General features: G+C 44.6%; 3 protein-coding genes across 4 annotated transcripts; all 3 read left to right on the top strand.

Moving 5' to 3' along the window:
* Positions 1 to 28,163: 28,163 nt before the first annotated feature.
* Positions 28,164 to 37,603, top strand: LOC123121058 (sodium/hydrogen exchanger 6). The gene is made up of 22 exons (XM_044540993.1): positions 28,164 to 28,502; positions 29,261 to 29,312; positions 29,446 to 29,505; positions 29,667 to 29,691; positions 29,758 to 29,843; positions 29,921 to 30,032; positions 31,301 to 31,363; positions 31,458 to 31,477; positions 31,556 to 31,653; positions 33,137 to 33,165; positions 33,558 to 33,589; positions 33,684 to 33,731; positions 33,807 to 33,867; positions 33,959 to 34,056; positions 34,535 to 34,610; positions 34,695 to 34,714; positions 35,454 to 35,551; positions 35,648 to 35,757; positions 36,148 to 36,225; positions 36,562 to 36,659; positions 36,745 to 36,827; positions 37,011 to 37,603. Exons 1-22 carry the CDS (start codon positions 28,289 to 28,291, stop codon positions 37,052 to 37,054), a joined length of 1,605 nt encoding a protein of 534 aa, XP_044396928.1. The 5' UTR covers positions 28,164 to 28,288; the 3' UTR covers positions 37,055 to 37,603.
* Positions 37,604 to 39,395: 1,792 nt separating this feature from the next.
* On the top strand, positions 39,396 to 43,165 carry LOC123121055 (protein ENDOSPERM DEFECTIVE 1). Of its 2 annotated transcripts, XR_006459621.1 has the most exons (7): positions 39,396 to 40,367; positions 40,466 to 40,585; positions 41,005 to 41,121; positions 41,219 to 41,308; positions 42,137 to 42,244; positions 42,361 to 42,625; positions 42,800 to 43,165. XR_006459621.1 is itself a non-coding variant. In XM_044540991.1 (6 exons), exons 1-6 carry the CDS (start codon positions 39,411 to 39,413, stop codon positions 42,406 to 42,408), a joined length of 1,440 nt encoding a protein of 479 aa, XP_044396926.1. In that variant the 5' UTR covers positions 39,396 to 39,410; the 3' UTR covers positions 42,409 to 42,745. The 2 variants fall into 2 exon arrangements, 1 of the variants encoding a protein (XP_044396926.1); XM_044540991.1 differs by lacking the exon at positions 42,800 to 43,165 and having other exon boundaries at positions 42,361 to 42,745.
* A 1,810-nt stretch (positions 43,166 to 44,975) lies between these two features.
* LOC123121053 (uncharacterized) lies at positions 44,976 to 49,149 on the top strand. The gene is made up of 6 exons (XM_044540990.1): positions 44,976 to 45,312; positions 45,480 to 45,682; positions 46,643 to 46,752; positions 47,449 to 47,534; positions 48,536 to 48,646; positions 48,765 to 49,149. The coding sequence occupies exons 1-6, from the start codon at positions 45,203 to 45,205 to the stop codon at positions 48,895 to 48,897; spliced, it is 753 nt and encodes a 250-aa protein (XP_044396925.1). The 5' UTR covers positions 44,976 to 45,202; the 3' UTR covers positions 48,898 to 49,149.
* Positions 49,150 to 71,647: the final 22,498 nt, after the last annotated feature.

The following is a 71,647-nucleotide window of genomic DNA, read 5'->3' as shown; positions in this document are numbered from 1 at the left end:
TACTCCTTCTGTTCCTAAATATTAGTCTTTTAGAGATTTCAACAAGTGACAAATACGGAGCAAAATGAGTGAATCTACACTCTAAAATATGTCTATATACATCCGTATGTGCCAGTCCATTTGAAATCTCTAAAAAGACTAATATTTAGGAACGAAGGGAGTAAAATGTAAGACATGCATGGTCCTCAATTCAATATTTAAAATGAACAGGAAACAGAAACATGAATATTAAGTCTAGTACTACAGTACATGCAAATGTTGTGTTTAGGCGGAGCTATGTAGATTGTCGGGGGTTAACCCCTCGACCTTAGATAAATTTGCGAAGCTCTGTTCAGGATTGTTTAGATTATATTTGTCCCCATCCTAGCTCCCAAACACCGATTGGTTGTGCACCCCCCTCCTCCCTGAGATAATATCATTTGCCCCCACACCTTAGATGCTATATGTTGATAGGAGTTGCTTGGAGCCTGTAGATCTGAGATATAGCAGCTCACGTGATGTCTTAGTATTTTTACAGGAAACCTTAATGATTTTGAGAATTGCACACAATTTGTACAAAAACTACTTAGATGCCCTTGGATCCCATATCCAACGACCTCGAAGCTCGTATCATCGTAGCATCTAAGATGAAGGAGGACATCATATTCTCCTGTATGTAAGAATATCATGTGCTACCACACCTTAGATTCTTTGGTGATAGAAGCTCTTCGGAGCCGTTGGATTTGTGACCCAACTCCTCAGTGGTTCGAATGGTTTTTTGCAGAAAAGCCCCCAAAGTGTTCGGCCATTGCTTACAAGCACAAAGACTGCTCAGATGCCATTGGATCTCAGATCAAACGACCTCGAAGCTCGTATCACCGTAGCATCCAAGCTGCGAGAGCACCTGATGTTTTCTTGCACGGGTGAATATGAGGTGCTCCCGCACCGTAGATTCTATGGTGATACGAGTTCACGGAGATCTAACGGCCCACAGTAGGAGGTTTGAATGTTTTTGCAATATACGACTGAGAGAGTTTGGGAATTGCGCAGAAAGTACAAGTACTACGCATGTGCCATCTGATCACAGATCATACGACCTAGATGCTCGTATCGCCGTAGCGGCTAATTAAGCTACGGGGAGCACCTAATATGAGCAATGGGGAGCCATTGGATCCAAGATGCAGCGGCACACACGAGGCCTGAATATTTTATTTGCAAAAAAACCTTTGGAGAGTTTGGAAATTGCGCATAATTACAAAGACTACTCCCAAGCCATTAGATCTCACTTCCAACGATGTAAAAACTCGTATCCAAGGTTGTTAGAATCGCGATTCTGTTATACGATTCTACGACTTTATGATCCAAACTTACCCATCTAATTCTACGATTTTAGTTCATAAAATCTACGTTTCTACGATCCTGGTAGTGAAGATTCTATGATTTACGATTCTACCATCAGAGCTCCGATCCGATTCAAAATCACGATTCTGACAACCTTGCTCGTATCACCATAGCATCTAAGCTGCGGGGTGGATGTGATATTCTATGCCGTTGTCATTTTTGTTTGTAAACTTGCAAAATACGTGTAACTCGTGCCGTTACTTGTCTAACCGCGCAAAGTGTTTGTTCAAAAAAACCATCCTACACTGAAATATCAGAACAACACACGGGGGTCCCACTTGTCATTGATCAAATTTGGACCTAAAACTAACAAATCTGAAAGACGAGATTCGAACTGGCAACCTGGACTACAAAGCGCAAGTCGATAGCCTAAAACAACAACGGTTGTTGGCTTTGTCCCATAACTTGATTTTATACAGTATTACATTGAGTAGAGTAGAGGGAGTGCCTCGTCAACACGTGCATGACCGTTGACTCACTTACTGGTGGGTCCCAGGTCTGCGATCTCTCTCTCCTCTCCATCGTCTAACCTTTAGACGCACGGGCACACACGAAGAGCGGCGCTAGCTTGCCGTGGTGTTATTATAACTAAAAAAAGCTTGGAAAAATAGAAGAATCGCCTAGAACAAGAGACGTTGTGTCTGGTCAAGACGGAGCTAACCACACCTATCCTTCGTGCCACGTTAGCATGATGAAGCTATGTGGCTAGTGGGGTGTTTTCGACCGACTGGCTGGGTCCCGAGGTCGAACCATAGGTACTACTGCGTCTGATATATTTTTACACGCACATTTTTCCTCCATGCCGAGATGTGGCACACACTACCGCGCGGTTTCGGGGTCCTCCCGGGTGGTGCACGCATATATTCTTCCTTGCCGAGACGTGGGACGCCCTACCGCGCATTTTCTGGGTCCTCCTCGGTCGTAGCGCTGAAGCAAGTAAATGAGTCATCAAATCACGAAAGACCACCTTTCCCGCCGAGTACATCAGTGAAGCACGGTGGCTAGCTAGTTGGGCTAGTGCGACCGATTAGCTAGGCCGCCGCCACATTTGTTTTTTCACCCTTTTTTATCTCCTTGCCGGCAGGTAAATTTAAATATCCACCGCGGCGTTGCTCTAGTCTTTGGGTGCGGCAGGCATGGCGGGATTTTTAATTTTTTGATTGACGGGAGCAGGCACGGCAGTAATTAGTCATGATGACTCCGCCTGTAAAACCCACTGCTCCCTGATGTGAGAAGTCGTCGACTGGTGTTTTCCCATGGTGAAAACCTAAAGATTCCCCGCTCCTCGGCTGGCCCTCCGCCTTCTAGTAGATTGCATTGCCTTTCAGCCGTTTCGCCCCCTTTGCTTCCTCTCCCCATTGCTTCTACCTGGTGCCATGGCGGCGCAGCAAATCACGGAGTCTGAGGTGAGGCGCCTGACACAGGAGCTCGAGGCCAAGGATGCGGAGCTCAGGGCCAAGGACGTGGAGCTCCGTGAGCTCAAGGAGGAGAGGAGTGCCATGCTCCTCCGTTATGTGCGGGAGTTCACGGAGCTTTAAAAGCAGCAGGCGTCCACCACAAAGATGCTCGAGGCGTTGGCGGCGTTGCTGCAGAAAGCGGGAGATACGATAGGCCGTCAGGGGAGGCGGCTGGAGTGCGAGCGGGCCGACCGTGACGAGGTCCAGGATCGCCTCAGCCACTTGGTGGACCAAGTTGCCACGCACGTGTTGCGGCTGCGCGATGCCTACCGTCGTGCCAGCGCGACCATGCCGGCCGTCGGGCTAAACCCGTTCAACCACCCCGTCGACTTCAACGAGCTGCGGCTTCCTGACCTGGTCACCTTCTTCACCTATATCTCCGAGGAGTTGAGCCGTCTCCGCGCGATGGTGGAACGTAGCAATAATTCAAAATTTTCCTACGTGTCACAAAGATCAATCTAGGAGATGCTAGCAACAAGAGAGAGGGAGTGCATCTTCATACCCTTGAAGATCGCTAAGCGGAAGCGTTACAAGAACGCGGTTGATGGAGTCGTACTCGCGGCGATTCAAATCGCGGAAGATCCGATCTAGCGCCGAACGGACGGCGCCTCCGCGTTCAACACACGTACAGCCCGGGGACGTCTCCTCCTTGTTGATCCAGCAAGGGGAGAGGAGAAGTTCAGGGAGAACTCCAGCAGCACGACGGCGTGGTGGCAATGGAGCTCGTGGTTCTCCGGCAGAGCTTCGCTGAGCACTACGGAGGACGAGGAGTTGGAGGAGGAGAGGGCTGCGCCAAGGGAAGGGGTGCGGCTGCCCTCCAACCCCTCCACTATATATAGGGGCAAGGGAAGAGGGGGAGGCGCCCTAGGGTTTCCCCTAGGGGGCGGCGGCCAAGCAGATTGGATCTCCGTAGGGAAAATCCTAGGGAGACTTGCCCCCCAAGCCAAGCAGGTGGAGGCTTGCCTCCCAAGCCAGGTGGAGGCGCCCCACCTCCCCAAGTAATGTGGGAAAGGGTGTGGGGGGGACACCACCCCTTAGTGGGCTGGTTTGCCCCTTCCCCTTTGGCCCATGAGGCCCTCCAACACTTGTCGGGGCTCCCGAAACACCTTTCGGTCATGCTGGCCATAGCCTGGTACCCCCGGAACACTTCCGGACTCCAATACCCTTTCGTCCAATATATCGATCTTCACCGCCGGACCATTCCGGAACTCCTCGTGATGTGCGGGATCTCATCCGGGACTCCGAACAACCTTCGGTAACCACATACTATTTCCCATAACAACTCTAGCGTCACCGAACCTTAAGTGTGTAGACCCTACGGGTTCGGGAACCATGCAGACATGACCGAGACACCTCTCTGGCCAATAACCAATAGCGGGATCTGGATACCCATATTGGCTCCCACATGTTCCACGATGATCTCATCGGATGAACCACGATGTCGGGGATTCAATCAATCCCGTATACAATTCCCTTTGTCTATCGGCATGTTGCTTGCCCGAGATTCGATCGTCGGTATCCCAATACCTCGTTCAATCTTGTTACCGGCAAGTCTCTTTACTCGTTCCGTAATGCATGATCCCGTGGCTAACTCCTTAGTCACATTGAGCTCATTATGATGATGCATTACCGAGTGGGCCCAGAGATACCTCTTCGTCATATGGAGTGACAAATCCCAGTCTCGATTCGTGCCAACCCAACAGACACTTTCGGAGATACCTGTAGTGCACCTTTATAGCCACCCAGTTACGTTGTGACGTTTGGTACACCCAAAGCATTCCTACGGTATCCGGGAGTTGCACAATCTCATGGTCTAAGGAAACGATACTTGACATTAGAAAAGCTCTTAGCAAACGAACTACACGATCTTGTGCTATGCTTAGGGTTGGGTCTTGTCCATCACATCATTCTCCTAATGATGTGATCCCGTTATCAATGACATCCAATGTCCATGGTCAGGAAACCATAACCATCTATTGATCAACGAGCTAGTCAACTAGAGGCTTACTAGGGACATGTTGTGGTCTATGTATTCACACATGTATTACGGTTTCCAGTTAATACAATTATAGCATGAACAATAGACAATTATCATGAACAAGGAAATACAATAATAACCATTTTATTATTGCCTCTAGGGCATATTTCCAACAGTCTCCCACTTGCACTAGAGTCAATAATCTAGTTCACATCACTATGTGATTGTAATGAATCCAACACCCATGGGGTTTGTTCATATCTCGCTTGTGAGAGAGGTTACTAGTCAATGGGTCTGAACCTTTCAGATCCGTGTGTGCTTTACAAATCTCTATGTCATCTTGTAGATGCAGCTACCACGCGCTACTTGGAGCTATTCCAAATAACTGCTCTACTATACGAATCCGGTTTACTACTCAGAGTCATCCGGATAGTGTCAAAGTTTGCATCGACGCAACCCTTTACGACGAACTCTTTCACCACCTCCATAATCGAGAAAATTCCTTAGTCCACTAGTTACTAAGGATATGTTCGACCGCTATCATGTGATCCATTCCTGGATCACTCTTGTACCCCTTGACTGACTCATGGCAAGGTACACTTCAGGTGCGGTACACAGCATAGCATACTGTAGAGCCTACGTCTAAAGCATAGGGGACGACCTTCGTCCTTGCTCTCTCTTCTGTCGTGGTCAGGTCTTGAGTCTTACTCAATACTCACACCTTGTAACACAGCCAAGAACTCCTTCTTTGCTGATCTATTTTGAACTCCTTCAAAATCTTGTCACGGTATGTATTCATTTGAAAGTACTATTAAGCGTTTTTGATCTATCCTTATAGATCTTGATGCTCAATGTTCAAGTAGCTTAATCCAGGTTTTCCATTGAAAAACACTTTTCAAATAACCCTATATGCTTTCCAGAAATTCTACATCATTTCTGATCAACAATATGTCAACAACATATACTCATCAAAAATTCTATATTGCTCCCACTCACTTGTTTGGAAATACAAGTTTCTCATAAACTTTGTATAAACCCAAAATCTTTGATCATCTCATCAAAGCGTACATTCCAACTCCGAGTGCTTACTCCAGTCCTTAGAAGGATTGCTGGAGCTTTGCATACTTGTTAGCATCTTTCAGGATTGAAAAAACCTTCAGCTGGTTGTATCACATACAACCTTTCCTCAAGAAAATCGTCGAGGAAACAATGTTTTGACATCCTATCTGCAAGATTTCATAAATGATGCAGTAACTGCTAACATAATTCCAACAGACTCTTAGCATCACTACGAGTGAGAAAGTCTCATCGCAGTCAACTCCTTGAACTTGCCGGAAAACATCTTAACGACAAGTCGAGCTTTCTTAATGGTGACACTTACCATCATTGTCCGTCTTCCTTTTAAAATCCATCTGCACCCAACAGCCTTACGACCATCAAGTAGTTCTTCCAAAGTCTATACTTTGTTTTTATACATGGATCCTCTCTCGGATTTTATGGCCTCGAGCCATTCGTCGGAATCCGGGCCCACCATCGCTTCTCCATAGCTCGTAGGTTCATTGTCGTCTAGCAACATGACTTTCAAGACAGGATTACATACCACCCTGAAGTAGAATGCATCCTTGTCGACCTACGAGGTTTGGTAGTGACTTGATCCGAAGTTTCATGATCACTATCATAAGCTTCCACTTCAATTGGTGTAGGTGCCACAGGAACAACTTCCTGTGCCCTGCTACACACTAGTTGAAGTCATGGTTCAATAACCTCATCAAGTCTCCACCATCCTCCCACTCAATTCTTTCGAGAGAAACTTTTCCTCGAGAAAGGACCTGTTTCTAGAAACAATCACTTTGCTTCCGGATCTGAAATAGGAGGTATACCCAACTGTTTTGGGTATTCTATGAAGATGCATTTATCCGCTTTGGGTTCGAGCTTATCAGCCTGAAACTTTTCCACATAAGCGTCGCAGCCCCAAACTTTTAAGAAACGACAGCTTAGGTTTCTCTAAACCATAGTTCATACGGTGTCGTCTCAACGGAATTGCGTGGTGCCCTATTTAAAGTGAATGCGGTTGTCTCTAATGCCTAACCCATAAACGATAGTGTAATTCGATAAGAGACATCATGGTATGCACCATATCCAATAGGGTGCAGTTATGATGTTCGGACACACCATCACACTATGGTGTTCCAGGCGGTATTAGTCGTGAAACAATTTCCACAATATCTTAATTGTGTGCCAAACTCGTAACTCACATATTCATCTCTATGATCATATCATAGACATTTTATCCTCTTGTCACGACGATCTTCAACTTCACTCTGAAATTACTTGAACCTTTCAATAATTCAGACTTGTGTTTCATCAAGTAAATATTCTCAGCATCTACTCAAATCATCTGTGAAGTAAGAACATAATGATATCCACTGCGTGCGTGAGCACTCATTGGACTGCACACATCAAATGTATTACTTCCAACAAGTTGCTCTCTTGTTCCATCTCACTGAAAACGAGGCCTTTCAGTCATCTTGCCCATGTGGTATGATTTGCATGTCTCATGTGATTCAAAATCAAGTGAGTCCAAACGATCCATTTGCATGGAGTTTCTTCATGCGTATAAACCAATAGACATGGTTCGCATGTCTCAAACTTTTCAAAAACGAGTGAGTCCAAAGATCCATCAACATGGAGCTTCTTCATGCGTTTTATCCCAATATGATTCAAATAGCAGTGCCACAAGTATGTGGTACTATCATTACTATCTTATATCTTTTGGCATGAACATGTGTATCACTACGATCGAGATTCAATAAACCATTCATTTTAGGTGCAAGACCATTGAAGGTATTATTCAAATAAAAAGAGTAACCATTATTCTCCTTAAATGAATAACCGTATTGCGATAAACATAATCCAATCATGTCTATGCTCAACGCAAAAACCAAATAACAATTATTTAGGTTTAACACCAATCTCGATGGTAGAGGGAGCATGCGATGCTTGATCACATCAACCTTGGAAACACTTCCACACATATCGTCATCTCATCTTTAGCTAGTCTCCGTTTATTCCGCAGCTTTTATTTTGAGTTACCAACACTTAGCAATCGAACCGGTATCTAATACCCTGGTGCTACTAGGAGTACTAGTAAAGTACACATTAATATAATGTATATCCAATATACTTCTGTCGACCTTGCCTACCTTCTCATCTACCAAGTATCTAGGGTAGTTTTGCTTCAGTGACCGTTCCCCTCATTACAGAAGCACTTAGTCTCGGGTTTGGGTTCAACCTTGGGTTTCTTCACTAGAGCAGCAACTGATTTGCCGTTTCATGAAGTATCCCTTCTTTCCCTTGCCCTTCTTGAAACTAGTGGTTTTACTAACCATCAACAATTGATGCTCCTACTTGATTTCTACTTTCGTGGTGTCAAACATCGCGAATAGCTCAAGGATCATCATATCTATCCCTGATTTGTTATAGTTCATCACGAAGCTCTAGTAGCTTGGTGGCAGTGACTTTGGAGAACCATCACTATCTCATCTGGAAGATTAACTTCCACTCAATTCAAGCGATTGTAGTACTCAGACAATCTGAGCACATGCTCAACGGTTGAGCTTTTCTCCCTTAGTTTGCAGGCTTAAGAAACTTGTCAGAGGTCTCATACCTCTTGACGTGGGCATGAGCCTAAAATCCCAATTTCAGCTCTTGGAACATCTCATATGTTCCGCGACGTTTCAAAATGTCTTCGGTGCCTCAATTCTAAACCGTTCAACTTTACGCACTGAACTATCACGTAGTCATCAAAACGTGTATGTTAGATGTTCGCAACATCCACAAACGACACTCGAGGTTCAGCACACCGAGCGGTGCATTAAGGACATAAGCCTTATGTGCAGCAATGAGGACAATCCTCTGTTTACGGACCCAGTCCGCATAATTGCTACTATCAACTTTCAACTAAATTTTCTCTAGGAACATATCTTAAACAGTAGAACTAAAGCGTAAGCTATGACATAATTTGCAAAGACCTTTTGACTATGTTCATGATAATTAAGTTCATCTAATTATTTAATGAACTCCCACTCAGATAGACATCCCTCTAGTCATCTAAGTGATACATGATCCGAGTCAACTAGGCCATGTCCGATAATCACGTGAGACGGACTAGTCATCATCGGTGAACATCTCCATGTTGATCGTATGTACTATATGACTCATGTTCGACCTTTCGGTCTCTTGTGTTCCGAGGCCATGTCTGTACATGCTAGGCTCGTCAAGTCAACCTAAGTGTTTCGCATGTGTAAATCTGGCTTACACCCGCTGTATGCGAACATTAGAATCTATCACACCCGATCATCACGTGCTGCTTCGAAACAATGAACCTTCGCAACGGTGCACAGTTAGGGGGAACACGTCTCTTGAAATTTTAGTGAGGGATCATCTTATTTATGCTACCGTCATTCTAAGCAAATAAGATGTAAACATGACAAACATCACATACAAATCATAAAGTGACATGATATGGCCAATATCATCTTGCGCCTTTGATCTCCATCTTCGAGGCGCGGCATGATCACCTTCGTCACCGGCATGACACCATGATCTCCATCATCGTGTCTTCATGAAGTTGTCTCGCCAACTATTACTTCTACTACTATGGCTAACGGTTAGCAATAAAGTAAAGTAATTACATGGCGTTTTCATTGACACGCAGGTCATACAATAAATTAAGACAACTCCTATGGCACCTGCCGGTTGTCATACTCATCGACATGCAAGTCGTGATTCCTATTACAAGAACATGATCAATCTCATACATCACATATATCATTCATCACATCCTTTTGGCCATATCACATCACATAGCATACCCTGCAAAAACAAGTTAGACGTCCTCTAATTGTTGTTGCATGTTTTACGTGGCTGCTATGGGTTTCTAGCAAGAACGTTTCTTACCTACGCAAAAGCCACAACGGTGATATGCCAATTGCTATTTACCCTTCATAAGGACCCTTTTCATCGAATCTGATCCAACTAAAGTGGGAGAGACAGACACCCGCTAGCCACCTTATGCATCAAGTGCATGTCAGTCGGTGGAACCTGTCTCACGTAAGAGTACGTGTAAGGTCGGTCCGGGCCGCTTCATCCCACAATGCCGCCGAATCAAGATAAGACTAGTAACGGTAAGCAAATTGAACAAATCATCGCCCACAACTACTTTGTGTTCTACTCGTGCATAGAATCTACGCATAAACCTGGCTCATGATGCCACTGTTGTGGAACGTAGCAATAATTCAAAATTTTCCTACGTGTCACCAAGATCAATCTAGGAGATGCTAGCAACAGAGAGAGGGAGTGCATCTTCATACCCTTGAACATCGCTAAGCGGAAGCGTTACAAGAACGCGGTTGATGGAGTCATACTCGCGGTGACTCAAATCGCGGAAGATTCGATCTAGCGCCGAACGGACGGCGCCTCCGCGTTCAACACACGTACAGCCCGGGGACGTCTCCTCCTTCTTGATCCAGCAAGGGGAGAGGAGAAGTTGAGGGAGAACTCCAGCAGCACGACGGCGTGGTGGCAATGGAGCTCGTGGTTCTCCGGCAGAGCTTCGCTGAGCACTACGGAGGAGGAGGAGGAGTTGGAGGAGGAGAGGGCTGCGCCAAGGGAAGGGGTGCGGCTGCCCTCCCACCCCTCCACTATATATAGGGGCAAGGGGAGAGGGGGAGGCGCCCTAGGGTTTCCCCTAGGGGGCGGCGGCCAAGCAGATTGGATCTCCGTAGGGAAAATCCTACGGAGACTTACCCCCCAAGCCAAGCAGGTGGAGGCTTGCCTCCCAAGCCAGGTGGAGGCGCCCCACCTCCCCAAGTAACATGGGAAAGGGTATGGGGGCACACCACCCCTTAGTGGGCTGGTTTGCCCCTTCCCCTTTGGCCCATGAGACCCTCCAACACTTGTCCGCCAGACCATTCCGGAACTCCTCGTGATGTCCGGGATCTCATCCGGGACTCCGAACAACCTTCGGTAACCACATACTATTTCCCATAACAACTCTAGCGTCACCGAACCTTAAGTGTGTAGACCCTACGGGTTCGGGAACCATGCAGACATGACCGAGACACCTCTCCGGCCAATAACCAATAGCGGGATCTGGATACCCATATTGGCTCCCACATGTTCCACGATGATCTCATCAGATGAACCACGATGTCGGGGATTCAATCAATCCCGTATACAATTCCCTTTGTCTATCGGCATGTTGCTTGCCCGAGATTCGATCGTCGGTATCCCAATACCTCGTTCAATCTTGTTACCGGCAAGTCTCTTTACTTGTTCCGTAACGCATGATCCCGTGGCTAACTCCTTAGTCACATTGAGCTCATTATGATGATGCATTACCGAGTGGGCCCAGAGATACCTCTCCGTCATACGGAGTGACAAATCCCAGTCTCGATTCGTGCCAACCCAACAGACACTTTCGGAGATACCTGTAGTGCACCTTTATAGCCACCCAGTTACATTGTGACGTTTGGTACACCCAAAGCATTCCTACGGTATCCGGGAGTTGCACAATCTCATGGTCTAAGGAAACGATACTTGACATTAGAAAAGCTCTTAGCAAACGAACTACACGATCTTGTGCTATGCTTAGGATTGGGTCTTGTCCATCACATCATTCTCCTAATGATATGATCCCGTTATCAATGACATCCAATGTCCATGGTCAGGAAACCATAACCATCTATTGATCAACGAGCTAGTCAACTAGAGGCTTACTAGGGACATGTTGTGGTCTATGTATTCACACATGTATTACGGTTTCCAGTTAATACAATTATAGCATGAACAATAGACAATTATCATGAACAAGGAAATACAATAATAACCATTTTATTATTGCCTCTAGGGCATATTTCCAACACCATCGCCGTTGCCGGGCGAATCCTCTCAGGGCTCCATCACCAGAATCCATTCGTGCCATTGGACGCCGTCTTTGACGAGTTGGCTCCCATCGACCGAGAGCGGGCTCTGCGGGCTGTTGCACCCTGCATCACCAACGTCGTGCGCCTCGAGAAGCAGAGGGACTTCGGTGGTGTTTAGGCGTCCTCTGCATGGGCATGTCCATGTCTCGGTGCAACATGACCATTGGATCAAAATCAGACGATGCAGACCAGTCACTGTAGCACAAAGCGTGTGGGTGTGTTTGGTTGCATTCTCATCTCAATATAGTTACATTACTGTTCATATAGTTGACATGCGCACAACATCATTCGTTATCATCATATCTTACTCCTACACTAGCAACAAGATTATGTAGTACTGACGTATGAACCACTGCACATGCCTAGTAGTAGGAGCATTGTGTATGTTCAAGTGGCTACCGTGTTTCGCACTCCTCCTTCGTAAGAGTGGAAACGCTTGCTGTAATCATTTTTCTTCTTCAGAAAAAACAGTGGACTCGCTCTACCATGCGCATCCTCCTCGACGATCGTCGGGAACTTTGCTACTCACTTTCGCCGACGTGTGGGACAACCATCATCAGGGTCCACCAGCCATGCACTAAATTACTCCGTAGTAGAGTGCCCAACTGCACGGTAGACTTCCCCGATCGAAGCGCCGCAGTAATGCCCAATGAGCCGTCGAATCACAAAACCCCCTCCTTTCCGGCAGTAAGTTGGATGGACGAAGCAACCATCATTTCACTCTTCTCTCTCAGCTTACTCTCTACCCAACCCTCGCTTCTCCCTCATCTTGTTCCTCATTTCTTCAAGAAAACCCCGACCTGCTTCTGCCATTGTTCTTCTCTCCCAAAGAAGGGAAGGTGAGCGCATCAATGGTGTTGATTCTGGCCAAGGCCCGGTCTTGCAACCCCGAGACTGATCCTATAACTCCCTCTCTGTTCTTCTTTTGGGTTTGTGATTATGGTTTCTTTTCTTTTATTTCTATTTGACAGTTTCTTGATGGACGCTGGAGCACCGGTCGAAGTGATGTCTATGGCTCTGGCAAAAACCGCCGAGGCTCATGGTACGAAGAAGCGCAAGCACCCCGCCGAGACTACCGCAAACAAGCTCAAAGCCATCGCCCTGTCGAAGCCCCCCTCTCTGGGATCCCTCATTAAGCAAGTCCAGGTAATATCTCTTCTTGACGATCTTTTTCTCGATCTTGATCGTGTTTTTTCATCTAACACGCAGTACTAGTACTAGTAGTACCACTTTCTGGGTGATCTTGCATGTGATTTTTGTGTGCCAAATGGTGGTTCTAAATTCCTCTTTTGACCAAAACATGCGAGAGGTTGACACTGATTTCTTATAGATTACTTTCAACTACTTTATGAACATCAATGCTACCTTTGAAGAGGGTATATTTGCATCAGTAACTTGTGTTATGGATATTGCAAGTAATCCCTCTGCTCTCATGCCTTTGAAGACATGTTCTAGTGTCTTTGTTCACTCATTTTTGTGCGTATATGTAGTCATATATGGAGTAAAATAATAAGAATCATCTTATATTTCTGAACGGAGGTAGTAATAAAATATTTGGTTTCTGTTTGAATTAGAACCAGGTCTGCGGCGGAGATGAAGTTCTCAAAGTCATGCCATGTGAACTGGAAGACCTCAGGATGATTTCTACTGCTAAACTATCTAGCTGTTGTGTCCTTGTCGCCACGTGTCTTGAACTAGTGTTTTCCTGTAGCATTGTTGTCAGGCGTGTTCTCGAGGCTGTACTTGACCACAACAATTTCCTGGTTGTGCCTTCGATTACGAAGGGTGTGGTCTGTAAAGCTTCCCAACAAATTTGATGCGGCATGTCTTCATCGTCATGTTTATGAGTGGAAAGACCACTCTGTTAGGTTCTCCAAGGTTGAGGAGATGGTGATGGTGTCGGTAGACATCTCTCACAAAGTCCATGGCCTAGTCAGTTATGCGGGGTTCATCCCGTAGGTCGGTGGCAAGAAATAGTCTGCAGAGTTTAATTAGTGCAACTTTGCTTGTCTATAGTAAGTACTATTGTTCAGTACTTGATTTGTGTTTGTGAACCCTGTATTGTTTAGTACTGCCGATTTTGGTGTGTGGTGAGTCCCGAGAACAGTCTATGTTAATGTCTGTCCACTCAATTTAGTCTGTATATTTTCAAGTATCCCGATCATCTTTTTTGTGAGGACGGTTTATCAATTATGGTTACACTCCAATATCTGTATGCATTGTAGGGTTTATCGCACCCACCAGGATTTCCAGTCCCATGGATGTTCGGTCCATACGATTTGTCACGACCTTTGGACTGTCCTGCTTGTGGGAGTAGGCGGGGGCCCTGCATGCCACGCGTAATTGGACGACCAATCTTCTGTTTAGTACTTCAACATAGTGATTTCCTGGTAAGGATTCACTCATGTCACATCAAGTAAATCTTATTGATTTACTGTCTAAATCTTATTGATTTAATGTCATGTTTTCTTTCTTTTGCCGCAATTTTATGATGCAGGTTTTGCCATGTCACATTCATTACAGAATAAACCATTTGGTTTGCTCTACGATGGATATTTTTGCAGGTTTCACTTCTTATGTCGTGTTAGTAACGAAGGCACTGTCCATCACTTATATTACTGGAAAAATTTGGATCAGTTTGTTGTCTGAGTACAAGCTGGATCCCTATGATGAACTGCAGTTTGGTTTAACAAACACGCCACAATTAGTCCTTCTCGCGTTTAAAAGAAATGAAGAAAAAGACTGGATCACGGTCACGGAGCCTAGTCACGTTAGAAAGCTGATCATAGCAGACCAGACACGATCGCCACTGTCTCGCACATCGGTACCACCTTCAGCAACGGATCGAGCACCGGCAGTTGCTCTTGCATTGACAGCGGCAGCAACTCAGTCTAATCTAGCTGAGGATTGGGCACCGACTGCGTTAGCAGATCAGGCTGATCTACCGGAGGATCGGGCATCGACACCGGCACCTGCTCCGACACCGGCACCAGCTCTACAAGGAGCACCATCTCCGGCAGCAGCAGCAGCAGCACTACCAGTCGCACCGGCACGGGCACTAGCAACGACTTCGGCACCTGCACCAATACTTGCACTTGTATTTGCTCTGGCCCGTGCAGCGGCAACGGAACCAACAGTTGCACCGGCAATAGACTGGGCTGCAGTTCACACTTCATATACCAAAGTCCTTACAAAAACCGACATGTCCACCTTCTTGGTAAGCATTTGCCGCCCAAGTGCTTCGTTCTTTTTTCTTTCCATGTTGTTTCACATGATTCACTGTGTTGATCTAACTGTTTGTGTATGTATTCTTGTTTGCAAACAGAGAATTCCTAGAGCAACGAGGGAGTCGTTCAACAATCCGGGCGACCGTGGCCAAGTTTCTCTTACCATGCGCAGCCTTGGTGTGAATGAACCTGCTCAATATACCGTATGTACAAAGGATGGTCGCATGATGATTGATGCTAAAGGATGGTCAAGGTTCAAATCTAAATCATATCTTGCGGTAGGGGATGATGTCAAAATCGAACTTTCTCGGCAAGGAGAGCTGGTCCAAATCAACTTTGAAATTCTTCAGTACTGTCGAACTGATCTATCCGCCGAGAGATTTTGATGTAATACTCTGGCATAGTGAAACAAGTGTCCTGTGTGTATAAGTAGTACGACAATATCGTTGATAGAATTGCAACTCTGATTGCTGGTTAGGAACTGTCGTTTGATTTCATTCCAACAGCTGTCGTGCTTTATTCAATTTTGTGTATTCGCCTTGCGACAGCATCTAAAACCAGTGCCGTACCGACCGCTTGCAATATGAAAAGCGCTGAGGTAGAACACATGGGCCCCCAAACATGCAGGCCCACCGGCCTATGGCCCAAAGTCCAGAACCGTGCGTTTGTTTGAGTATTTCTCAGCTGAACCCCCATAATGCCCGTGCATTGCACGTAACATCAAGATGCATTTGTATGAGTATTTTATCTTGTGAGAGAAAAGGATGAACGAGGGAAGGCCTTATTTGCAGATGTGGAGAGGTGTGTGGGTACCCTTTTGCAAAATTGTCGTAGTTTCCTTCCTATCCGTCAGATATAAATCGGACGGCCTATATTGCAGGATGACAGGCACACCATCATCACCAACTCGTCTATACCGTGTTAAAAAAACTCTATTTTTTATAATTATATATGTTATATATATTCCCCTTGATTTTTCTTATGTATAAAGTTGTGATATAAAAGATCTTTATATTTCTTTACAGAGGGAATATCTCTCTATCAAAAAAATATTTATGTGTAATAACTAGTTACTCTTGTCTTTCTACTTCCCTGCGTTGATATGTGGGGCATCCGGCAACGGGGTCCACGTGCCATATGCACCAAATTAGAGTGCACAACTGCATGGTAGACACACCCCGGTCGTAGCGCCGCATTAATGCCCAATGGGCCGTCAAATCACAAAAAAAAACCCACCTTTCCAGCTTTAGCAGTAAGCTGGACGGACGAAGCGGCAATATTTCACTGGGCCTGAATCCCTTCTCCCTCATCTGCTTGTTCAGATAAAACCCCCGCTCGGCGATTGCATAGGGTTTTCTCATGGAGAATCTGGTACAAATTCTTCATCCATCCCCGATAAATCCACGTCCCTTGGTCGCGGGTACTCCTAGGATGGCAGCCGCCGCCGTTGATGCATTTTTCTTCCTACTGAATCTAGTGTGTTTCATTTGCAGTGCCCAAAGTGCGAGGACCCTACAGGTTTCTGCGCCCTCGGCGAGACGCCACACTTGTTCCTTCTCATCCTAACACATGATTTTAAAACGCGCACAGTATGTTCCTAGAATCCTCTTTTCTATCCGGGAGGGTGGGGATTTTTGAACATGTTGTCGACTAATTTGGAAACTTGGGTTGCTATATTTGGATAAAAGGTACTAGTACCATGGTCAACACTGACGTGAAGGAGGAAATTATTTCTAGATTTGGATATAGGGAATACATTGTGTTCTCATATTATTTTTCCTGCAGTGCATTCCTTGCTCTGCCAGAACACATGTACTCAAGATGCTCGGCCTTGCCATAACTGAATGCACCAGTTTAATGGTAACAGTGAAGACAAGCCATGGATATAAGTTTCGAGTTGGGTTCATGAACCAAGAAGATCACTGCTTTTTTTATAGCCGAACTTGGATAAACTTTCTCAAGTGTTACGGACTGAAAGTTGGCGCACGAATGTTGATGGAAATAGCAGAACCTGGTCTCATCTTCACTGCGGTCTTCCACCCCGACGTCGTTCCAATTGTTCATCCATGTTAGTTTTGTATCTGGTTCTTGCTTCTTGCCTCGATTACTTCTTAATCCACCTATTATGTCTAACTAATCACAATTTAACTTTAGAAGTAGCAACGAATCTCTCACGAAGATGCTACTTCTAACTAATATTTTCTTATATTGGTGGCACGTGTAGGTTTTGTTCAGAGTTAAGCAGGCTACTCGTTTGTTATTCTATAAGAACTCGGCTGTTACTCATGGCACTGAAGTTGACTTGGACGACATCCACAAGTTCCTACACTTTATTGATCGCCTTGAGGTCCTTGTGGGGCGTTTAAATGGTGGAATGCCACGTGGGATATGTGTGCCACTGCGGCACTCGTTGAACAGGTCCAACTGTGTTGAGAAACTTATGGTACGAGATGTTTTCTGTTATATATGTTGTTCATAAACTCTTGCTTATGCATAGTTTTACAGTTGTGATCTTCTTGAAACAGGAACTGCCCAGTTCTATTGTTCCTATACAGATGCCTGACCATGGTCGGGTCAGACTTGCGCTTGGTCACAACATGATGTTTATGTTGACCTACTCCATTCCCCTTGGAGGTGAAAAGATACTTATTCATGGGTGGTCTCAAATAATGAAGGCCCGTCCATCTTGGAGAATAGGACAGAAGATTATGTTCCTGCTTCTCCATGGCTCTAAAGCGAATATCCTGTGTATTGACCACATTGCGAGATGAAGCCGCTTTCAGAAGGTTGTGGATGCGCGGGGTGGCGCCTGGGCCTTGTCCTGGGGCTTGGCGGCCTCACCCTTTGGTTAACTGTAGGCAAAGTAGCACTGTTCGAGGCGTGCTTTGTACGGTTGAACCTGTATAAGTGCTCATACTGCTTTCAGCTATGGTTGTTAAGTGCCCCTGCTGGTTTAAGTTAAGGTTGTTAAGTACTCCTGCTGCTTTTACAGTCTGTCGTGTTTCTTCAGTCATGTCTTCCTCCAGCCGCCAAAACCAAACCAGCGCCGGCGGGGCCGCGTGCTTCCGCCTCCCACGGCTCGCTGCACCTCAGCGCACGCATCGCCGCCCCACCATCTCCTAAATCGTTAACGCCGACCTCCGAGGCCTCGCCGTCGTCCTCCGCGCGCTTTGCTGTGCTTGCCGCGGCGCCGCCCTCTCGCGTTGTCAACATGGTCAACAAACAAGAGGAATCACCAGAGGACTGTACGTGGAGAGGATGACAGTAGGGGCCCACCATGTCCATGGCCGGACGCAAGGAAGTTCCTCATTTTTTGTTATATATATACTCCATTGTCAGCGTATGGAAAAAGAAAATGCTTCCTGCTAGTGGTTTCCTGACATCTGGGACCCACGACATTGTCAGCGTATATAGTCAATAGACAAGAGAACAGCACAAGATCGGCTGACACCTGAGACGTAGCTGCTCGAGCAGTATTTTTTTTGTTATTGTTGAGACGGAGCAGGGTTTCAACTGGGCTGTGGCCCGTCTAGCCCAGGCTTATATTTTATGTTCACCACATGACCAGCCCAGCTATTTTCTTTTGTGAAAATGAGCCCAGTTTATTTTTTCTGAAGAATACCCAATCCAGGCCTACTTATTTTTCTATGCCCTAATGGGCTGCAACTCTTTCAAGACGCCTGCAAATCTTGAAAGTAACATGAAATGGGCTGTAAATATAAAAACAGATGACAAATTGGCAATTACTTTATAATTTCTGATTTTTTTTCACATTTTCATATTCCAATTTCATTGGGCTGTAACCTAATTTAAATATATCTTCAAAGTACTTTAAATCTGGCTCGACATTTCAGTATTAAAAATAGTTTGGAACCCACAGAAATATGCGAAATTTCATTTAAATTTTTAACCCTGGCCCTGGCCAACAAAAAAACGGACTGCAATAAATTGAATAAGAAGTTGCAATGAGCTATATATAAATTATTAAAAAAATAAGGAATGGTCTGACTTGTGGGCCTATTAAGTTGACGCGTATGCAAGATTTTTTTTACTTATTATAGACGACAACAAATGATTCTAGCAGACGTAACTGTTGGATTGGCCATCGTGTTTCTTCATTCTCTGATCTTCTTGCTCCAGCCGCCAAATCCAGCGCCGGCGGGACCGCCTGCTCCCGCCTCCCGTGGCCGGCTGTGCTGTCGCGCAGGCCTCACCGCCCTACTACTCCCATCGCTGGCCAGGCCATCCCTCCACTGTTGTGGCTTCGCCGCCTTCGGGCCATTCCCTTCCTGGGCCTCGCCGTCGTCCATCGCGCTGGTGTTCTCGGCACGGCGTGGTCAACGTTGTCAACAAACGACAACATCGGAAGAGGGACATACATGGAGAGGCTGACAGTTGGGACCCACATGGTCCATGTCCCCGCGCAAGCAAGTACCTCCTTATTACGCCAAAAAGAATGAATACTCCCGATGACAGCTCGGACCCACCAGCTATATCTTCGCACGCAAGGAAGTGCCTCCTTAAGACGCACAAAAAAATGAATACTCCCCCTGCTAGCTGGGACCCACCATAGTGGTAGGCTGACTTGTGGGCCTACTAAGTTGACGCGGACGGCGGGCTTTGTCAACTTAGTCAACAAACGATTCTATCACCAGTGACCGTTGGATTGTTAACATCCAACGGTCGTCCTGCTTCTTCAACCTCTGATTTTCTTGCACCAGCCGTCCAAACCACCGCATGCTCTTGCCTCCCATGGCCGGCTATGTTGCCGCGGAGGCCTCACTGCCCCCTACTACTCCCACCGCTGGCCAGGCCCTGCGGCGACGGCAGCCTCACACCGCAGCCGAACCAGTGAAGAGTGGACCCTCGTGCTCCTCTCCGCGTGGGCATCCACTGCCGCATCTTCCCCGGCTCCGTGTTGTTCCCTTCCTAGGCCTCCCCGTCATCTACCGCCTTGGTGCTCTCAGCGCGGCGTGGTCAATGTGGTCAACGAATGACTTCCATCGGAAGAGTACTGTACGTTGAGAGGCTGACAGCTGGGTCCACGGCCGCAGCAAGGAAGTGCCTCCTTATTACGTGCAAAATAATTATTCCTCCACCTGACAGCAGGGACCCACCGGACGGGCCACCGTATTTTGCAAAAAAAAAAACATTTCCCTGACTGCTGGGACCCATCAGCTACATCTTCGCACGCAAGGAAGTGCGTCCATATTACGGGCAAAAAAATGATTTGCCCCCTAACTGCTGGGACCCACCAGCTACATCTTCGCACGCAAGGAAGTGCCTGACAGTCGGGACCCACCCGATCGAAGCGTACGTAGCGTTGTCATTCTGGTCGCGAACGTGTACGTACATACTGGTAGATCAGTCTGTCTGCAGGCTGCAGCGATGAACCGTGGTTGTGCAAGGAAGGGCACGTGTCGTAGTAGAGGCGGGCACGTGTGTAGTAGAGGCGCGCACGTAGCATGTACACGTACGTACAGCGACCAGGGTGCAAGAAAGAAAATACGGCCACGTACGTACATACGGGCGGGGTCTCGAACGCCTACTCGCGCATACGTACGGCCATGGCTTGTGTACATGGCTGGGTCGGAACGGAGAAACTGCGTTGTCGTCGTGTTCATGGGGAGCCAACCGGCTAGGTCGGAACGGAATGCGTCACGGGGTTCATGGGAGCCAACCAGCTTGGACGGAACAGGCGATGGAAACAAGGCCTGGCGTACCGCAGAACGGAGGAAATGGCCTTGTGTTCGACCGGCCACGGTGGAAACGGGATCCTGTTCATCGGGAGGGTCTGGCGTACCGCAAAACGGAGGAAACGGACCTCCTACGGTCGAAAGGGGGTCCTGTTGATCGGGAGGGGTGTGGCGTATCCCAAAACGGAGGAAACGGACTTGTGTTGGAGCGCTATGGTCGAAACGGGGATCCTGTTCATCGGGAGGGGTGTGGCGTACCGTAAAACGGGACTCCACGGGATACTGTTCATCTCCACCGTCGACCTCCTCCAGCCTCCACGGGCTACTGTTCATCCACCGTCGACCTCCTCCAGCCTCCACCTGCGACTGTTCATCCACGGGCTCCTGTTCATCCAACCTCCACCGCGCGCTCCTCCACCGGCTACTGTTCAACCAGCCCTCTCCATGGGGTCCTGTTCAACCACCCCTCCATGGGCTACTGTTCATCCAGCCCTCTCCATGGGGTCCTGTTCAACCACCCCTCCACGGGCTACTGTTCATCCAGCCCTCCACTGGCTACTGTTCAACCAGCCCTCCACCGGCTACTGTTCAACCAGCCCTCCACGGGGTCCTGTTCATCCAGCCCTCCACGGGGGTCCTGTTCATCCACCGGCTCGATCGATCGGGGTACTGTTCATCCAGCGGCAATGGCCTCTACTACCACGGGGTCCTGTTCATACAACCCCCACCGGGAACTGTTCATCCAAACCCCCTCAACAACGCTCACTGTTCATCAAGGGAAGGAGGCAGCAATGTTCGACCGGCTTCAGTTAGCAGCAGTAGCGAAGGAATCACTCGGGTTCAGTTAACAGCAAGGGATCGATCGATCGCTCAGGTTCAGTAACAAGTAGCCTGCAGTGCAATCGCTCGGGTTCAGTTAGAGCCCAACGCCTCGCTCGGGTTTAGTTAGAGTGCAACGCCTCGCACACACACGCGTACGTACGAGAGAAATGCACATCGCTCGGCCCCCGACCAGCCACCGTAACCCGGGACTCCCCGATATTTTCCTCGCCCTCGCTTCTACCACGGGTTTTTCCGTCATGGACGGCCCAAAGAATGTCATGCAGCTGCGTCTCCGACCCGCCCAGGACGAAAAGCCCATTTTCTGTCATGATTTTTTGTCATAGAAGTAGGACCCCACCACATCTATGATGATACCTGGTTTTGTCACAATTATTGTCATAGAAATGTCATAAGTATGACATAATTTTTTTTCGTTCGGCCCAGAATGTCACGGATGTGTCTTTTTTTGTAGTGAAGCTATGTGCCTAATGAGTTAGTTGCGGGATGATGCATTACGGAACGAGTAAAGAGACTTGCCGATAACGAGATTGAACTAGGTATGATGATACCGACGATCGAATCTCGGGCAAGTAACATACCGATGACAAAGGGAACAACGTATGTTGTTATGCGGTTTGACCGATAAAGATCTTCGTAGAATATGTAGGAACCAATATGAGCATCCAGGTTCCGCTATTGGTTATTGACCGGAAGTGAGTCTCGGTCATGTCTACATAGTTCTCGAACCCGTAGGGTCCGCACGCTTAACGTTCGATGACGATTGATATTATGAGTTTATGTGTTTTGATGTACTGAAGGTTGTTCGGAGTCCCGGATGTGATCACGGACATGACGAGGAGTCTCGAAATGGTTGAGACATAAAGATCGATATATTGGATGGCTATGTTTGGACATCGGAATGGTTCCGGGTGAGTTCGGGCATTTACCGGAGTACCGGGAGGTTACCGGAACCCCCCGGGGAGTACATGGGCCTTAATGGGCCTTAGTGGGAGAGAGGAGGAGGCGGCCAAGATGGGGGCACCCCCCCAAGCCCAATCCAAATTGGGAGGGGGCCGGCCCCCCTTTCCTTCTCCCTCTCTCCTCCTTCCTTCCTCTCCTACTCCAACTAGGGAAGGGGGAATCCTACTCCCGGTGGGAGTAGGACTCCCCCTTGGGCGCGCCATAGAGAGGGTCGGCCCTCCCCTCCTCCACTCCTTTATATACGGGGGAGGGGGGCACCCCATAGACACACAAGTTGATTGTTTAGCCGTGTGCGGTGCCCCCCTCCACAGATTCCCACCTCGGTCATATCGTTGTAGTGCTTAGGCGAAGCCCTGCGTCGGTAACTTCATCATCACCGTCATCACGCCGTCGTGCTGATGAAGCTCTCCCTCGACACTCAGCTGGATCTAGAGTTCGTGGGACGTCACCGAGTTGAACGTGTGTAGATCGCGGAGGTGTCGTACTTTCGGTACTAGGATCGGTCGGATCATGAAGACGTATGACTACATCAACCGCGTTGTCATAACGCTTCCGCTTTCGGTCTACGAGGGTACGTGGACAACACTCTCCCCTCTCGTTGCTATGCATCACCTTGATGGATCTTGCGTGTGCGTAGGATTTTTTTGAAATTACTGCGTTCCCCAACAGTTGAGCAGACTCGAAACAGGACAAGGGCGTTGCCAATAGCGGAAGGGTCCCATTGCGTGCAGGTTTTCCATACAAAGAGCAAGAACTTTCGAGGAGAATAGCCTTATATCAAAAGGAATTTCTCAAAGTTTTGCGTGACTTAGCTTTTCGTGGTCGCGCGGATGGTTGTTGCGGCTGTGGACGGCACCAGAATGCGGCTGATCGACGCCGCCTTCTCCTTTCTAGTCATCCCCATGAGGGAATCGATGCACCGGCTTTGAAACCAGATTTTCACAGCTTGCGCCCCCTACCTGGCGCGCCAAAGATGTCGGGGAAAATGACACCTATGGGATCACGGGGAATCCCTTCTACGGTTGGCGGGCGCGGGGCTGTGGAAAGAGCGGGTTTCAAAGATCAACGCAGGGGGGTTTATCCAGGTTCGGGCCGCAAATGATGCGTAATACCCTACTCCTGCCGGTTTGTGTTTATCTGGTGTTCTTGGACTAGCTACAAAGCGTGCATGGTCCAAAAAGTCTGAATCCTCTCTCAGTACGCTGCGGGCCTCCTTTTATAGTCAAAGGGGCTGCCACAGTGGCACACAGGAGGTGGAAAGTTTGTACTGTATACAAGTCTATCGCATGGCACCGTAGGACAAACGCATTTAATGCGCTGCCGACGTTCCCTCTCACTTTATCGGGGACGGCAAGGAAGCTTGTTCCGCTCGTCGCCGCTTCGCCTCGCTCCGATGCGTGTCCAGGCTGACGAGGCGCGCAGCGCCACGCTGGCTAGCTGGCTGCTGAGCTGGTGCGGTGGCAGAGTCTTCACGAAGATCTGCATGCCACCACGTAGGTGCTTGCTCAGTTGGCCTGGAAGCCGCACGCCGCCACGCAGATGCCTGCCTAGTTGGCGGGCTGACTGCTATGTTGGAACGGCGGTGGAGCCTTGGCAGGTGTGAGCCTGGCTGCGGCCCTGCGGATGTCCTTGGCATGGGTCTTGTCAGGGCCCCGGCAAGGGCCTTGCCGGGGTCTTGTAGGCGTCTCCGGCAAGGGCATTGCCAGGGTTCTTGTGGGCATCCCCGGCAAGGATCCCGCCGGGGTCTTCATCTTCTGGTCCTCATCTAGTCTTGTAGGTCTTTGGTCTTCACAAAGATTTGCATGCCACCATGGAGGCGCCTCCCGAGCCTTGGTTCCACCGTTGTCGATGGTGTCGGAACTCTTAGGCTCAAGGGTAGCGGCCTTGCTGGTGTTGGGCAAGTTGCCCCGGCAAGGCCCTTGCCGGGGCTGTGGAGGCCGCCCCGGCAAGGCCCTTGCCGGGGGGGTTCACCTTGCCCTCCTGCTCTTTAGGCTTCTAGCTTGAGTGCTGCTCTGGCGACCTTGTGTCTTTGCTTCCTCTGCCCCGCCAAGCGTGGCCGCAGGCGTGGCTGCAACTGCCCGCGCACAAGTAAAGGGGTACCAAAAGGACCCCTACCTTTGTACACTGACACCTTGAATTGGACCGTAGTTGCTTTCCCTAGCCGGCTTGCCGAGCGGCGGCGATCGGCAGATGGGTGAAGGGAGCGGCGAAACGGAAGAGACAAGAGTCTGCCGATAGGGAGTAACCGATCGCGTCAATTGTGGAGGCGTGCGGCGTGGTGCGTTATGTGCGTACATTGCATTATGTCCAGTATGGATGGAATCGAGTAAATCTTGCGATGGATTCAGCTTTAATACGTTAGAATGGGCTAATCACGTTAAGAAGATTAATGGGCATGGAGACAATTGGCTTGTGGGCTTCTGGGCCTTTCGATGGGGTCAGTTTTGATTTTTTAATGGGTTCAAACCACTAAATACCTGTACGTATAGACGTGGCAGTCAAAAATCATTGGGTTCAGCTGAACCCAATGACTATACGCTGGCTCCACCCCTGAATCTCGGGCAAGTAACATACCGATGACAAAGGGAATGACGTATGTTGTCATTACGGTTTGACCGATAAAGATCTTCGTAGAATATGTAGGAACCAATATGTGCATCCAAGTTCCACTGTTGGTTATTGACCGGAGATGTGTCTCGGTCATGTCTACATAGTTCTTGATGAGGACATCCCAGCCATGGATACCACACCAACAATAATCAACAGTCCAATCACAAGAAGTCACGCAATGCAAATACATGGTCAGGTGAACGCTAACTTAAGTTTATCATTTAACCTTGAAAACATGGTTGTGCCTTCACCTCCTTTGTTGTTGGTTGAACTCAGGGGCAATATCGAAGAAGGCCAAACACATATCAGTCCGTGCAAAACAATGTTTTATGGCGAAGAACAAAGTTAGGAGTTCATGAAGAAATGAGTTGTCTGCTGAAGAAACATTGTTCCGATTCTGACGAAACAATGTTTTGCACGAGTTTGGATATCCCAACTTGCGAAAGGTTTCCAGAACTCGACTATGCTGCTGAAGAAAACATTGTTTGACTCCAGTGAACAATGTTTGATCGGGAACTGCCAACCACCTCCAGCGAGAGTTTTCCAGAAGCTACCTCATTAAGTCTCGAAGCCATTTAGTCAAACAAAGCTGGTTCACTTTCACACCTAAGCTGGTTCCAGAAGCTAGTTCTCTTTCACACCTATCCAGGGGGGTTGTCCCGGTTGTAAATAGGGTAGCTCTTCCCTTGTTGGTGACTTTTGCCATTTCTATCAAAGACCAAAGACATAGACTCCTCCTGAGATTGGAGAGCTCTTGTTATCCTTATTCTCATGATTCCTTGAGAAATTGCTCCTAATTCATGCTCCACGACTAGATCATGTTGTGTGGATTAGAGTTCGTGGTTTCCCTTGCGGATTGCACCTATCCCGTGCTCCATGACTTGAGCGTGGTTGTGTGGGGTAGTATTGCGGGTTGTGGATCGGCGAATGTTCGGATTGTAAGCTTCGGTGAGCATCCTCCTCGTCGGGTCATAATCTCTTATTTTCCATTTTCCGGCTGCTTGCAGCTAGTTATCCCCATCCATTTATCGATCCTAGGCCGTGAAAATCGGACCTTCCCTTGTACTCCCTCTTCTCCGAAGACGGGGTCATATCAGTTCTCGAACCCGTAGAGTCTGCACGCTTAACGTTCGACGATTTGTATTATGAGTTATGTGTTTTGGTGACCAAAGATTGTTCGGAGTCCCGGATGAGATCACGGACATGACGAGGAGTCTCGAAATGGTCGAGAGGTAAAGATTGATATATTGGATGATAGTATTCAGACACCAGAAGTGTTTCGGAATGTATCGGGTACGTATCGGAGTACCGGGGGGTTACCGGAACCCCCCGGGGGAAAGATATGGGCCATATGGGCCATAGGAGGGAGGCAAGGCAACCCACAAGGGGTGGCGCCCCCCATGGGGAGTCCGAATTGGACTAGGGGAGGGGGCGGCGCCCCCCTTTCCTTCTCCTCCTCTTTCCTCTCTCTCCTTTCCCCTTTCCTCCCCCGATAAAAGGAAGGGGCGGTGAATTGGACTAGGAGCCCAAGTGGGACTCCTCCCACTTGGGGCGCCCTTAGGCCGGCCTCCTCCCCTCTCCCTCCTTTATATACGGGGGCAGGGGGACGCCTCTAAGACACACCAAATGTTCTTAGCTGTGTGCGGCGCCCCCCTCCACCGTTTGCTCCCCCGGTCATATTGTCGTAGTGCTTAGGCAAAGCCCTGCGCGGATCACTTCACCATCACCGTCACCACGCCGTCGTGCTGATGAAACTCTCCCTCGACACTTTGCTGGATCAAGACTTCGGGGGACGTCATCGAGCTGAACGTGTGCTGAACTCGGAGGTGCCGTACGTTCGGTGCTTGATCAGTTGAATCGCGAAGACGTTCGACTACATCAACCGCGTTTAACTAACACTTCCGCTTTCGTTCTACGAGGGTACGTGGACACACTCTCCCCTTCTCGTTGCTATGCATCTCCTAGATAGATCTTGCGTGATCGTAGGAATTTTTTTGAAATTGCATGCTACGTTCCCCAATAGTTGATATATCCTGAATGTATCTATATTTTTGGACACAACTACAAATTTGATGTCAGATTTTTGACAATGGCAAATCGAATTTTTTATGGCAATTTGTGTTTGTCGATGATGATAGGTCTAGTAGACAAGCGTGACAAAATCTGCCTCAGTTCGTGCTTACAAACTAAAATTTTCATCCTCGCGCCAACATAAATTGTCATAAAAGACGTTTAATTTTCCATGCTTGAAAATTTGAAGTCGGCTTTTCAACATTATCAATATCTTTTGTTATATTCATGTCATACGAATTAAGGGTTTATAGTAAGTGAAATAACATTTGTTGCCCTAAGTGGGTTTTGGTATAGCAACATATGGATTAAGCACTAACCATGTGTTATTAAGTGTGTATAAGGCTTGTTAGTCCAAAAGGCGGCAGTCAAAGGTGGATGGTCACCCCCACATCGCTAAAAGAGAGAATAGGGACGTCCCACTTAAACTATGCATCTTTTTTCCTTTGATCACCAGCCATAGGATAGCCTCGGCTTGGCTTTGGATCCTTGCAAAGCGGAAAACCTTGCCCGGAAGAAGCGCCGCCGGAGGCAGCGCGAGCGTGAGGCGGCGGAGAAGATAGCGTCAGTGCTACACCATCTTTGTATCGTTGAATATATGATGAATTTGCATTGTATGATCGTTGTGTATGGATTTCCACGAATTTGGGTATCAAAATTTCAGTAGTGCAGTTGTGGAGAGGGCCAAATTAAGACCTGCCGGACGCAGTCCGCCGGTGTACAGGGCTCTGGTTAGGCAATTTCGGTTGTAGATGTTCTAAAAAAGTTGAAGTTGGAACTTTAAAATTCAAATGTTATAAAATCTCGAACACACAAATCCACAGTGACGATAGAAATTTGTGGCATCGCCTCAGGCTAGGCACGAACAAAACAATGCCCATAAACATTTTTTTTATGGAATGCCCAGGCAACTCCAGGAAGTGAACGAAACACGCTCGCTGTGCTAGAAAGTGGCGGCCCCACCAGCAAGCCGCACTTTCCAAGCTTCCTCCCAGTCGTAGCCCGGCAGTCTTCCGGAAGGCCCCGATTGACTGATCCCCGCGTCGCCGGCCGCCGCCCCCAGCGTTTCTCGCCGGCGGGCATGTCGCTGGAGCTGAGCATGGCCCTGGCGGCGCCGCCGGGGGGCGGGCTGCTGGCCCCGCCCCCTCCCGCCCCGCCCGGCAAGGAGCAGCAGGTGGCGGGGGTGGGGATCCTGCTGCAGATCTCCATGCTCGTGCTCTCCTTCGTGCTCGGCCACGTCCTCCGCCGCCACCGCTTCTACTACCTCCCCGAGGCCAGCGCTTCGCTCCTCATCGGTATGTTTATGTCACATCACGCACGCACGCCTCCGCGGCCGAGGCGACTGCCTGACCCTTGCGTCTGAACCCTAACCCTTGTCGCCGGCTGCTCGCACGTCTGATCATTTCGTAGATTCTGGAAACCTCCGTTTTAGTTCTGATCATGTTAATTCTCAGCCCCGTTTCTTCCTTGTTTGGCCTTAACTGCACAGAAGAACGGGATAATTAGTATTTCTGCTAACTTTAAACTAGGCTAGTGGCAGGGTCTGTTGCCTTGCTGTCAAATTGAGTATACCTGGGGTTTAAATCCATCATATGATGTCATGCCCCTGGGAGTGTGCAAAACGTATGTTGGTGAAATTCATTCGAGGGCTCCCCCCCCCCCCCCCCCCCCCCCCCGACTTATTATAACTGTAAATTCCAGTTTCGAGTTCTTTGAGATATATCATTAGAAAATGGCAGCTAGTTTGATGTTCTGTGTTTTAGAGTGACCCAGTTTAAGATAAGATAATTGTTTAAAATGTGCCATCAATTTTATGCAGTCCATCTGTAGCTAGCTCCTCATTTGATAAAGGAGAACCATTGCATAAATATTTGCTTCCACGAAGTCTTCCTTCAAATGGGCAAACTAATATTTGAACAAGAAAATAAATCGAGATCTCCGATTGCTCTATTGTATATTTTACACCAGTTTCATAGTTCCTGTTTTCATTTCATTTCATTTGTTATATTGTGGGCATTCTTTGACTTACGGAACTTTCATGACTGTATTACAGGACTAGTTGTTGGTGGGCTTGCTAATATTTCGAACACAGAGACCAACACTAGGTTCGTGTTGATTGTGTAGTTTTGTTCTTATTTGGACTTCTGCATCATTTGCGTTGTGCTCACTGTAGCCTAGACCTTACACATAATGTTCACATGTTCCACTTGATCATGCCTTGTTCCCTCTGATTCGCAGGACATGGTTCAACTTCCATGAAGAATTCTTCTTCTTGTTCTTATTACCTCCTATAATATTATATCCTTTTTCTTCAGTCTTCTTGTTTTTAACATTGCTAGTACCTTGGTGACCAAAATAGGCTTCCTAACTTGTAACTTCCCCAAATACTTCTCTAACCCTCCTTACTGGAATATTTCTCTTTTCCAAATTGAAACTTGTATTCCTTGACTTCGGTGAACCCAATCAGGATTCAGCTTATCCCCAGTAAGTACTATACATTGATAATACTTCCTTTATCTAAGCTACTTTTCCTAAGACGTCTCTTTTCAGAAACCATTCTTTGCCAACTTTGGGGCCATTGTAACTTTTGCCATTCTTGGGACATTCATCGCTTCCATCGTAACAGGGATGCTTGTGTAAGCATAACATACTTTATTTGTCTACTTCTATTAAAATCTCTCATCTTCTAAGCCTGTATCTGTTTTCACTGCAGCTATCTTGGTGGACTCACATTTCTAATGTATAAACTTCCATTGGTTGAATGTCTTATGTTTGGCGCTCTTATATCCGCGACTGATCCTGTCACAGTATTATCAATATTCCAGGTGCCTAGCTTTTCTTTTCTCCATCTCATTCTCGGACCTTTATAGTTAGCTATATTTGTTCCGAGTCAGTTTAACTCTGTAGTGATTTAACTGTTGTTGTGGGCCTTTGCGCCTTTGTTCCCAAGGATTTTGGAATGGTGTAGTGATTTAACTGATGTTGAATGCAAATCTTAGTCAGGAACATATCACTATATCAGTAAATAAGTAACTAAAGTTGTCTCTGTTGTATGAAGAAATGCGAAGGATCCTATTTCCTAGTTTTCTGCTAGAAAACGGACTTCCTCATGCTTGAAAAGTGAAGCATCATTGCTTTGCTAATGTATAGGTAATACTTGATGAGTATGTTCCATGGGCTAGTTGTAACGCCCAGCCACAACCATCGGTTCCTGTTACGACCGGTGGGATCTAGAGTAGTCCCACAGAACAACACTGGTCTTTCTTACACACTTTGTCCTCGCTCGTGCGCACCCGGGATCAACTTCCCAATCAGTCACCCATCCTTAAATTATTTCAAGCCAAGCACACTTAACTTTGAGGTTCCTTGCGGATGGGCTCCCAGAAAAGAAGGATTTCCTTGTTGACATGAATAGTCCATCATTCCTATTAAGACATGATGTCATATACATCCCCACTCAAAGGAACCGGCGTCCTCGTACACCAGTGCCAGCATCCACATGTGCCCATGCGGTGTGCCACGATGGGTCACACACGCCATGTACATGTCTGCGCCACTGATCAGCACAGGCCTGTGTAACCGCGAGGGACGACTCTGATACCATTTGTAACGCTCCGGCCATAGCCCACTGATTCCCGGCCGTTACGCCTTGCGGGATCTCGACTGGCCCCACAGACCAACACTGGTCTTTCCTGTGCACTTTGTCCTCACTCGTGCGCACCCAGGATCAACTTCCCAGTCGGTCACCCATCCTAATGTTGCTCCAAGCCAAGCACACTTAACTTTGAGGTTCCTTGCGGATGGGCTCCCGAAAAAGAAGGAATTCCTTGTTGATATGAGTAGTCTATCGTTCCTATTAAGACAGGACGTCACACTAGTCTGGAAGTTCATATTTCCTCTCACGGTCTCGCATGCAAGATGAAGCGTCATGGCATATAAATATTATTAATGTCAGCATTTAAAGGTTCAGTTGTTACATTGATGGTCAATATTTAATGCCACATTTATTGAAGAGGTAATGCAAATGTGCGACCCTGAGTATGCTGAGTCCCTGAACTAATGACATGAAATTTGTGCTATCATTTCTGTGCAGGAACTGGGAAGTGATGTTAACTTGTATGCTCTGGTGTTCGGCGAATCTGTTTTAAACGATGCGGTCTGTTTTTACTTGTTTCCAGTGCATGCAAGTATAGTCAGTACTTCCTCGTGCCTATGACTAACTTATATGTCTTACTATTTGGGGAGTGCAGATGGCAATTTCTCTTTACAGGTTTGTTTCTATCAATGAGCCTGTTACATAATTCTTCCAAGATGTGCACTTCTTGCTTATGTCCATTATTTTCTTCAGGACAATGTCATCGGTCAGGAGTAATGCAGCAGGAGGCGAGAACATTTTTATGATGATTCTACAGTTCCTTGAGATCTTTGTTGGTTCAATGTCATCAGGTTAGCACCAGTGCCGAAGATAACACTTTTCAATTGGATGTAAGACTGGCAGACTGCCATGACGATACATACTTAGTTACACATTTTGGGCACTTACTAGCTAGAACATTTTAGTAATGACTAATCACAACTCTACTATTAACTTTTTTCAATATGCAGCATTCATTATTTCTTCATTTTCTGGACGTACAATGCATGACCCTTAAGGGATTACTGTTACTTAGTTACTCAATTTGACCCATACAACTCTCCTAAATAATCAGACTCAATCCGTATTTTCTATTGAATAACTGCACGATTTGCTGAGAAATGGCCAACCCCGGATCCATCGATCTAGATCATGGTTGGAATTACCCTCAGTTCTCTGTCTCTCTGTGTTCGCAACTTGCATGGACCCATGTAAGTTTCCATGTCATTCAACGTACTGCTGCCCTTGCTGTTTGGTTATGGTGCTTCCTTTGCCACTTTATCGTCTTGGTGCCATCGCCGAGCACAATCTCTATCACCGTCTTATCGCCATCGGTGTCGTCCTTGAGGAGTAGCAGGTATGGCTGCGAGAAGGGAGATGCAATGCAAGGGTGGATGGCACGGTGGGGAAAAAGCAGCAGGGAGGCAGTAGGAGTGTGGGAGATGGGGAGTACATGTGGAGGTGGCGTGGTATAGCAGATGGCTATTTTGGTGTTTGTCCATGTATTTCATTCCTGATTTGCGAATCAGAGTGTATACTCCTCATAAAACTCGATTCATAGGAAATAAGAATGAATGGCGAAACCAAATCATCAACCGAGCGAACCGCAGATCTGGTAATGTGCTAAACATGCTTCCCAAGCACGAGTAATGCTGGAGCAATACTGCTATGCATCACTAGTGCTGATCCATTGCAGTTCTTGTGTCACTTTCATGATATACAATTGTATCTTTGATGAACGAAAATTGGGAGAATAGTTAATTCGTTGTTGAGGTTCAGTTCACGTCCCTTTATAGGGATGACTCGATGCACTGCAACCATTACAAGTTTTGAGCAGCAAAATTGGCCCAGCTGCATTTATGCCATTTGACTTATGATTTCTACGGTACATGTCAGTACCTGACCTCAGCCTCTATGCCTACTTGTGAGCTTTGGAACTCTGTTCCTAGTAGCAGGACTTAATTCTTATATTGCTATTCTTTCTACGGATGTGCTGATTTTGTATTCCTCCTGGACATCTTGAGGATGTGGACTTAACATGTATTCTTCCCTCGTACACATGAGAGACACTGGTACGCTGCACAGAGTTATAAACTTATAATATGTTTGGATCACAGCCCCTCTTTGATGTTCCTTCTCGTGCAGTTCTCGTTAACAATACATGTGACCCCAGAGGAGATGCATCAGTATCTTAACTTAGGGATATTTTTTCTGGATAATAATATATTTCTGTATTTTTAGTTCTTTCGGATTTAGTAGTGTCTCATGTAATCATTCCATTTCTATGATTTGCAGGTGTCGGAGTTGGATTTATCTCTTCTCTTATATCCTTTCTCATTGTCTTGCATACAAAACTCTATTTACTAGTTTGCCTCATATGATGTCTATAATTCATGTTCTGTATGTTCTAGTGAACTTCACACTGTTGCTTCTAGTCCTAGACAACTGTTACTAGTGAAATGTTGTTCTTAGATAGCTGCAACCAAGAAAATTTGGTACAATCTACATAATATTATCTCGCTTCCCGTTGTTGGCATCACATACCCTTTCTTGCCCTACCGTAAGATGCGTCGTCATTCTTATTTGCTGCTTTTGTGTGTGTGTGCTGGGGGGTAGGGGTGGAATGCACGATGTGAATTTGGATTATTTAGGCATTATTCCATCCTCACCACTTCCTATACTGTGTTGATATTGTGATGCCTTGACCACCTGGTACCTATTTAAATATGCGGGATTGGATATTGACAAGTAAGTCATATCATGTTACCTATTTTCAGTCTTCACTTTAAATAAATTGACATATGTTGCCAGTTCTAAATTTGTGGTATGTTTACTATTTCAGTCTTCAGAACTTGGAGTGCTGCCTTTTTGTTCTCTTCCCATACTTCTCGTAAGGACATTTGAAACTTCACTCTTTCCATTTTGGGGTATTTTTTCATTGAACTGTTTCACTTTTAACTTTTAGGTATATGTTAGCAGAAGGACTTGGCTTGTCAGGAATTGTTTCTATACTATTCACAGGGATGGTAGGAACAATATGGAGTTTATTATGTGATATATAGTCATGTTTCTACTGTGGCTAGGTCTCCTGACATCATATTTGCTATTTCTTCTCAGGTTATGAAGCACTATACATACTCTAATCTGTCAGATAACTCGCAGCGCTTTGTTTCGGCCTTCTTTCACTTGCTATCATCTTTGGCTGAAACATTTGTGTAAGCTCCGGGACACTCATAATGAGCAACTAGATAATGCCCTGCGTGTTGCTGCGGATTTTTAAGCAATGAACTTATCAAAAATAAAATTAAAATATATGAGAATAGTACCGCACCACATTCAACCTAGAGGTAAATGTAGGGTGTATGCATGTTATATTGTTGAAAAATAAAAATAAAATTTATTGTTGAAAAATAAAAATAAAATTTAATGATGTGGAGGGCTTTCATGTTCTTTGATGATGTGGAGGGTTTGCATGTGGTGGAAAGTGGAAACTGAAAAGTTGAATGATTGCATGAGCGCTTGATGTGGGGGGCTTGCATGTGCATTTAAATGGGAGATGGCATGTGTGGGACATATGTGAGGAGGTGGATAGGCTGCATATTAAGATAAATAAGATAGTGGGAGTGAACTTCTTAGGTGTATAGGATTGGAATATAACTGCGTTTTTTCGTCCTAATTGACTTTTTTTTTCAGCTTCATTTATATGGGCTTTGATATTGCCATGGAAGAGCATAGCTGGTCACACGTTGGGTTCATCATCTTCTCGATTGTATCCTTTGTTTTACTTTCACATATCACCAGTTGGGTCTATTCAATTCTTTGCTTGAAGTTTGGTTCCTTGACTTAACAATAGATATTTATAATTGTTGCAAGGTACTCCTACGGCTATGCCCTTATTTCACATATATAGTACTGCCTCCATACCAAAATATAAGACGTTTTTGTAGGCTAAACTAGCCTACAAAAACGTCTTATATTTTGATACGGTGGGAGTACCTACTAAGGCCTCCTTTGGTTCATAGGGTAGGAAAATTATAGGAATAGAAAAGTCATAGGAAATGAGATGACATGCATCTCAAATCCTATGATTAGGAATAGGAAAGGAGATGTCCTTTGTTTCACATCATAGGATTTTTTCCATTGAGTCTAGGCTAATGTTTATTTTCCTATGAAATGTGGAGGATAGGAAGATTTTTCCTCCATAGGAATAGGATTCCATTCCTACAAACCAAAGAGCTCTATAGGATTTTTTTTCCTATAAAAATCCTACCCTATGAAATTCCTACAAAATTCCTCCAAACCAAAGGAGGCCTAAGTTACTAGACACTACAAAGTAGAAAGCATGTTTCGTTTAGATCTGACAACTGTGTCCTGCACTGTTTGGGCATTTAGCAGTGGTCATATTTTTATCTGTATAAAATACTCATGCCTTGTTACCGTGTTGTTAGTCACATACTTGAATTGAAGTCAAACTGGGTCTGCAATGATGTAGAACATGTAGAAAATAATGCATAACTTATCCCAACTATCGATTTTGTCATACCCAAGTAAGTTCAGTGGTGAAACAAGCACACTCTCTGACATTCTTTCCTGCAATTTTGTTTCTTTGTAGGGCAGCAAATGTCTTTTCTTGTGCCTACTTGGTTAATATATCGCGGCCAGAACATCGGCGTATACCTCTAAATCATCAGAAAGCTCTTTGTTTTAGTGGTGAGTTTCATTATACTGTAGTTGGCAACTTTAGACATATATATGATAAAGGCTTCTACAAAGCCAATTTTCATTATTTGGATTTTGGACAAATAGGGCTTAGAGGAGCCATGGCTTTTGCGCTTGCTCTCCAATCTGTGCATGAACTTCCTGAAGGACATGGAAAGACGATATTAACAGCTACCACAGCCATTGTCGTTTTAACGGTATTTGCACATTTTCACATTCTTTAATTTTGAGCACTAGTCAAGAAATGATGAAGCTTTCAATTGGGATGGCATTTTTTATATGTGTATTGCATTTCTTCGGATGACATGATGTGCTGCTTATAATTTTTGCTAGTTGGTCCACTTCTATATTAATTAAGCTTTTATTTTGCTCTGATGCACATCACAAATATAGTTTCATAGAACAAACTATTTTGCCGAAATAATTACGTAAACCTAAGGAGCACATAATCAAGTTGGTACATCCTTTCTGTGCAGTAAAAATTCTTTGTAAGTGTTGCATACATGGCTGGCACGTAATTCCATATTACCATCAGATACTCTTAAAGTGAGTTGCACAGCTGTCATGAATTACTTGAAATCATGCAGGTTCTTCTTATTGGAGGGTCGACAGGCACCATGTTAGAAGCTTTGGATGTAATTGGTGATGAAAATACATCAATAGAAGTAAGCATTGATTTGGTTTTCTGTTCTCACTACTCTTATCTATTTTCTGTGTTTCTAAAAAAACTCACATTCTTTCTGAAAATATGCTAATTTTTATGCTATTAATTTAATGCTGGCATCCACTGGAATTCATAGTTTTTTGGGGTAATAGCTACTCAGGGTCGTATTTTGCTATGGGCCTACAAAACAATTGCCCTCTAGCTGGGCAGCTGATCATGATTTGTAGGTTCTTATTTATATTGTATTATCATGCTGTGTGGCACAGTTTGCTTGCTTTTGATATTTCCAAGGATAATTTTGGATTTAGGACTAATTTCTGTGTGCCACCATTCTCAGACTTACGAGGATAACAATGGTTACATTCCCCCAACTTATGAGGAAGGTACATCGTCTGGAGGAGGATTGAGAATGAAACTCAAGGAGTTCCACAAAAGGTACTCGTTGTCAGATCATGTATTTCCATTTACATACAAATGATTACTCCACAAACAACTGATTACTGTTCAAATGATGACACAGCACAACATCGTTCACCGCCCTTGACAAGAACTATTTAACTCCATTTTTCACCAGTCAGACTGATGAAGATGCTGATGATTTCGGTAAGTAAAAAATATTTCGTCATTCGGTGGCCAGAGTGCCCACATACATGATTATTATACTACACAATGAATTCTTGGGTTGAAGCGTGTTATATTGTGTCATTAGTCTTAGTTTTTCCATCTGAATAATTCACTCAGAGTGTTCCTGGAATCGCTGATTACTCTCTGCTTGGTTCACGGCAGGTGATCAACCCCAAAACCAGAGACGAGGATTCTATGATCAATAGCAGAGTTTGAGCATGGCTAGCTATTATACACGGTGCCAAGTGCCAATGGACTTAATGATATCGTAGAACGTGGGATCCAGATTGGAACCATACACACACCTTTGCCTTAGTTGAGTAGCATATGGCAGAGCATACTGTAGGATAGAAATCATAAGCCTGATCAGGACAGCGTGCCTCCTGTATATATTTACAAGGCTCTTGGATGGTACATGGTGGAGCTCCAGTTGGAAAGGCAAAGTTCTGTGACGAACTTTGTTGACCCAAGCCCTTGTCTTACACCAGATCATTTGTTTCCAACAGCTCAGCGCTGATCATTGCCAACTGCATTGGCTCGAAAACCCTTGCTGTGAAGTGGACGTACCGTGTCTGAGTCGAACATTACTGTGATGTATGTATTCCAGTGAAATCTGAAACCATTAGGGACATAACTACGCTGTCACAGAAATGCCTGTCGTGAAGTGACAATGTATCGAAGGTAAGCCTGTCTTACCTCTGTCTCTGTGGTTCCTGATGCATGTTTGCAGTTGTCTGTTGTTGTGCGCACTTAAATCTGCTGTGTTGCTGTCATGTTCTTAGAGCTTTTGATTCCGTATGATCCTGATGTATGTTTGCCGTTGTCTGTTTTTAATTCAAAAAAGGAAAAAAACGTTTCAGTGTTTCAAAAATTCTGAAGAAAATCCATAGTATCGTGTATACTGCATGTGTGCAAATTTTCATGGGCAAATACATTGACACGCGAGGTACACAAAAATGACTAATTGATGATTCAAAAACAGTGAACAGTAATGCACTGCTCTATATAAAACCAACGATTTTCTCCTTGTGATAGCTCATTAATCAACGCATATTCTCATTAAATTTCACGCACATGTGGTATACATCCATACGTTAATGGTGAATTCTTTTCAGATTTTTTTGAAACTTTAAAATGCGATATTTGAATGTTTAAAAAAAAGAGGCTCCATGGAATCCGAGCACAAAAACGTTGCACTTCTCTTAACAACCCGTGACTCCATCTCCTCGTTGTAGTATATAAGTTGAAAAGTGCATGAGACATAGACAGGTTCACTCAAATCTACATGCAAGACAAATCCTCTAATCACTCTCACGCATGAGAGGAACACGTCCAAACAGAGGTAGGGTGTTATCCTTAGAATAGAGGGCCCATACCTGGGTAAAACCTCGCCATGGTAGCCTCGCCCTACTGACGAATGTTGCACTGATCCAGAACGATCCGAGTCTCCTTCTCTGTGACGGTCACTATCTTGATCTCAGAGCTGACGAACTCCGCATTGGCATGAGTCTCGATCTCCGGAAAGTTCAGGACCTGCTTTGGCCGGCCTAGCCCACCAACACGCCTTCTTGAAGGCGTTGGCGGCGACGTCCGATTCGTCATACATGCCGAGTTGTCGTGCGTGAGCCCGACCGAGAAACGGCTGAAGTCATGCAGACAAACGTCATGGAAGTCGGTGGAGCTCCTCGGTCGGCGATTTGGTGACATACATTGGCCGAGGAAACGGCGGCACCGGTGAGGTGTTGTATCTACGGCAACGATGGTCGACGGTGGCTAATTTGGCGGCGTCTGGGGCACGCGCTGGTTGATTCGGCGGCGCGAAAAGAGGCTGAGAGAGGCGGGGGGCGCGGGTAGGGTATTGGATCAACGACGGCGTGGCGAGGTGGCGCGCGGGTGAGGGGCTTCTGGGTTTCGCGCGCGCAGGAGGAGGTGTTTGGAGGTTTCACCGCGCGACACACGAGCCGTGGCCGTTTTTACGTTTGGACAGGCGGCTACGTGATCCAAATATGCGTCATTTGGACCAAGTTTTTTGGGCAGCCCTAAATGAGACCCCCAAAAAAATGTTTAGAACTGCTGTTGGAGTTCATTTTTGGTTGAAGTTGGGCAGCTCTATTTTAAGACTGTTGTTGGAGATGCTTTAAGTTTCTGAGTTGAATTCTCGCAAAAGGAAAGTTTGAAGAGCTAAATCATTGCGTAACTTATCGAGACGGGAGATGATGTGGAGTGGTGGAACTGGAATGATCTTGATCTGCCGGCCTTGTTTCTCCCTCAACAAGCCATCATCCATTCATGATTCGTCGGCGATCATCCTGATATACAGAGACAAACTTCTTCGGGCCCACCTCCCAGTGGAAACAAACCCACCTTCTCCTCCGCCTTGCGTGCCTACCGTTAAACGCCCTTCCACGCCGGCCGTATTAAACCCAGACCCGCCCCCTTCCCCGAACTAGCCGTTACGCTCCTCTCTATCCCCTCCCACCCCTGAAAATCCATCTCATTACGCCTCAACGGCTATTTACTCCCCCTCCGCTTCCGCTCCGATCGAATCCGATCCCCGCCCCCATGGCCGCCGCCGCCGCCGCCTCCGCGTCGCCGCACCCGGCGGCCGCCGCCGACCTGCCCCCGCCCCCGCCGCCGCTCCACACCGCCGCGCCCCGCCCGCGCCGCCGCGCGCGGGAGGTCAGCTCCAGATACCTCTCCACCCCCGCCCCCGCCCTCTCTTCCTCCGCCGCCTCCTCCCCGCGCCTCTCCACCTCCTCGTCGCGCGCCTCCTCGCCCACCCCGTCGCCGCGCGCCCACACGCGCGTCGCCACGCCCTTCGCCAACGAGAACCAGCCCCCGCTCGTCCCGCCCTCCACCCGCAGGCGCGCCGTGCAGAAGCTGTTCGGCGAAATCGGCGCCAACCCGCGGGCCTCCGTCTCCTCCTCCTCCGCCGGCGCCCCGCCCCCCAGGCTCCTGCCCCGCGCGTCCAGCGGGCCGGCCCCGTCCACGGGGCGCAGGGGCTACCCGCGCCCCCCGACGCCCGCGCGCGCCTCCTCCTGCCCCTCCGCCGCGGACGACGCCGCGTCCTGCAGCTCCACGGACACCTCCTCCACCCTGACCGACTTCTCCGAGCCTGATGGGATCCTGGTGCCTGCCGCGCCCTGCGAGAGCCCGCCGCTGCTCGGCCCGGCGTCCTGCCGCGGCGTGCGCCTGTCGTCGGAGCTCCGGTCGTCGGTTCCTGAGTCCGGCGGGTCCACGCGCGGGGCGGCCATCCCGCTGTGCCACCGATCGCTTAATTCGGCTCTCTCGAGCTGCCCGGCTCCGGTGGCGAAGGTGATGGCGGCGCCAAGGCCACCGCAGCCACATGGGACGAAACTAGCGGAGATGAAGAAGGCTGTGGTCATTGGGGGGAGAAAGGTTGCCGGGAAGCAGGAGGACGTGCACCAGCTGCGGCTGCTGGACAACCGCTACGTTCAGTACAGGTTTCTGAACGCCCGGGGGGCAGAGGCGGCCAGGGCCAAGGCTGCTGCGGCGGAGGTGAGGCCTTTTTACTGTGACAGAGGATGTAATTTGATCTCCACAATTTGAACGGAGATGCTGATGTTGTTATTGTTTTCATTTTGTTGCGTGTGAAGAACTCCCTGTTCGGACTGGCTGAGAGAATTGCTGGGCTACGAGAATCAGTCGCTGATAAGAGGGCAGAGGCTGAGAAGATCAAGAGGGATCAGAGATTATGCTCAATTGTTGGTGGTCAGGTAACAATTTTTTTGGCATTTTTTGCTATCTGTATATTTTGAAGTGTTGTATAGGCTATCTTAGATAAATCGCATGAGATGAAGCCATCGAAGGGACATGACTCAGCATCACCACCTTAACTGTTTTGATCTCAGTTTGTCCTACTATGAACCAACTGAAGTATGACACTAAATCATATGTTGTCAATTATCTACTCCCAATGGAGTACTGAAATTTTAACCTACAACTACATTCAATATGTGCCCAATGGATATTACGTGTGTGCACTAGCATCGGCACACTTAGGACGATTTATGTGTAAATTTGTTGTTCAAAATAAAAATAATAATCAGCATACATAGTGGGAAATAGAGAATATCAAGTATGTGAGAACATATGCTCTATCAAAAATTAATTTGTTCATTTGCAAAAATGTCAGTTGCCGTATTTGGATCGATGGAGTGATGTTGAGGAGGATTATTCCAGCTGCTTGACAGGGGCAACATCTGCGCTGCATAACGCCTCACTAAGGCTGCCTATAATTGGGGGTGTTCGGGTAAGATTTTGCTTTATTTCACATTCCAGGCATAGATGGCACCAAAATATGTTCGTGATGCAGATAAAATATTATGTTCTAAGACTACTCCTTGCAGGCAAACTATGAGGAAATCTCAGAAGTTCTTAGCTCTGCTGCGCAACTACTGGAGCCAGCGTCGCCTCTTGTTCGAAATTTATTACCAAAGGTGAGAAAACTATCAAATAGCTGTCATGCCTGGATATGTTACCTTTTTGAAATGGTTGTTTTAAATTGTGTTTACTAAATGTTACTACCTCAGATACATAAAAAAGTGTCGCCGTTTTGAACTAACCCCAGCTCAAAACTGGGACACTTATTTTGAATCGGAGGGAGTATATCTTATAGCTGATTGAAAAATAAAATTTGCATATTGATCTTCTATGTGAGAACATATTCAGTATCAAACAACTATATTGTAGTGGATGGAGGTTGTGAAGTTCACCACCATCCAAATTCAATTCTAACTCTAAACACAAGTAGGAAGCTTTATTTGCGATTATGCTAAGCATACAAATCCATGTTCATTTGATTGACAATTGAAAGTTCACACTAAGATATGTTCATACTCCAAAGTGAACATGTATTCGCCCAAAGCTAATGTACTTGATAACTGAGAGTCGCTTTGTTGGCTAGCTGTGCTAGTGTCCAATGATGCCAGCATGCCGTTGCCTTTCTATAAGAAATACCAGGGGAGGCTGGTGTCATTTGTTTTTTAAACTTGTATACTTGTAAGAAATATCCAATCGTTCATAATTGCCAACGCAGTCATATCTGTTTGAAACCTGGAACACCAGAAGTTTTCCCAGCATTATAAATGTCTACTTATATCAATCTGGAATTTTAGACGCGCAAGTAATTTCCTTTATAGATGGCCAAATGTAAAATGTCTTGACTGGTACGAATTCTAAATGAGTTGCATTTTGAATTTGAGGCAGTATCATTTTGAGTTATTCTTGTTATATTGATGCGATCTCATTTTGCTCTTGTCATATAGGTTGAAGAAGTTGATGGCGTGGCCTCCAAACTTGCACAAATAATCACTAGTGAAAGGGACTTGATAGAAGAGTGTGGAAATCTACTAAATCAAGCACACCATATGCAGGTACAATTTTAAATGAATAATTGCACTCTGCTCGGAATATACATCATGTTCTTGTGCGATCCTACCTTTACCACGGAAATATCTAACTGGTTTCTTAAAAATTGCCCGTTACATAGATGAGGGAGTATAGCTTGAGAAGCCAGCTGTTGCAGTTGAGAAGTTGAAGCGATGCCGGAGGAAACGCAAAAAATGAACACGGCACCAAGTCATTTCTTCCGACCAGTGGAGTTAATTGTGCTCACCACTGGAAACATTTTCCAGTAGGAGGGAGAGGTGGCCTGATGATCATATACAAAGTGAAAGGCAGAAGTATCCTTCTGCTCTTTTTCTTGTTGGCGGGAAGAAGTCCTTCTGCTGATCAAGAATTCCTGATTCTTTGTGGTATATATGGTGTTTTTGTCTTTGGTCTCTTGTTTCTCTTATCCTTGTGTAGCCATGGAAAGAATAAACTGATAGAAGCATTGCCCTTTACATAATCAAAATTCGTTGATTCTTTGTGTACTTGTAATATATTGCGTTGCTCAGATAGTGCTGTTTCTTTCTTTTTGCTAACAGAACAAATTCTCATTGATGGCTTGGTTGAAGAACGGTGCTCATTTTTGTTTGGATAGTTTGGCATGCACACGTAGCAGTGTTTTTTGCATCTTCCCAGTCAAGTTGCTGGGCAGGGCACCCGTCAGTGGATGTCAAAGAACACTTGCAAGAACTATCCTGGCCCACTTTGGTGGTGTCTGTTGCCTTCGACAGAGGTGTTCTCCTTTGTGATGTAGAAGTATGGGGGTTTTGTGATTGATTGTTGCACGTTGGAAATGTTTGTTGGGTCGACTGTGTGTATGTGGTTTTGTTTGTATTGATTTTTCCTTAATTAACTGAACAATTCTCTTTTGCTTAATTATTATAATCAATGAGAAATGAGACAAAGCTTTTGTCTCTGTTTCAAAAAACGAAGAAGCATCCGGGTCCAACTAATAACCATAGAAATTGAGATCATGGTGACCTGTTGCGAGAAAAAATGTGGACCTAGACAAAACATCGCTGAGAGCTTGCTGGAGACGTTAACTTCTTGGCTAGGATCGTTCCATGAATGTTCTCATCAGTTCGAGGAAGGCAAGGGCACAAAAACTCTTATGAAATCATGTAGTGGGAACAATTATAGCCAACAACAACGGCGTCACGTATATCAACGCTCGACAAATCTCAATTAGGGCAAAAACTATTGTCTAGATCGTAGGGCAAAGATGGCAGACAAAACTACATGTATCTATGCTCACACCAATAAGAACAGCAAGTGAAGGAACAATGCCTTTTTAGAGAGAGGGATAGAGAGAGAGAGAATGTGAAGGAAGGAACGATGCCTATGCCGGCGGCGTTTACTCTAACGATTGATCACTGAACCACAGCTTGCTCGGCCTAATGGGCCGCACGAGCTATCTGATGGGTACAAATCGCTCGCCCGGTACTTCCCTGGCCCTCATGACGAACCATCGGCGCAAGCCATTGTTCAGCTTAAATTATATGTATTTTAGGCAGTTTAAATGATATGTTCATAAATATTAAAAAATATTCATCAATTTGAAAACAAATCACGAATTTAAAAATGTTCCTGAATTAAAAAATACACAAAATAAAATGTTTACGATTTGAATAAACTATTCATGAATTTTTTTTCTTAATTTTGTCGCTTTATTTCCCTTTCCTTTTTATTTTTCACTTTATTTAAATTCATGATATTTTAAAACTCGTGATCTTTCTGAACCAAATATTTTCCAAATTTATGAACTTTTTAAAAGCCCATGAACTTGAAAATTCATAAATTATTTCAAAGTGAATATTTTTAAATTCATTATCTTTTTAAAAATCTATGAACTCTTTGAAAACTCATAACCTTTTTTTCAAAATCATTATTTTTTAAATTTTTTGAACCTTTTCCAAATGCATGAACTCCTTTTAAATTTATGAATATATTCAAATTAATGAACTTTTTAAAAATGCATGAACATTTTTTAAATTCGTATTTTTTACATTATTAGTACATGCTTTTTAATCTATAAAGGGCAAATATGTTTTTTGTTCTTAAACCAGAAGGTGCTAGCAGGCAAGCGGTCTTTTTTTTTTGATAGCTAGCGAGTGGTAAGCTAATGAGAGAGTGGTCCAACTTTTGGGGGGTAAGAAGGTAATGGTAATGTTCATAGGTATAAGAATTGGATCATGAGGGTGACCCAACCACACATGGCGGCCTATTCCTAACATATTAGCATGCTTAGCAAGATTATGAGCTTCAAAACTGAAGTTCCTACACTCGTGTACATAATTGCAAGACTCAGAGTTCTCGATTTTTTTTGGCAAGACTCAAAACCAATCTTCTGGCCTGCAATCTCCCTGAGCACCATAAGGGCCACCAGTTCCTTCTTAAATATCTTCTACCACGCCCTTGCAATTGGAACCGGTGTGAATGTTCCTCAGGCCAACATCGTCAGCGAGTGCCAGAGCTTCCTACAAGCAAGAGCTTGGACTAGAGTAGTTTATTTTTCTTTTATTTTGAGAAGAGGACTAGAGTAGTTTTTTTTTGACAGGCAGGACTAGAGTAGTTTTTCTTTTTGACAGGCAGGACTAGAGTAGTTTTGTTTGGGCTCCCTGCAGCTGCTCCAACAGGAGCCCAAACAAACAGCCCTTTTTGGGCCGGATCCCAGCAGCAGCTTCGCGGGAGCGCTCCAGAAAAACCATCTCCCGCCCCGACTGAACGACACAACCATCTCACGTTAGGGTTCCTCACTCCCGACCGGCGCCGCCACCTGCCCCCATCTCCGGCTGCCACCGGAGTCCCTTCCCTCCTCCCTGAGCCGCCCCCTCCCGCTGCCGAACGCACGGGTGCCACCGACTCCTGAGATCACCGACGCCCAAGCCCTGCTTGGCCACCGAAGGCCCGAGCCGAAGCTCCGACCGCCGCCGCCGCTTGCGATGGAGGCGCTCCGGGAGGCGACGGCCGAGCTGACGGTGTACGTGCACCCCTCCAACGCCGCAGACGTCCGCCTTGCTGTCTCCCGCCAGCTCAGCACCCTCCTATTCTCGTACGTCACCCTCCCCACCGCTCCTTCCCTCGGTATTGCGATGTTCCGTGCGTATCCCAGTGTAGCGTTGCAACGGTGCATCTTTGGGCGCCGGTTTGGTTAGAGAGGTGTAAATTTGATGGGGGAACAGCATGTGAGCAACTTGGATAATGGGCGTTGCTGTTCAGGTATGAAGATCGCTTTGATGGCGTGTTGCTATCACATGAAGTTGAATTCGAAGGTGACAACGAAGATGGCCAAGACAGAAAAGTTGACGGAGACGGGAAAAGGGTTATCAAAGCCAAAATCCTGGATGGTCTGGTACCATATTTTGGCGTACCGGTGACTGCGAACATGCTGCTGTTTTCTCCCCAGCCAGAGATGATACTAGGTAGGTGGACATATAACTCTTCTCAACGTCGCTCTTTCGACGACCTCATATCTGCACGCCAGCTATATGAGATCGTGCGCATTCAATTGTGGTAGAGCGCGTCAGTGCATTTTTCAATGGCTGAATTTGTATGTCATCTCTTGTTCAATCGAGAAAAAGGGAAATTTATAGACACTGCCACTAGTCCCAGCTCAAATTGCTACCATGTCATAACTGCAGTGCTATTTCTGAAAATGCCACTGATATGCCACTAGTCTCAGCTCAAAGTATTTTTACTGAGCTGGCCATATCCCCCCCCCCCCCCCCCCCCTAATTGCCCTCAGTCACAGCTGTTATTCTAATGGATGGATTGTATTCTGCATAATCTGATGGACTGTGTTTGCACTTGTGCTTCTCAGAATTTGGATGGATTATTGTTGTTAGATGCCTGCTTGTGCTTGTCAAATTTACATTGCATTAGCTGCCCGTTTGTGCTTATTTTGGTGCAGATTGGCTGCCTTTGCAGCTCAGAACAGGATTAAAACATGTTTTATTTGGATATGCATGTTGCAGAATCAGTTTCCTTGTGTTGCCTGCTTGCTCATCTCTTTCCGCCTCTGATGCAATTCAAGTGAGCACCTAGAGCTTCTGCTCCCAAGTGGCCTTCGGAGCATATCTTTTTTCTGAAAGAGTAGCATATGAGTTAGGAAAATACTCCCTCCGTTTTTATTTACTCCGCATATTAGCTTTGACTTAAGTCAAACATTGTAAAGTTGGCCAAGTTTATAGAAAACAATATGAACATTTACAAAATGTGCATATCTATATGATGTATATAGATATGAACATATATTCAATGATGAATGTATGATTACAGTTTGAACTGAGAGTAGTGGCATTGTTAAAAACTTCCCTTGAAAATAATATTGCGGATGAAGTTTGAAATATGCATGTCTTATGCTTGTTTATTTTTAATTTCAGAAGGGAAAGTTGAAATGCTTGGCAAGGAATCAATTCATGCCATCGTCCTGGGGGTTTTCTCAGCAGCCATTATGGCAGATGATATCCCTGAGATGTTCAAATTCAAAAGAGTAAGATCCACTTTTCTTGATAATCAAGGAATTAGCTGTTCTGATACTAATATAATGTGTTGAATCTTATATTTGGTTTGTTTCATGGAACTTTATAAATGAAACCTTCTCTTTCCAAGTCTCAGTAATTGACTATCAATTTAATTTGTCTTGTTTGGATGCTTCATAAATTGTACTCAACAGAGCTGATGCCCATGGATGTGGAAACTGAACCTTGCAAGAATTGTTTGTTATATTGCGATGCATAACCATTCAGATTCGCTTGTACTCAACAGAGCTAATGCATATTTATTGTGCATAAAACCATATGGCTTAAAGTTCATCTCTTTTCATGTTGATCTTTAATAGTTGGAACTTGCAAGTATACTGTGTACAGTTCTGAACGTTTTTGACAAATATTACGACCATCATTACTCAATTTTGCCAACTGTTACAAGAACAAGAAGTTAGCTGATGGTGTTCACATTATCAAAAGGTACATGTGACTAAGAAGTCTCTAAAGAAAGTAAACACCAAAATGTGGGAATAGGCCTTGATTTATTGCATCGTAGAGAAAAATGGCTGATACTTTCAACTTGAATGGGTTCGTGAACACAACATGTGATTAACAACTTCTCAATCTTGAGAACTCTGTAGATATAGTAGTTTTAAACACCATCGAATCACTTTAATAAGTTGAGTTTATTGCTTTCACAGAGAGGACATGGAGGAAAATTTATAAGCCAGTCGGACAAGCGGCATGTGATTAAAAAAGGAAGCATGATACGGTTTTCTGTTAAAAGGTATGGGCTCATCCAGTTCCTCTTTTGTCTGGTTCAAATTGCCTTTCCTGGAGTTTTATTTCCAATTTGGCCAGCAACTCTACATATTTTAGATATTTGTATAGCTTTTACTTTGCTTGTGTTACTTATACTGCTGTATGTTGGTGTTATACATGCGTACCTTAGTGTATTAATATTTTTTTCCCTGCTGTGCTGATGAGGGGGTACCCCTAAACCCACCTTGCTTTGAACTTTCAACGATAGCATTCCATAATAACATATAAGGAGTTTGATGGTGTACAAGATGATGGCTTTCTTTAATGCATGAAACTATATACCAGCATGGTGATACTAGAGCTATATAAGGAGGAAGAGGATTTGTACCACCTGGGCGCTCCACCCCCTATATGAACATTAAGTTCAAAAATACCAAGAAATTTGAAAAAAAAAACTGACAGTATACCGATATCAAACTTGGGTGTACGATCTACTTTCGTGTGAAATTTCATGGAAAAATACCAGGAAACGTATCCGTGGCAAAAAAGACAAAAATCCTATGTATAGAAAAAAAACAGTTTGGATGGATTTTTGTTCGGACAGTATTTCCTTCACCATGGATACCTTTCCGGGTATTTTTTTTCACGAAACTTCACACGGGAGTAGATTGGGAACCCAGGTTTGATATCCCCAAATTTCAGATTTTTTTGGTATTTTTTTACATTTAATATTTGTATAGGGGTGTGGAGCACCCAGGAGCTCCTGTGTATTTTCCTATATAAGGAGCATTAGTTTTGAGCTTATTTAATCATGTACTATGATAACTTCAGAACAAATAATGTATTAGAAACGGACTGAAGCTCATCCCCACAATACATTGAGCTGCATGTGAGAACTATATGAGCATTCACTAAGCGATTTGAAGTAATTTGTATGTTACTCTACTCTTAGTCAAATAGTCATGTGACACTGTATTTTGGGTCAAATAAACTAACCATGTGCCTTTGCCTGATACTCATTTATAGGGTGGACACGGAAATGAATTGTCACATAACTGGATCTTTGATGCCACCTCACACAGGATGCATGCGGTGGCTATCAGTACATGATGCTGAATACGCATCGGAAATTAGCAGGTCTGGTTTTCTAACACATGCTTCCGCGCTATTTTTTAAACTGCCATTTCAATCGGTAGTTCTGTGCGGCAGTTTTCAAAGCTTGAGTAATAAAATGTGTGCTGCTTGAAATTTCCAGTGGTAAAAGGAAACCAAGGGATCATACTAAGAGCGAGCAGAAGGTACAAGGTCGCACAACTGCGAACCGCGAAGATAGCATGGTGAATTCTGAACGACCACGCAAGTCCCGAAAGAGGGCTGTTGGGGAATAATGATGCCCATTTGAAGTAAAAAAAAGCTCATGGACTCACTTGCAATCTTGCTGACTTCTTTCTGGAAACATGGTTTTGCTTGGCTCGGAAGCTGCTTCCCAGTTGCTTCGTGCCAGTAATTTTTTGCGTAGCATCAGTTGTATGATGATGATGTAAAATAGGACAGGTAGTGAGCGCGTAGTATGTTTATCTGGTGTTTTCTGATCTTCCAGGGGTGATCTTGTTTATGAGCAAATCGATAGATTTCAGTTTGGGTGAGGCTACACTTTCAACTGATTTTTTCAATTAGGGTCAATCGATTTGTGGGCCGTTGGACGAAGATTGTGTGGCATCTAAACCCTCTTCTTCCTCACATCTGTTTCTTCCCAGACCGCCATGCGTGCCACCGGCCACTGCCGCCCCACCCTCCCCGAAATCTCTCCCCACCGCCGGTCCGCCGCCGCCCCGGCCATCCCTCTAGGCCCTCCTGCGCCGAGTTTTTTCTCCGATGAATCCCCACGCCACTGCCCCACCATCGTTCCCCTCCATCGCCCCATCTTGAACCCTAAGATGGATAGTGGGGTAGCCTCTCTGGCGAGCCCCCCCCCCCCCCCCTCCCCGCTGCGGCGGTCCTTCCTTCACTCCGACGAGCCCCCCACCCCTCCAAAAATCGATTGACCTAAAGTCGAATCAGTCGACTAAAGTGTAGCTAAATCGTTTCAGTTTTGTTTTAGCTCCCAGCTTCTATACCAAGTGGTAAGTAGCGTCATGCTAGTATTGTTTGGTGCCTGCATAAAGGGTTCATCAAAATGCTAGTATTGCTTGGTGCCTGCATAAAGGGTTCATCAAAAGTATTGCTGCAGGGTGCCATAGGGGTGAGTAACGTCTTTTTTGCCTGCATGAACATTCAGGAGCTATTGGTATTGGGCCATGTAAATTCAGGGCGCATTTTGGAGCCGATAGTGGCGCCAACGAGGAGGCGTTAGTGGAAGGATGAGCCTCCAGGGCTTGTGGCTCCTTTTTCTTTTCTAAACACACCAAGCTCCATTTTTCGTTTGTGAAAACCACACGAGGAGTGTGCGATAATCTGAATTGAAAGGCTGGTCCGTGTAAGAATAGAAGTGGATAACGTGGGTATGGCTCAAGCCATGATCACCAGCGTGTTTCAGCAATTGCTCGATTTCTTGCTCCCGAAGCCTGGTTTCTGAGGAAAAAATATCATATTATGACTTTTCAAACAGAACTTAAAAAAACACAAGTATATTACATTTCTGTAAAATTTCATAATGAAATGCTTTTTGGTGTGAGCTGCAAACAAAGAAAATCATGGACTTATACAGTAAATAAAACAAAATCATGGAGGCAATTTCCATCAGGTCCGGTCTCTAAGTACTTGTATTTATTTTCAGATTTTTTTAACTTAAGAAGTCGACTTTTGCAGTTTTGAAAATATATCTCTATACTACTTAAAACCTTTATTTCCATCAAATAGGATATCTCGTACGTTACCTGAGAATGCCTATAGCCAGCTTTCACACCGATGGGTAGATCAATGCAACAGTAATAAAGATCAGATATAAAATTCAAAAATAAAGATCAAATATGTGAATTCGCGGTTGTTTTGCTTTGCCATGAATTAATCTAAACTAGATGACCCATTGTGCCCGTGGCGTGAGGATCAATTGCAGCCAAGAAGCCAAGCAACTTATGAAGAACATGTTTTATGAATGATCCCAAGTCCATGAACATGTCAACACGCCTACAAAGACCACAAAACAAGGGAAAATTAAATAAAAAATAAAAAGTGTGCAACGAATTTGGTAAAACAAGTAAATACCAAAACTATGCATTGGAGACATGAATAAGTGCTAGATGGGTATGCTATGAGGGATTTTGGCACTAGAATATATTCTAAAAAGTATGCATAAAATCCAATTGTCGGATTATATGGGGCATTTTCCTTTCTCTAATGGGTATGCTCATATTTTAGTTGATGCTGATTATGTTACTAAATGGGTAGAAGCCATTCCAACCAGTAGTGTTGATCGTAACACATCTATTAAAAATACTTGAAGAAGTTATCTTTCCGAGGTTTGGAGTCCCTAGATATTTAATGACTGATGGTGGTTCACATTTTATTCATGGCGCATTTCGTAAAATCTTGGTTAAATATGATGTAAACCATACAATTGCATCACCTTACCATCCTCAGTCTAGTGGGAGAGTTGAATTAAGCAATAGAGAAACAAAATTAATCTTGCAAAAGACTGTTAATAGATCTAGGAAGAACTCATATAAGAAACTTGATGATGCAGTGTGGGCATACAAAACTGCTTACAAAAATCCAATGGGTATGTCCCCGTATAAAATAGTCTATGGAAAAACATTTCATTTACCTCTCAGTTAGAACATAAAGCTTATTGGACAATTAAAGAACTCAATTATGATTTCAAACTTGTCGGTGAAAAGAGGTTATTTGATATTAGCTCTCTAGATGAGTGGAGAACACGAGCTTATGAAAGTGCCAAGTTATTTAAAGAAAAAGTTAAAAGATGGCATGATAAAAGAATTTAAAAATGAGAATTTAATATCAGTGATCAAGTTCTATTGTACAATTCTCGTTTTAGACATTTTGCAGGCAAGCTTCTTTCCAAATGGGAAAGGCTATACATCGTTGAGGAGTTCTATCGTTCTGGAGCCATCAAGATCAGTAATGCCGATGGGACTAGTCCGAAGGTGGTTAATAGGCAAAGAATTAACATTATATTCCAAGTACCCCATTAACGTTGAAACCAATATTATTCAAATAATTACAGCGGAGGAATATCTAAAAGAGACCTTCCAGAATGTTCGAGAATCCTGAAAAGGAATAGGTGTGTGACACCGTAAGTAAACCGACTCAAAAAATTCCATATAAATATTTTCTGTCAGTTTGGAATATTAGAAAATTTGGAAATTGGAAACAACTGAGAAGGTCCACGAGGAGACCACAAGATAACAGGGCGCGCCCTACCCCTTGGGGGTGCCCAGATGTCTTGTGGGCCCCTCGTGTACTTTTCCGACTCCGATTTCTTCCCAAATATTTGTTTTGCAAGATAAAAATTCATTGTATATACTTCCCGATGTTTTGACCATTGTATTGCAAGTTTCTCCTTTGTTCTTGTTTCGGGCTATTTTCCTGGCAAGGTCATGAAGCCAAGCCCATAATGTCTTTACAAGATTCGGATGGGTAGAGCTATGTATCTCACTACACCTCAAATCCTTGGGTCTAAGGTGATGTTGATCCTTACGAGTGGCCAACAGATGAGGAGGAGGATGCTGATTCGGAGATGCTGGATCACTCAAGCGGGGAGGAAGAGGACTTCTCTCTACCTCAACCAGGAGACATGAATGTGGAGTTCAAGAAGTCCAGTCTGCCAAATATTATGAAGGCCCATAAGGTTCAATTCACCCCTTTTCGCCATGTGCAGGAAGATACGGACAAATTGCGCCGCAAAATTTGGGATCTTGAAAGAGAAGTCGATAAGCTGAAAGAGGACATTCGCATCCTCAAGTGGAAGGACAAGCCTACCACTTCATCACCATCATCACCAAAGAAGAAAACATGAGTACACGGGTATGGGCACCACCCTTGGCTTGCTCCAAGCTTGGGGGAGGTGCCCCGGTATAGTATCACCATCACTTTTATCATCATTACCTATCTTAGTTCGATCCTTAGTTATTTCATGATTTAGAAAAATAAAGTATTATTATGAATTAGTTTTGAGTGCTTGTTTTGCAATCTATCTATCTATCTAATCGAGTGTGAGAGTTATATAATAAAGAGTAGTTTGAGTTTTGTTGCTTTACTTTCTTGTTTTAATCTACGCAAAAATAAAATTTCATATGATAATCCCATGGGGAGTAATGACTTCACATATAAGAGGTATAATTGATAAAATTTATTAGAGGCTTGCAAACATAGCATTGGTCATTGATCCAATTCATGAAAGATTAATGAAGGAAGATAGGTTTTACATATAAATACACTTTGGACATATTTTATGATTGTGAGCCCCCATCAATTATTTTCAGGTTGACCAAATAGTTTATGTTGGACAAGGAAGAATTATGTTTGCTTATATTCGTATAGAAGTTATATTGTCATGGATCCTCTAACATGTGGTGCTTGCTCATAATCTTTTGCTAGCCAAAACTTTGTCCTAAGTAGAGATGCTACTTGTGCATCCAAAAGCCCTAAACCCAGTTTCTTGTCACGAGAGTCCATTATATCTACCTATGGATTGAAGATCCATCAAGTAAGTTGTCATCGGTGCAAAGCAATAAAAATTGCTCCTAAATATGTATGATCTTTTATTGTATGGGAAAATAAGCTTCGTATGAACTTGTGATGGTAAAGAAATAAAAGCCACAAGCTGCATAATAAAGGTTGCTATCACAAGGGGCAATGTAAAGTGACGTTCATTTGCATTAAGAGCTTGCACGTCCAAATAAAAAGAAGCGCATGACAACCTCTGCTTCCCTCTGTGAAGGGCCTATCTGTTTAATTTCCAGTTTTTGTTATTATGCAAGAGTCAATAATTTTCATCCTTGTTTCAATCTTAATCATTCTCCACTTGGCAAGCATCATGTGGTAGGGAAAGATCCAGGCACACATATCCGGTTGATCATGAGTTAGCCAAGTCGCACCCTTGTAAACGAGATCATCATCATCAATATCAATCAAGCAGGAAGTAGGCCATTACCTCCATCAAGAGGGGCCAAACCTGGGTAAACCTTTGTCTTCCGATTTCGACCAACCTCGTTCAAGCTACTACCTCGCAGCGATGGCCTCACGACTAAGTCCTTTCACGAGGACATCTGATACGTCCATTTTGCATCATGCTTTTATGTTGATATTTATTGCATTATGGGCCGTTATTACACATTATGGTACAATACTTATGCCTTTTCTCTCTTACTTTACAAGATTTACATGAAGAGGGAGAATGCCGGTAGCTGGAATTCTGGACCGAAAAGGAGTAAATCTGAGAGACCTATTCTGCACATCTCCAAAAGTCCTGAAAATTTATGGAGAATTATTTTGGAATATATAAAAATATTGGGCAAAGAAATACCAGAGGGGGACCCACCAATTGGCCACAAGCCTGGGGGCGCGCCCCTAGGGCTTGTGGGCCCCCTGGCAGGTCCCCGGTGCCCATCTTCTGGTATATGGAGGCTTTTGACCTGGAAAAAAATTAGAAGGGAGCTTTCGGGACGAAGCGCCGCCGTCTCGAGGCGGAACCTGTTCTGCCGGAGAAACTTCCCTCCCAGAGGGGGAAATCGAATCCATCGTCACCACCAACGATCCTCTCATCGAGAGGGGGTCAATCTCCATCAACATCCTCACCAGCACTATCTCCTCTCAAACCCTAGTTCATCTCTTGTATCCGATCTTTGTCTCAAAACCCCAGATTGGTACCTGTGGGTTGCTAGTAGTGTTGATACTCCTTGTAGTTGATGCTAGTTGGTTTATTCGGTGGAAGATCATATGTTCAGATCCTTAATGATATTCAATACCCCTCTGATTATGAACATGAATATGCTTTATGAGTAGTTATTTTTGTTCCTGAGGACATGGGAGAAGTCTTGTTATAAGTCATCATGTGAATTTGGTATTCGTTTGATATTTTGATGAGATGTATGTTGTCTTTCCTGTAGTGGTGTTACGTGAACATCGACTACATGATACTTCACCATGATTTGGGCCTAGGGGAAGGCATTGGGAAGTAATAAGTAGATGACGGGTTGCTAGAGTGACAGAAGCTTAAACCCTAGTTTATGCGTTGCTTTGTAAGGGGCTGATTTGGATCCACATGTTTCATGCTATGTTTAGATTTATCTTAATTCTTCTTTCGTAGTTGCAGATGCTTGCGAGAGGGGTTAATCATAAGTGGGAGGCTTGTCCAAGTAAGGACAACACCCAAGCACCGGTCCACCCACATATCAAATTATCAAAGTAACGAACGCGAATCATATGAGCATGATGAAAACTAACTTGACAGTAATTCCCATGTGTCCTCGGGAGCGCTTTGCTTTATATAAGAGTTCATCCAGGCTTATCCTTTGCTACAAAAAGGATTGGGCCACCTTGCTGGACCTTTGTTACACTTGTTACTTGTTACCCGTTATGAATTATCTTATCACAAAACTATCTGTTACCGATAATTTCAGTGCTTGTAGAGAATACATTACTGAAAACTACTTGTCATTTCCTTCCGCTCCTCGTTGGGTTCGACACTCTTACATATCGAAAGGACTACGATAGATCCCCTATACTTGTGGGTCATCAACATCTGCTGTGACAAAACCACGAGAGTTGGCACCCACCGTGGGGCTATCGCTCGGTGGTGTTGAGTTCTTGGAGGGAGCTCTCCCAGGGATCGAGGGATATGCTATCAGCCGCATGACCAAGAGTCACCGTGGCAAGCTCTACATCGACGATTCAGGCTGGGGCCCCGAGGGCGACTCAATCAAGTGTGGGTACCGAGTCCCCTTTGGCAAGATCCACGTCTTCATCGGCAAAATTGGTGAACCAGGACCCGAGCCGGATATCTGCACTGACACCGTCGAGCCGGCTCGGGGCAGCAACCCGCCCGGGCTCAAGCCGACTGGAACCATGTTTTTGTCAGTTTCACCTAGGGGGTCGATCTCGCAGATAATTCCGCGTCTAGTGGGGACACCCTTGTCTACTCCGACGACGAGTCATCAATCGGGGACACGGAGTCGATCCGCCCGCTGTATGATGGTAGACTTGGGGGCTACTCTGATGATGAGTCAGCCCTGGACGACCATGAGCCGCTCCATCGGACCACCATCTACATGGCAGGCACTGCGCCGGTCCTCAATTCTACTGCAGCAGGCACCATTGAAGGAACCGACGCTTCAACAACCGATCCAAATGCATCTGGCCCGGTCAAGCCACCGGCTCAAGTCCTCTCTGAGTTGGTCATTTCGTTAACAACGCTCCTTGAGTCGCCATTGATGGCTGAGAACCAAGTGGAGCGCAATGCCACGGTAGCTAAGCTTCGAGAGCGGATGGCTAAAGCTCGGGAAGACATCAACGCTGAGAACGCTCGCATGACACAGCTACAAGCCCAGATTCATAATGAGATGGAGGTCTTGAGGACGGAAGCCTGGCGCATGGGCCTACGATAGAATTCTTTAGATGTGGTTCATAGGAGAAGGCATGAGACTCGCCTACCCACTGATCTCGAGCCGAGGCATCTATTTAATACACTGGGGCTGGAACGAGCACCCCAGGGGCCCCGGTTATACCCCAATTGAACCGAATTGTGTCCCTAGATGGAGATGGGCGGCCATCTCTGATACTCTCCAACGTATCTATATTTTTGATTGTTCCATGCTGTTATATTATCATTCTTGGATGTTTTACAATCATTTTATAGCAACTTTATATCATTTTTTGGGACTAACCTATTGACATAGTGCCCAGTGCCAGATGCTGTTTTTTGCTTATTTTTTACATCGCAGAATATCAGTACCAAACGGATTCCAAACGCAGCGAAACTTTTTGGAGAATTTTATGGACCAGAAGGAACAAGAACGGCCAAAGAAGTACCAGAGGGGTGCCCTGAGGGGGGCACAACCCACCTGGGCGCGCCCCTGGTGGGTTGTGCCCACCTCGGTGGCCTCCTGCACCGCCTCTTTGCCCTATAAATACCCAAATATTCCAGAAACCCTAGGGGAGTCGACGAAACACAATTCCAGCCGCCGCAAGTTCCAGAACCACGAGATCCAATCAAGACACCATCGCGGAGGGGTTCATCATCCTCATTGGGGCCTCTTCGATGATGCGTGAGTAGTTCATTGTAGGCCTACGGGTCCGTAGGCAGTAGCTAGATGTAACTCTTTTTTGCGGTGTGTGTTTGTTGGGATCCGATGAACTTTGAGTTTATGATCAGATCTATATATCCATGAAAGTTATTTGAGTTTTGTCTCTTATATGCATTATTATTTATAGCCTCGTATTTCTTCTTCGAATCTTTGGTTTAGTTAGGCCGACAAGATCAATTTTTCTTGCCATGGGAAGAGGTGCTTTGTGATGGGTTCGATCGTGCGGTGTTCTTTCACAGTGATAGAAGGGGCAGCAAGATACATATTGATCGTTGCTATTAAGGATAACAAGATGGGGGCTATTCCTACATGAAAAGATCTTGTCTACATCATGTCATTGTTCTTATTGCATCACTCCATTTCTCCATGAACTTAATACACTAGATGCATGCTGGATAGCGGTCGATGTTTGGAGCATTAGTAGTAGATGCATGCAAGAGTCGGTCTACTAATCTTGGACGTGATGCCTATATATTGATCATTGCCTGGATATCATCATAATTATATAAGGTTCTATCAATTGCCCAACAGTAATTTGTTTACCCACCGTGTGCTATTTCTTGAGAGAAGCCACTAGTGAAATCTACGCTCCCGGGTCTATTCTTTATCATATTTGCTTTGAGATCTATTTTTATTTGCTTTTGTTTTTAGATCTATTATTCCAAAAACCCAAAAATGCCTCGGTGCACTTTTTTATTATTTATTTTATTTTGCGTTTTATCAAGATTTATTTATCCAATCTACCACAATTTTATCCCGTCAACTTGACAATTTCTGGCGCCGTTACCCGTAAGAGGGATTGAGAACCCCTCATAAGCGTCGGGTTGCAAGTATTTGTTCTTTGTGTGCAGGTACCGTTTACATAGTGTTGCTTGGTTCTCCTACTGAATTGATAACCTTGGTTTCATAACTGAGGGAAATACCTACCGTAGCTGTACTGCATCATCCCTTCATCTTTGGGGAAATACCGACGTAGTTCAAGCGACATCAAAAGGAATTTCGAGCGCCATTGCCGGGGAGGATCGAGTCAAGATAGTCTCCCGACAACTCGCCAATTTCTGGCGCCGTTGCCGAGTAGACACCATCAACATCTATTAGGTTCCTAATCACAAATCTCCTCTCCTTGCAATTTACATTATTCACCATTTGCCTCTCGTTTTCATCTCCCCCACTTCACAAAAATTTGTCGTTTTATTCGCCCTCTTTTTCGTTCGCCGTTTTCTCGTCAGGTCTGTTTTTGTGTGCAATCTTGTTTGCGTAGTCATGATATCTCAAGAAAATACCAAGTTGTGTGATTTTTCCAATACCAATAATAATGATTTTATTATCACTCCGATTGCTCCTCCCGCCACTAGTGCGGAATCTTGTGATATCAATGCCGCTTTGTTGAATCTTGTTATGAAAGATCAATTTTCCGGTACTCCTAATGAGGATGCCGCGTCCCATCTAAAAACATTCATAGAATTATGCGATATGCAAAAGAAAAAAGATGTGGACAATGACATTGAAGTTGAAATTATTTTCGTTTTCTTTGTGAGATCGTGCAAAAATTTGGTTTTCTTCTTTGCCTAGCAATGGTATCGATTCTTGGGATAAGTGCAAAGATGCTTTTATTACTAAGCATTTTCCACCCGCAAAAAAATATTTCCCTTAGAACTCAAATCATGAATTTTAAGAAACTTGAGCATGAACATGTTGCGCAATCTTGGGAAACAGTGAAATTGATGCTAAGAAATTTTCGTACTCATGGTTTAAATCTTTGGATGATCATACATTTTTTTATGCGGGATTGAATTTTGTTTCTAGAAATCTTTTAGATTCCGCTGCGGGTGGTACTTTTATGGAAATTACTTTGAGTGAAGCTACTAAATTGCTAGACAATATTATGGCAAATTATTCACAATGGCATACCGAAAGAGCACCTACTAGTAAGAAAATTAATTCGGTTGAAGAAATTAGTACGTTGAGTGAGAAAGTTGATGCTCTTATGAAATTGGTTGCTAATAAAAGTGCTCCTATTGATCTTAATGATGTGCCTTTGTCCACTTTGATTGAGAAAAATAGTGATCCTGTAGATGTGAGTTTTGTCTCGCGAAACAATTTTAATAACAATGCTTATAGAGGTAATTTTAATCCTAGGCCGTTTCCTGGAAATTCCTCTAATAATTATGGTAATTATTCTTAAAATAATAATAGGAACACCTCTGATCTTGAGAATAATATTAAAGAATTTATCAATGCTCAAAAGGCTTTCAATACTACGATAGAAGAAAAATTGAATAAGATTGATGATATGTCTAGAAGCATTGATAGAATTTCTCACGACGTAGAAAATCTCAAGTTGAAATTTTTTGTGCCTAAGGTTGATGAATCAATTAAAGCTTTATATGTTTCTATGGATGAAAGTAAGAAAAGAACCGCTATGCTTAGAGCTAAAAGAGAATTTTTAGAAAGAGCGTTTTCTAGTGATTGCTTTCATAAAAATGATGAAGATCTTAAAATGATTGGTGTTTATTCTATTGAGTCTTTGTTTAGTAAAATTAAAATTGATGATAAAGGGACTGAAGAAGAGTCAACTTTAGCTAGAAGGCGTCCCGATAAATCAGAGGGTGAAAATTTTGTTGAGAAAATTGATAAAAGTGGGTTTGGAGAGGCCAAAACTTTAACTAGTGATGTGCCCACTCTTTTGGATTACAAAGACTTTAATTATGATAATTGCTCTTGTTGCAATCCATGATAAATTCACCCCATGCTTATGAACAAAATAAAGCTTTTACTAAACATATCATAGATGCCATGATGAAAGCTTTAGAAGAAAAGTTGGAATTGGAGATTTCAGTCCCTAGAAAATTACATGATGAATGGGAACCTGCTATCAAAGTCAAGATTAAAAATTATGAGTGTTTTGCTTTATGTAATTTGGGGCTAGTGTTTCCACAATTCTGAAATCTTTATGTGATGTGCTTGGTCTTACTGATATTGAAGAATGTTCTCTTAATTTGCACTTGGCGGATTCTACTATTAAAAAGCCTATGGGAAGAGTTAATGATGTTCTTATTCTTGCAAATAGGAATTATGTGCCCACAGATTTTATCGTTCTTGATATTGATTGCAATCCGTCTTGTCCTATCATACTTGGGAGACCGTTTTTACGCACTATAGGTGTCGTGATTGATATGAAAGAAGGGAATATTAAATTTCAATTTCCACTAAGAAAGGGTATGAAACACTTCCCAAGAACAAGAATTAAGCCACCATATGAATCAATCATGAGGGCATCCTATGGATCTAAAGCCAAAGATGATAATACTTGAATCTATGCATTATGCCTAGCTAGGGGCATAAAACGATATCACTTGTTGGGAGGCAACTCAATGAATAAATTTTATTTTTGCCTTTTTATTTTTGTTCTTGAGTGTTTGCACAATTATGCTACTGTTATGATTGTGTTTTTTGTGTTTTAGCTAGTGTTTGTGCCAAGTAAAGCCTTTAGGATCATGCTGGGTGATAGTTGTTTTGATCTTGTTGAAAAATAGAAACTTTGTGCGCCAGTAACAGAATTGTTTAAAACTACAGAAGCACGATAAAATTCTGAATTTTTTACACAAGATTTATATACAAATTTCCTACATTGTCCTAATTTTTCAGAATTTTTGGGAGTTACAGAAGTATATAAAGTTTTCAAATTACTACGGACTGTTCTGTTTTTGATAGATTCTGTTTTCTTTGCGTTGTGTGCTTATTTTGATGAATCTATGGTTTGTATTGGAGGGTATAAGCCATGGTAAAGTTGGAATAAAGTAGGCATAATGCAAAAAAATAAAATTTGAATGGGTTTGCAACAGTACTTAGAGTAGTGATTTGCTTTGTTATACTAACGGATCTCACGAAGGTTTTGTTGAGTTTTGTGTGATTGAAGTTTTCAAGTTTTGGGTGAGATCACGATGGATGAAGGAATAAGGAGTAAGAAGAGCCTAAGCTTGGGGATGCCCCATGGCACCCCAAGTTATTATCCAAAGAGGAACAAGCAACTAAGCTTGGGGATGCCTCGGAAGGCATCCCCTCTTTCTTCTAACGACCATCGGTATTTTACTTTGAGCTATATTTTTATTCATCACATATCATGAGTTTTGCTTGGAGTGTCTTGTATTATATGAGTCTTTGCTTGTTTTGCTTTTTAGTTTATGTCATCAATCCTTGCTGGACACACCTATTTGAGAGAGCCAAAATTATGCTATGATTTGTTAGAATTGCTCTATATGCTTCACTTAAATTTTTTAGCTATGGAATTGCTCTAGTGCTTCACTTATATCTTTTTGAGCATGGTGTGCTTTAATACTTCTGAAAAAATGCTCTCATGCTTCACTTAGATTTATTTGAGAGTTAGTAAAATTCTTGAAAAAATTCTATCATGCTTCACTTATATTATTTTGAGAGAAGAAATTTTTATGCTCATGTTCTTCACTTAAATTTGTTTGAGCTTATCAAAAGCAACATATGAAACTAGTCCCAAAGTGATAGATATTCAAGAGGGATATAATAAAAACTTTCATGAAGATCATTCGACAAAATAAACTTGATTCTTTGTAATAGTTTTGAGATATGATGATAGTGATATGTGAGTCGTGTTGGTGAGTAATTATGCTTTAGTAAGAACTAGCAAACATGCCCTTGCGTTGCAACGGGAGACAAAACTACAACATACGACCCTAATCTAATAAGCATGCTGTAAGACCCCCCCCCACACACAAACAGGTCCACGTGCTCTATTTCTCATATCCTCCTCGTCCTTCCTCTCTCTCCCTCTGGGTGTTATGTAATTACAATGAATGATAACAAGTTAAAAGCTAAAGTGATAATTAAAAATCTATTATTCACAATATGTATGTGCCTGCAATTTGGCATTTCAAGTTTAAACAACAAGTGCCATGAAAGTTCAAAAGAACCGAAGCATAGGTCAGATAGATAAATCTATATAAACAGACATTGACATTTTTACATACTGTAGGAAAGAGAATGCAAAACCTACTTCTTCCTGCTTGTGCTCTGGGATTTTCTTTTCCTTCCTTGCATTTCCATGGAGATGTAGAAGTTGTTGCTTCCGGATCGTTGCCTTGCAATAGATGCTATCCACTGCATGTCTTTCTTCTCAAGTGTCAACCTTCTACTCGGTCTGACCTTCAAGCTTCCAACTCTATATATGCTAGGTGGCCTAAGCTTCGAGGCTCGTCAAGTATGACCATCAACAACCTCTTTTGTTTTGGGGCGCACCTCCTCGACTGGCCGCTCCGTCGTAATAGTATATTGCCCTGCTGCAGGCTCCTCCTGATCCTTTTTTTATGTCCCCCTTTTTCATTCGCTCCTTCCTTAGGCTCGATTCTGGCCAAGAGACGCTCATAATTCCCTCGTTAGGCATGATTCCATGGACACATGTATCCCACGAGCAAGCTCATAATTTCTTCATTTATTCCAAGCCTTTGTTTTTGTAGGTTATACAGGACCCACAGCTCACCCTCCTTAGTTGGTTCTTAAGGCTGCACGTCAACCGTACATCTCACAGACGCATATAAACTGATTGAATTGGATGCAGAAAAGCGATGTGGGACAAATAAGCTGGCAAACCAAATTTCAGCACACAACCAGACATGGTTCGGTTGGCTCTAGGTTCTGGGACTGAAAAGTGAGGTCATGACTTCGAGACCCCCAAGAGAAATTATTTTTTGCTGCTTGCCCAATCCGCCATGATAAAAATTGCATACCTGGGCTAGCTCGGCCCAGCAGAGGACAAAACTCAATGACGCACGAGAAAAAACCTGGGGTAGCGACATAACGTATGAAGGGACACGACAGACGAAAATGGATAAAAAATTACGTGTAAAAGCGTATTACGAATGGGGGAAAGCGTATTGTGACGGTGAACCCACGGAGTCAATCCGTGATTTATTATTAGGGAAAGATATTGGTGTTAAGGTTTGTGATTCCCTATGAAAGCATGAAAGTCAATAGTTCTACTTATGGTGCATTATTCGGTGTTATTTATGCTTAATGTTCTCTTACGTGATTTTTCTTTTCTTGGTTGGTTGCTTCTCAATCTATTTGCTAGCCTCCGCTTGTACGAAGTAGAAATACTACTTGTGCATCCAAAATCCTTAAGCCCAGTTTTGCCATATGAGTCCACCATACCTACCTATATGCGGTATTCTCGTGCCGTTCTAAGCAAATTTGTATGTTCCACCTCAAATTTTCAAAATAAATTTCCTTTTTATGTGCTCGTACCTCTCATGAAGCATCAGGGGGTGGCTAATATTTTACATGCTAGATGTGTTATTCTCAAGATGAGTGTTTATTCACTTCTCATTGCACGAGAGTGCGGCGGTAATAGGGATGCATAGTCCTAAAATGAAAAAGAAATTTACTTTATGTTGTCAAATAATAAATTCCTTGGAAAGTGTTGGTATGGAAGGCACCCGTGGATACGACTAGCCATGGATTATGAAAGAATGGTGGAAAAAGGAATAAAATTTATTTTCTATTTGGGAACCGCCTATGATATATCTAGCATGGAAAGTGTTGGGAATTACTCGGTCGTTTTCATTGACGGGAAAAGTATGCCTGTCAAAAAAAATCTTTCAATTTTTGCTTTGAGCTCTGGCACCTCTACAAATCCCTAATTCCCTCTGCGAAGGGCCTATCTATTTACTTTATGCAAATTTTAATTTTTATTTGAGTCTCCATCTTCTCTTATAAAGCACCAACTAAGGGGCACTATGATCGTACTTGAGCATTGGATGTAGCTAATACGTTAGTGTGTTTCATGAATGGATCAATGATTGAGGATGATGGGGTAGGGATAACTTTCTTTAGTGTTGATATTTTGAAAGACATGGTTGCTTATTGATATGCTTGAGTATTGAAATCTTCATGTCAAAACTAGACTATTGCTTTGAACCATATAAAAGTCCAAATGTCCATGCTACAAAAGAAAAGAATATTTGATGAACATGTTAGTCAGTAGTCCACATAAGAAATTATGTTTTTATCATTTACCTACTCGAGGACGAGCAGGAATTAGGCTTGGGGATGCTGATACGTCTCCAACGTATCTATAATTTTAGATTGTTCCATGCTGTTATATTATCATTCTTGGATGTTTTACAATCATTTTATAGCAACTTTATATCATTTTTTGGGACTAACCTATTGACATAGTGCCCAGTGCCAGTTGCTATTTTTGCTTGTTTTTTACATCGTCGAATATCAGTACCAAACGGAGTCCAAACGCAACGAAACTTTTTGGAGAATTTTTATGGACCAGAAGGAACAACATGGGCCAAATAAGTACCAGAGGGGTGCCCCGAGGGGGGCACAGCCCACCTGGGCGTGCCCTGGTGGGTTGTGCCCACCTCGGTGTCCTCCCGCACCGCCTCTTCGCCCTATAAATACCCAAATATTCCAGAAACCCTAGGGGATTCGACGAAACACAATTCCAACCGCTGCAAGTTCCAGAACCACGAGATCCAATCAAGACACCATCACGGAGGGGTTCATCATCCTCATTTGGGCCTCTCCGATGATGCGTGAGTAGTTCATTGTAGACCTACGGGTCCGTAGGCAGTAATTAGATGGCTTCCTCTCTCTCTTTTGATCCTCAATACAATGGTCTCTTGGAGATCTATTTGATGTAACTCTTTTTTGCGGTGTGTGCTTGTTGGGATCCGATGAACTTTGAGTTTATGATCAGATCTATATATCCATGAAAGTTATTTGAGTTTTGATCTCTTATATGCATTATTATTTATAGCCTCGTATTTCTTCTTCGAATCTTTAGTTTAGTTAGGCCGACTAGATCGATTTTTTTTGCCATGGGAAGAGGTGCTTTGTGATGGGTTCGATCGTGCGGTGTTCTTTCCTAGTGATAGAAGGGGCAACAAGATACGTATTGATCGTTGCTATTAAGGATAACAATATGGGGGCTATTCCTACATGAAAAGATCTTGTCTACATCATGTCATCGTTCTTATTGCATTACTCCGTTTCTCCATGAACTTAATGTTGGGAATCGTAGCATAATTTAAAATTTTCCTACGCTCACCAAGATGCATCTATGGAGTCTACTAGCAATGAGGGGAAAGGAGTGGATCTACATACCCTTGTAGATCGCGAGCGGAAGCGTTCCAATGAACGTGGATGACGGAGTCGTACTCGCCGTGATCCAAATCACCGATGACCGAGTGCCGAACGTACGGCACCTCCGCGTTCAACACACGTACGGTGCAGTGACGTCTCCTCCTTCTTGATCCAGCAAGGGGGGAGGAGAGGTTGATGGAGATCCAACAGCACGACGGCGTGGTGATGGATGTAGCGGGTCTCCGGCAGGGCTTCGCCGAGCTTCTGCGAGAGAGAGAGAGGTGTTGCAGGGGAGGAGGGAGGCGCCCAAGGCTGTAGATGTTGCTGCCCTCCCCCCACTATATATAGGGCCAAGGGAGAGGGCGGGGGGGGGGGGGGGGGCGCAGCCTTGCCCCTTCCTCCAAGGAAGGGTGCGGCCAGGGGGGGAGTCCTTCCCCCCCAAGGCACCTCGGAGGTGCCTTCCCCTTTTAGGACTCTCCCTTCTTTCTTATCTCTTGCGCATGGGCCTCTTGGGGCTGGTGCCCTTGGCCCATATAGGCCAAGGCGCATCCCTTACAGCCCATGTGCCCCCCCGGGGCTGGTGGACCCCCTTGGTGGACCCCCGGACCCCTTTCGGCACTCCCGGTACAATACCGATAAAGCGCGAAACTTTTCCGGCGACCAAAATAAGACTTCCCATATATAAATCTTTACCTCCAGACCATTCCGGAACCTCTCGTGACGTCCGGGATCTCATCCGGGACTCTGAACAACTTTCGGGTTTCCGCATACATATGTCTCTACAACCCTAGCGTCACCGGACCTTAAGTGTGTAGACCCTACGGGTTCGGGAGACATGCAGACATGACCGAGACGCCTCTCCAACAGCGGGATCTGGATACCCATGTTGGCTCCCACATGTTCCACGATGATATCATCGGATGAACCACGGTGTCGAGGATTCAATCAATCCGTATGCAATTCCCTTTGTCAATCGGTATGTTACTTGCCCGAGATTCGATCGTCGGTATCCCAATACCTTGTTCAATCTTGTTACCGGCAAGTCTATTTACTCGTACCGCAATGCATGATCCCGTGACTAACGCCTTAGTCACATTGAGCTCATTATGATGATGCATTACCGAGTGGGCCCAGAGATACCTCTCCGTCACACGGAGTGACAAATCCCAGTCTCGATCCGTGCCAACCCAACAGACACTTTCGGAGATACCCGTAATGCACCTTTATAGTCACCCAGTTACGTTGTAACGTTTGGCACACCCAAAGCACTCCTACGGTATCCGGGAGTTGCACGATCTCATGGTCTAAGGAAAAGATACTTGACATTGGAAAAGCTCTAGCAAACGAAACTACACGATCTTTTATGCTATGCTTAAGTTGGGTCTTGTCCATCACATCATTCTCCTAATGATGTGATCCCGTTATCAATGACATCCAATGTCCATAGTCAGGAAACCATGACTATCTGTTGATCAACGAGCTAGTCAACTAGAGGCTTACTAGGGACAGGTTGTGGTCTATGTATTCACACATGTATTACGATTTCCGGACAATACAATTATAGCATGAATAATAGACGATTATCATGAACAAAGAAATATAATAATAACCATTTATTATTGCCTCTAGGGCATATTTCCAACAGTCTCCCACTTGCACTAGAGTCAATAATCTAGTTACATTGTGATGAATCGAACACCCATTGCGTCCTGGTGTTGATCATGTTTTGCCCTAGGGAGAGGTTTAGTCAACGGATCTGCTACATTCAGGTCCGTGTGTACTTTACAAATATCTATGTCTCCATTTTGAACACTTTCACGAATGGAGTTGAAGCGACGCTTGATATGCCTGGTCTTCCTGTGAAACCTGGGCTCCTTCGCAAGGGCAATAGCTCCAGTGTTGTCACAGAAGAGAGTCATTGGGCCCGACGCATTGGGAATCACCCCTAGGTCGGTAATGAACTCCTTCATCCAGACTGCTTCCTGTGCTGCCTCCGAGGCTGCCATGTACTCCGCTTCACATGTAGATCCCTCCACGACGCTTTGCTTGCAACCGCACCAGCTTACTGCTCCTCTATTCAAAATATACACGTATCCAGTCTGTGACTTCGAGTCATCCAGATCTGTGTCAAAGCTAGCGTCGACATAACCCTTTACGACGAGCTCTTCGTCACCTCCATAAACGAGAAACATATCCTTAGTCCTCTTCAGGTACTTCAGGATATTCTTGACCGCTGTCCAGTGTTCCTTGCCGGGATTACTTTGGTACCTTCCTACCAAACTTACGGCAAGGTTTACATCAGGTCTGGTACACAGCATGGCATACATAATAGACCCTATGGCCGAGGCATAGGGGATGACACTCATCTCTTCTATATCTTCTGCCGTGGTCGGGCATTGAGCCGTGCTCAATTGCACACCTTGCAATACAGGCAAGAACCCCTTCTTGGACTGATCCATACTGAACTTCTTCAATATCTTGTCAAGGTATGTACTCTGTGAAAGACCAATGAGGTGTCTTGATCTATCTCTATAGATCTTGATGCCTAATATATAAGCAGCTTCTCCAAGGTCCTTCATTGAAAAACACTTATTCAAATAGGCCTTTATACTTTCCAAGAATTCTATATAATTTCCCATCAATAGTATGTCATCCACATATAATATGAGAAATGCTACAGAGCTCCCACTCACTTTCTTGTAAACACAGGCTTCTCCATAAGTCTGTGTAAACCCAAACGCTTTGATCATCTCATCAAAGCGAATGTTCCAACTCTAAGATGCTTGCACCAGCCCATAGATTGAGCGCTGGAGCTTGCATACTTTGTTAGCATTCTTAGGATCGACAAAACCTTCCGGCTGCATCATATACAACTCTTCCTTAAGGAAGCCATTAAGGAATGCCGTTTTGACGTCCATCTGCCATATCTCATAATCATAGTATGCGGCAATTGCTAACATGATTCGGACGGACTTCAGCTTCGCTACGGGTGAGAAAGTCTCATCGTAGTCAACCCCTTGAACTTGTCGATAACCCTTAGCGACAAGTCGAGCTTTGTAGATGGTCACATTACCATCTGCGTCTGTCTTCTTCTTAAAGATCCATACTTTGTTTTCATACATGGATTCTATCTCGGATTTCATGGCTTCTAGCCATTTGTCGGAATCCGGGCCTGCCATCGCTTCTTCATAGTTCGAAGGTTCACCGTTGTCTAACAACATGATTTCCAGGACAGGGTTGCCGTACCACTCTGGTGCGGAACGTGTCCTTGTGGACCTACGAAGTTCAGTGACTTGATCTGTAGCTTCATGATCATCATCATTAACTTCCTCCCCAGTCGGTGTAGGCACCACAGGAACATCTTCCCGCGCTACGCTACTTTCCGGTTCGGAAGGGGTGACTATCACCTCATCAAGTTCCACTTTCCTCCCACTCAATTCTTTCGAGAGAAACTCCTTCTCTAGAAAGGACCCGTTCTTGGCAACGAAGATCTTGCCTTCGGATCTGAGGTAGAAGGTATACCCAACAGTTTCCTTAGGGTATCCTATGAAGACGCATTTTTCCGATTTGGGTTCGAGCTTTTCAGGTTGAAGTTTCTTGACATAAGCATCGCATCCCCAAACTTTTAGAAACGACAGCTTAGGTTTCTTCCCAAACCATAATTCATACGGTGTCGTCTCAACGGATTTCGACGGAGCCCTATTTAAAGTGAATGCGGCAGTCTCTAAAGCATAGCCCCAAAATGAGAGCGGTAAATCGGTAAGAGACACCATAGATCGCACCATATCTAATAGAGTGCGATTACGACGTTCAGACACACCATTTCTCTGAGGTGTTCCAGGCGGCGTGAGTTGTGAAACTATTCCACATTTCCTTAAGTGTGCACCAAACTCGTGACTTAAATATTCTCCACCACAATCTGATCGTAGGAATTTTATTCTCCTGCCACGTTGATTCGCAACTTCACTCTGAAATTCCTTGAACTTTTCAAAGGTTTCAGACTTGTGTTTCATTAGGTAGACATATCCATATCTACTTAAATCATCAGTGAGAGTGAGAACATAACGATATCCTCCACGAGCCTCAACACTCATTGGACCACACACATCGGTATGTATGATTTCCAATAAGTTGGTTGCTCGCTCCATTGTTCCAGAGAACGGAGTCTTGGTCATCTTACCCATGAGGCATGGTTCGCACGTGTCAAATGATTCGTAATCAAGAGACTCCAAAAGTCCATCTACATGGAGCTTCTTCATGCGCTTGACACCAATGTGACCAAGGCGGCAGTGCCACAAGTATGTGGGACTATCGTTATCAACTTTACATCTTTTGGTATTCACACTATGAACATGTGTAACATCACGTTCGAGATTCATCAAAAATAAACCATTGACCAGCGGGGCATGACCATAAAACATCTCTCTCAAATAAATAGAACAACCATTATTCTCGGATTTAAATGAGTAGCCATCTCGAATTAAACGAGATCCAGACACAATGTTCATGCTCAAAGCTGGCACTAAATAACAATTATTGAGGTTTAAAACTAATCCCGTGGGTAGATGCAGAGGTAGCGTGCCGACGGCGATCACATCGACCTTGGAACCATTCCCGACGCGCATCGTCACCTCGTCCTTTGCCAGCCTCCGTTTATTCCGTAGTTCCTGCTTTGAGTTACAAATATGAGCAACCGCACCGGTATCAAATACCCAGGAGCTACTACGAGTACTGGTAAGGTACACATCAATTACTTGTATATCACATATACCTTGGGTGTTGCCGGCCTTCTTCTTGTCCGCTAAATATTTGGGGCAGTTCTGCTTCCAGTGACCACTTCCCTTGCAATAAAAGCACTCAGTCCCGGGCTTGGGTCCATTCTTTGACTTCTTCCCAGTAACTGGTTTATCGGGCGCGGCAACTCCCTTGCCGTCCTTCTTGAAGTTCTTCTTACCCTTGCCCTTCTTGAACTTGGTAGTTTTATTCACCATCAACACTTGATGTTCTTTTCTGATCTCCCCTTCCGCTGATTTCAGCATTGAATATACCTCAGGAATGGTCTTTTCCATCCCCTGCATATTGTAGTTCATCACAAAGCTCTTGTAGCTTGGTGGAAGCGACTGGAGGATTTTGTCAATGACTGTGTCATCCGGGAGATTAACTCCCAGCTGAGACAAGCGGTTGTGCAACCCAGACATTCTGAGTATGTGCTCACTAACAGAACTGTTCTCCTCCATTTTACAGCTGAAGAACTTGTCGGAGACATCATATCTCTCGACCCGGGCATGAGCTTGAAAAACCAGTTTCAGCTCCTCGAACATCTCATATGCTCCATGTTTCTCAAAACGCTTTTGGAGACCCGGCTCTAAGCTGTAAAGCATGCCGCACTGAACGAGGGAGTAATCATCAGCACGTGATTGCCAAGCGTTCATAACGTCTTGGTTCTGTGGGATTGGTGCATCACCTAGCGGTGCTTCTAAGACATAATCTTTCTTGGCTACTATGAGGATGAGCCTCAGGTTCCGGACCCAGTCCGTATAGTTGCTGCCATCATCTTTCAGCTTGGTTTTCTCTAGGAACGCGTTGAAATTGAGGACAAAGTTGGCCATTTGATCTACAAGACATAGTGTAAAGATTTTAGACTAAGTTCATGATAATTGAGTTCATCTAATCAAATTATTTAATGAACTCCCACTCAGATAGACATCCCTCTAGTCATCTAAGTGAAACATGATCCGAGTTCAACTAGGCCGTGTCCGATCATCACGTGAGACAGACTAGTCAAGATCGGTGAACATCTCCATGTTGATCGTATCTTCTATACGACTCATGCTCGACCTTTCGGTCCTCCGTGTTCCGAGGCCATGTCTGTACATGCTAGGCTCGTCAAGTCAACCTAAGTGTATTGCGTGTGTTCCGAGGCCATGTCTGTACATGCTAGGCTCGTCAACACCCGTTGTATGCGAACGTAAGAATCTATCACACCCGATCATCACGTGGTGCTTCGAAACGACGAACCTTCGCAACGGTGCACAGTTAGGGTGAACACTTTCTTGAAATTATTATAAGGGATCATCCTACTTGCTACCGTCGTTCTAAGCAAATAAGATGCAAAAACATGATAAACATCACATGCAATCAAATAGTGACATGATATGGCCAATATCATCATGCTCCTTTGATCTCCATCTTCGGGGCACCATGATCATCTTTGTCACCGGCATGACACCATGATCTCCATCATCATGATCTCCATCATTGTGTCTTCATGAAGTCGTCACGCCAACGATTACTTCTACTTCTATGGCTAACCCGTTTAGCAACAAAGTAAAGTAATTTACATGGCGTTATTCAATGACACGCAGGTCATACAAAATAATAAAGACAACTCCTATGGCTCCTGCCGGTTGTCATAATCATCGACATGCAAGTCGTGATTCCTATTACAAGAATATGATCAATCTCATACATCACATATATCATTCATCACATCTTCTGGCCATATCACATCACATAGCACTTGCTGCAAAAACAAGTTAGACGTCCTCTAATTGTTGTTGCAAGTTTTTACGTGGTTTGTAGGTTTCTAGCAAGAACGTTTCTTACCTACGTATGACCACAACGTGATTTGCCAATTTCTATTTACCCTTCATAAGGACCCTTTTCATCGAATCCGTTCCGACTAAAGTAGGAGAGACAGACACCCGCTAGCCACCTTATGCATCTAGTGCATGTCAGTCGGTGGAAC

The sequence above is a fragment of the Triticum aestivum genome, chromosome 5D, assembly GCF_018294505.1.
Source record: "Triticum aestivum cultivar Chinese Spring chromosome 5D, IWGSC CS RefSeq v2.1, whole genome shotgun sequence".
Classification (NCBI taxonomy): Eukaryota; Viridiplantae; Streptophyta; class Magnoliopsida; order Poales; family Poaceae; genus Triticum; species Triticum aestivum.
The sequence above is the reverse complement of the archived record's forward strand: the minus strand, read 5'-3'. Positions and strand labels throughout refer to the sequence as shown.

What these genes read in the sequence shown, in the direction of transcription:
- LOC123121058 (XM_044540993.1), top strand. Translation starts at nt 28,289, where the DNA reads ATGTCGCTGGAGCTGAGCATGGCCCTGGCGGCGCCGCCGGGGGGCGGG. An exon ending in CTATACTATTCACAGGGATG is followed by an intron (nt 33,868 to 33,958) that starts GTAGGAACAATA and finishes ATTTCTTCTCAG; the next exon opens with GTTATGAAGCACTATACATA. An exon ending in TGAAGATGCTGATGATTTCG is followed by an intron (nt 36,828 to 37,010) that starts GTAAGTAAAAAA and finishes GGTTCACGGCAG; the next exon opens with GTGATCAACCCCAAAACCAG.
- LOC123121055 (XM_044540991.1), top strand. Translation starts at nt 39,411, where the DNA reads ATGGCCGCCGCCGCCGCCGCCTCCGCGTCGCCGCACCCGGCGGCCGCC. An exon ending in CCAAGGCTGCTGCGGCGGAG is followed by an intron (nt 40,368 to 40,465) that starts GTGAGGCCTTTT and finishes TTGCGTGTGAAG; the next exon opens with AACTCCCTGTTCGGACTGGC. An exon ending in TTCGAAATTTATTACCAAAG is followed by an intron (nt 41,309 to 42,136) that starts GTGAGAAAACTA and finishes CTTGTCATATAG; the next exon opens with GTTGAAGAAGTTGATGGCGT.
- LOC123121053 (XM_044540990.1), top strand. Translation starts at nt 45,203, where the DNA reads ATGGAGGCGCTCCGGGAGGCGACGGCCGAGCTGACGGTGTACGTGCAC. An exon ending in ATACGGTTTTCTGTTAAAAG is followed by an intron (nt 47,535 to 48,535) that starts GTATGGGCTCAT and finishes ACTCATTTATAG; the next exon opens with GGTGGACACGGAAATGAATT. An exon ending in TACGCATCGGAAATTAGCAG is followed by an intron (nt 48,647 to 48,764) that starts GTCTGGTTTTCT and finishes TGAAATTTCCAG; the next exon opens with TGGTAAAAGGAAACCAAGGG.